At 39.6% G+C, this 72,089-nt stretch overlaps 3 protein-coding genes, 1 non-coding gene and 1 pseudogene across 4 annotated transcripts; 1 reads left to right on the forward strand and 4 right to left on the reverse strand.

Annotated features, from left to right (window-relative positions):
* Window positions 1-14,276: 14,276 nt before the first annotated feature.
* Window positions 14,277-17,359, reverse strand: LOC131317399 (uncharacterized). The gene is made up of 2 exons (XM_058346954.1): window positions 15,097-17,359; window positions 14,277-15,010 (listed from the first exon to the last, which is right to left on the reverse strand). The coding sequence occupies exons 1-2, from the start codon at window positions 17,357-17,359 to the stop codon at window positions 14,277-14,279; spliced, it is 2,997 nt and encodes a 998-aa protein (XP_058202937.1).
* Window positions 17,360-24,213: 6,854 nt separating this feature from the next.
* On the reverse strand, window positions 24,214-30,143 carry LOC131316559 (phytochrome E-like; annotated as a pseudogene).
* Window positions 30,144-33,741: 3,598 nt separating this feature from the next.
* On the reverse strand, window positions 33,742-34,893 carry LOC131317400 (uncharacterized). Its single transcript, XM_058346955.1, has one exon. The coding sequence runs from the start codon at window positions 34,891-34,893 to the stop codon at window positions 33,742-33,744; it is 1,152 nt and encodes a 383-aa protein (XP_058202938.1).
* Window positions 34,894-34,950: 57 nt separating this feature from the next.
* Window positions 34,951-36,267, reverse strand: LOC131317401 (uncharacterized). The gene is made up of 2 exons (XM_058346956.1): window positions 36,129-36,267; window positions 34,951-35,975 (listed from the first exon to the last, which is right to left on the reverse strand). Exons 1-2 carry the CDS (start codon window positions 36,265-36,267, stop codon window positions 34,951-34,953), a joined length of 1,164 nt encoding a protein of 387 aa, XP_058202939.1.
* On the forward strand, window positions 35,762-35,868 carry LOC131318315 (small nucleolar RNA R71). Its single transcript, XR_009197638.1, has one exon. It is a non-coding gene; the product is annotated as a small nucleolar RNA R71 (small nucleolar RNA).
* Window positions 36,268-72,089: the final 35,822 nt, after the last annotated feature.

The following is a 72,089-nucleotide window of genomic DNA, read 5'->3' on the forward strand; positions in this document are numbered from 1 at the left end:
GTTAATTATATTCAAGAGCGAAACGGGTGAAACCATAATAAGAACGCCAGACTGCATAAGACCAATGTGAACCCAAGCAAATATTCCCTTTTAGCAAAACATGCAAACATGCTTAGTGAAACGATAACCACATACAAGCAGAATTTTTACACAGCAAATACAAATAATGTGGCATATTTACATCATTAGCGAAAAGATAAAAATTCCGTCGACTTCGATTCCTAGCTACCAAAAATGTCATTGCCGCATCAGTACCTTTAAAGATTCTGTTGATTACCATTTTTCCTTGGTTTGAAAGCAACCGGATCCATAACAGATGTTAGGGTTTACCGGAAATTAACTTGAGGACAGTCAAGTGAAGACCAGCATTTTGGAGTATGAGGTCATTCTGGTTACATCAACGTGTGATCACTCCCTTTGTCTTGATGTCCGTGTTCTAAGTTTGAGTTCAATTAGGAAGTAAGTAACATTTATCCTCCTCTCTCATGTAATCGACTTGACCATTCATCAAATTAAGAATTTTTCGGGACAGGTTTAGACCAGATCCTTCCAGTGTAGTCCATTGATTTCCTCCTCCAAACATATCTTGAACAAGAGCAGAAGGAAGACCTTGACCAGGATGAGTCATTCTAGAGATCAAGAAAGGGAAAAAAGAGTGTTAATCAGGTGGAACTATTGGTCAAAGTGGTTACATGATCATACAAAAGGATGGGGAAATTTTTGAAAGAGAAACGCTCAAGGCTATAACAAAGGAAGATAATATCATGACGTAATAACACAAACACTTCGTAAGAGGAGCCACAATTTTAACATGTTTCAAATAGACGGACTGATCCCAATAGAATACAGGTTTAGCATTAGCAATAAAGTATACAAGTTAATGCAAAAATACATAACAAATATTGCTGAGTATTACTCCTATAAGGTAGAAACCGGGATTCTTTTAGGGTTTGGGCACCGGTGCCGGAAATGGGCATAGGCTTTAGTGTGGGCTAAGAAGCACCGATACAGACATGAGAGACAGATACGACAGGCATATGCTATTTCTCGTAAGAGTAGGGCACGGGCACACTCGGGTATGTTGTCTTATATATATATATATATATATATATATATATATATATATATATATATATATATATATATTCAAAACATAACTATGTATTTGTCCCCATATGTTTACATCCTGCATTAAATAATAGATAAGGTACAAAAAGTTATGAAAATCCCGATAGACACGGGCCTTTAAAGATGCTGAAAAGAAGAGCACAGACGTGGCTAGGAAAGGCTTTCCTAATATTTCTCTAGTGTAACTTATACGTTTCTTTACAAATGGTGAGTGAACTTTAAATATGTCCGACTTGTATTAGATGGTGATATCAAGTTTCAAAAGTTTGATAGTAACAAGTTAGCAAGTTTTTAAGAAGTATGAACTAAATGCCAATTTTTTAGTCATACAAAAAGTTATGCCAATTTTTAAGAAGTGTATGCACATTGCAAAAGAGTGTCGGACAGGTTGAGGGCCAATTCTAAAGATAGAATAGTGAGGGTCGGGGTTGGGTGTTGCAATTTGCTTTATTCAATCTCCTGCATTTCGAAGTATCAGAATAAAGACTTTTATTTCTTGTTTATGGTCACGGAAAATGAGTTCCGGACACGTGTCTGAGAGTGTCCCAGAAGTGTGACATGTGTCGACACAAACACGTTCAGTTCTTTGAAGCGTTCGTGCTTCTTAAAGTGTTGGATTCATTTAATTTCCATCTAAGGACAAGGGACATACCAAAATGCTCATATTAACCTAGTTTATTCTCTGCCTTTCATGTGCCTTGGGAGATTTCTGGCACAATATGAGAGCTCTATCCAGTAAATTCGAAATACAAAATGTGCTTGCTGGTTGAAAGTCAAACTAACTATCCCGGACATGACTCCCATTCCCTTATTGAGTGCCTAGTGTCTGACACAGATACTTTAGACATTTAGAAGAGTCCATGAAACATGGGTGAAACTTACAAAGATATGCACATGTTCATACATGATAGACGAACTGTTCAATTCCCTTCAATTCCCTAACTTTTTGTATGATGCTTGTAGACATAAATTTTGAACCGTAGAATTTATCCATACTTCGAAATCTATATCTCAAATATCCACTGTTCAAGCGAACAATGTTGATTGTTTATGTGAGGGCTCCTATTTCCGATTTGGACTTCAAATCGTTAATTACATACTACAAAAGTAAAACCTCCGATTAATGAAGAATAAAGAACAGAAAACAGACTAGAACAATTTAATTTTATTGATGATTGGATTTAAAACTCTTGTTTACATCAAAACAGAGAATATTTGATACATTTAGAGGGATTGGAACCCTTTACCTATCACTTGGTGTGCTTACTCTTACTGATCTTCGAAGTTTGCTGAAGATTGCAGGTGGTAGTGAGTGAGTAGGTTGTTTGGTGGTTGTAGATTGTAGTGGTTTTGCTTGAATGAAGTATATCTTCTCTCTCTCTCTTTCTGTATATTTTCTACGTTGAGAGAGAAGAGGTATGTATAGCTTTTATGTTTGGGTGGAGAGTGTGATGGTGAAGAGTTAAGAGATGAGGTATGAGATCTGACGTCTTGAGGTAGATGAGATAGATGAGAGAGATGTTAGGTCTAGATGAGAGATATAAATCAGGGATCCCTTCCTTTGATGATGGATCTCATATTTATAGGGGCTTCCTTCATCAGATGCTTGGCCGCCAAATAATTCCTTTGAATTTGAATAGTTGTTGCCAGAGGATAAGATGATATCATATCTTCTCAGTCTCTTTAAATTTTGAATGTTGGTTGCATCAGATGACATTCATCTTGTAATATTCTTTTGCTTCCACAAGAGCATTTCTTGGGTTCTACGTACCAATTTGAGACTACATGAACCCATATTTAGTTTGTAGGCCCTGCGAAATGCGGGCCTACATGGTTCAACCGAATATTTGATTTGTAGGCCTTGCGAGATATGGGTTTACATGGTTCAAGCTCATATATTCGTTAGGCTTGTCGGGCCAACACGTGTTTGTTGATTCGCAGGCTCGTTGGGTCAACATGCTTTTAGGCTCTTTATATGCCTTTTAGTCCGCAAGCCCAACATATGATATTCATCAATCTTTGGTTGAAATTTATGTGCCAACAAATGCCCCTCGTGGGTCGTGTAAGTATATTTTGACTTGCACGAGTCACGATCTCTTGGCACTTATTCTGGTTTCCATATCTTGAATGTGCTTCATTTTTTGCGAGTCTTTGTTCACTTGGAAGTATACCCTACTAGCAACAGAAGATCAGACAAGTTCCCACAGGTCCAGACGAAGACCTCCAATTTGCTTTTTGGACAACTCGCAACAACAGATGTCTTCCTAATCCTGATGGTTCTATCACTTGGAGAAAGGAGTATCACACTATATTCCTTTCAGCATATCAAGAGTCTCCAAGCATTGAGATCCACAGTGGAAATTATCTGGTCATGACTCAAACACTGTGTTCACTCAATGGATTGACACCTGCAGACGTTCCCTCATCTCTCCTCCATTATGAATCTGCAAACAGGAAATTCAATGATACTTATCCGGAAGAGTGGCGCCAAAATATTCACTACCTTTTGACCCAGTATCACTTGACGGACAGAACTGAAGAAAGTAGTTCAGATGATCCAGAATGACAACCATGTGATCGTGTCAGCTGTCTCTTTTGTAATGTAATATAAAATAAAGTAATTTTGTCCTCTTTTCCGGAGGGGGTGAAATTATTGGTAGTTGCTGTTGTTGTATCATATTATTAGTGTTTGCTGTTAAAGTAGTACGTGTAAGTCATCTGTGTATGACTAGTCCAAGCCAGAAGACTAACTGGTTTGTACTAAACTAGTCAAGACTCTGGGCATGAATAGTCTATGTAATAAATGTGTGCAGTAGGCTTTAGTAGTGTAACTAATATAATTGGTGCCTGACGACAGTGAACCAATTATATGTTTATACTGTTTGTATAGGTAATCAGTGATGTAAGCGTCCCCTCCTTACGCTTATAAAAGGAGGGCGTCTCCCCTTGTAAGAACCAAGTAATCAAGCCAGTGTTTCATAATAATATCCTGTGTCTTGTGTTCTCTCTTTGATCCTAACCTACTTTGTGTTTGTACTCACTTCGTATCTATAAACTTGGTATGAGAGCCATGTCTTTCATTCTAGCTTAAACCCTCTTCTGGGAACTTCTTTTCCAAAACTACTTCAAATCTTTTCTAAAAGAAAAACTTGAAGCGTATGCTCTGTGGTTGCCTTCACAGGATCCTCCACATCAGAAACTTCACCAACTATTTTGGTTAAAAGAATTTTGTATCAGTGGGTTAAAGTACCTTGAGACTTTTGGCTATTGAGCGGTGTGTCTCGGTTTATCTACCCTGGTATACAGAATTTTACTAATCAAAATTGGTTGAAGGTCTTACGTTGAAAAAAAAAAGAATTGTTGTACTAAGGGAAGGAGGAACCCAGAATTTTTCCTAAGAATGAATCATCTGTTTTCTACTTACTCCTCCGCTACCTCATCTCTTGTTCCTTCACATTCCTCCACTAGTAGAAATTCCTCATCTTCTTCTTTTAATCTTGAATATTTGTATGAGTTTGAATACCTTTCTGATGATAGTAAGGACCTTACCGATCTCCCGTTACTAGACCCCTATAATGCTTTTGTTCGACCTCAAACCTCTGGAAAAAAATCCGTCACCTAACTTTTTTCCACAAAACGACCAACCTCTGTAAAAGAGTATGTCCAGGCCTCTAAATTTGATCAGTGCTTTATCACCGCTACAGAAGCTGAACAACTCTTACCTTTGGAAATCCCAGTTGACTTACCTCGTCTTTGGCAACAACAAGGATTTACCCACCTTCATTTTGGAGCAATCCGCTTGGCTGTCACTTTCCATGGGCGAAAAGGTTTGCCTGTTACTTCCAGACTTGCTCTGGTCGATACCAGGTTTCTACAGTATCAACACGCATGTATCGCTACAGTCCAAACCACTTTAAATGCGTGAACTGTGATCTTTACCTTCTACCCCAATTTCAACATGCCATTAGCAAATCCTCATCTGCTATCCGCCTTGAAGGTCCAAGTTCAAATTAGTGGTGCCTCCCAAATTTCCACCACATATGCAGCAACCCTTCACTACCAAATGGCCTATCGTCTTTAAAACCATGCCTTTGACATGTCCTTACCGTCCTCCACAGATTTCCTAACTGTTAACGCACCTCACCAAGCCTCTTGTGTCCGTGTTCCACGACAAATTTCCCATCCTGAGCTTCTCCTAGAATCTTGGGTTACAGCTTATGAGAAAAATCAAAACAAGCCCATACCTGTTCAATCATCAAATCCAACTTTCATTTCAAAACCTGATGGTACAGTGGAGATTTCTTTCCCAAAAGAAACGTCTGCCTCAGCCTCCACCCATCTTGTCATTTTTCCCTCAAGAATTAACATATTTGTGGATGGTTCTAGGCCTGGCCTTCCAATTAAATATTTTGATTCCAGTGGCCTTCCGGTCTTCTATTTCAAAAATCCAGAAACAGGTAATTGTTATTTTGATGCCTGTGACTGTGATGAGTGTCTAGAAGACAGTCTCCTAGAAGATGATGATGACTTTGTTGAAGAACCATGTCCCATATGTCCTTTGTCACCTCTCACTCCTTGTAAATCTCCACCTCCTCCTCAACCTCCATCTAATGATGGTTCGTCGAATCAATCGAGTGGATGTTTTATGTTCACCTCATCTTCTTCCTGGATTGAAGCAGATTTTCCTCCTTTGAAATTTCATAATTCCCAAGAAAGGACGACCAATCGGCATAAAATTCCAGACTCTACTACCATTCTCCCTGATGGTAGTACCAAAGCCGTTTCAGCAGCAGAAGCAGCAATAAATTGGCAGTCAGCAAATTCTCTGGCTCAAAACAAAATTCTTTAGAGAATTGCTAACTCCCAACAAAATTTGGAGAATGCTGTTCATAAGAAGTTATCAACTCTGGAACTTCTTATCAGAGATTTGCAGCAGAAAATTCAGAATGTTCACCAAGAACTTCTCCAGATGGCATATGCCAACCAAGCATTTTCAGCAGCTTTCTCTCAAAAGGATGCTGAAATGAAGCACCTAAAAAATTAGCTTCACTCACTTCAAGCTCAGCAGTATTCTCAGCAAAAAAGCCCATTTGACATGTTCCCTTCTTCCTCTCAAGAATGTTTTTCTAGGTATCCTCAAATGTCTCAACCCTTACCTATAAATCCTACTTCAGGATTTGGTGAGTCAAATATCTTTGGGAGCTCATCAGCTTTTTTTTCTCCACCAAAAAGACCATCTCCACCAAAACTTCCTTTCCCAAAGCCCCAGATAAAACCTATCCAGCCTCCAACAATTCCTTCTCCACCATCTACATTTACATCTACTCCAACTACTTCCACTTCTCTTAAACCATCTGACCCAAATTCAAAGTCACCTCAGTTAATGGTTTAGCCAACTTCTAACCCTTCCAAAAATCCAATCTCCACTCTCCTACATACCTTAGCCAGTATACCAGAAGCCCCATCTCCTGAACCAACCATTAAGCCTGAATCGGATACTGAATCCATTGACTCGATGCCCATTCCTCATGTTTTCATGATGAATCCAGAAAATACTCCAGAGGAACATGTTGATGATCCTATTATTGAAGAAGGTCCTGAGTTTGATACACCTCCACCTCCAGAAATCCCAACCTTTGATTCTTCTCACATTCCAATATCCATACCCAAGGTTTTTCCTTTGATAACATTCCCCCATCAAAATAGTTGGATAAGCTTTATGAGATTCATGCTTGGTGCACTACTGCTATGCTCTCTCCCAACGCTACACTAAGTATCGTCATTACCAAGTGTACAGAGAAATTCCTTGGTCGTCTTCGTCAATGGTACTTGGCTCTTGGTGAATACCGACAGCTACAGCTCAAACAATTGCCAACCTTTGATCAATTTATCTCAGTCCTGCATACTGAGTTTCTTGGTGACCACAACAACACAAAAGAGTTTGTTCAAAAAGAATATCTCAGCATGAAGTGCTGTTCATTCAAAAGGAAAGATCTTGAGATTCATTATGACCGTATGTCTCTGAGATTTTATCTTCTCAATGGCATGGATGATGTCAATCTCAAGCAAGCCTTTCTCAATTCCCTTCCTGAACCATTGGGAAATGAGACAACAAGGTTACTTCAAACAAAAGGATTGACGCTGAATGCAACATCTCTTGGTGGTATTTACCAACACTCTTTGATTGCCTTGAAAAAATTGTGCAATCACCAGAAATTCCTCAGAACTCTTGAAGAACACGGAGCATGTGACCGACCAGACTTATCTATAAAGTGCAAAGACAAGAAGTGCACTTGCCGTCCTTCATACCGGAAGTCCAAGCACTTTCAGAAATGGAAGTTCCAATCTCCTGGCAAATTTTTAAAGTTTCCAAAATCTAGCAAGTTCCCACGCCGGAAAAAATGAAAATTTTTCAAAAAGAAGAAGTTCAGAGGGCAGCGAAAGTCTGATCACTGCTACATATGCGGAAAGAAAGGGCACTATGCAAAACAATGTCCAAATAAAGCAGCAAGGGACAAAATGATGAACTCTTTGGCTATCATTGATGATGATCTTGAAAATGCTGATGTCGAATCTCTTTTTTCTATCGACAATGAAGCAACAGATGTAGCGGTCCTAGCATTTACCTTTGATGATTCAGACGATTCATTAGAATCAAGTGACTCTTCTGATGATCCTGACTCATTCCCCTATGAAGTCCAAACAATTGGGTTCTCCAACATCATGCTGGCTCAACCTTTAGCCAAGGTCAAAATTTTACTTGGAAAATATGAGAAACCCATACTAGTCATCGCTTTCTTTGATACTGGTGCAGCAGCCTCCATTCTCAACCTAGCAATCCTTCCCAGGTCCTTTTGGCAATCATGTTTTAGACCCTTTACAGCAGTCAATGGAGAAACTTTTGTTATCACCCTGATCAGCAAGCCTATTACCATCCAACTTTTCCCAGGATACACCATAAAACACCAAGTCTATGGTTCTGATCTCCCAGGAAAAGATTTATTGTTAGGCTTTGATATTCTTCAAAATCTCAGCAAAGTCTCTTGGCTCAAAAAAGGTTTAAAATACAAAAACTACCTGTTACCCTAGACCACTCAGCCAAATCTCTTTTCCATAGAAACTTTCTCCACCATCAAAGAAGCCATAATCCAAACTTCTTGTGCTGAATCACATTCTCAGTTCCTCACCAAATGCTCCAATCCAGTTTGGAAAAATCCAGATTTCTTCATTTCTCTTCTTTTTAAGAAAAATGAAGACATCAACCTCCCCAAAGCTACCCATCATGGAATGAACCCAGAACACTATCAGCTTGCTCTTCAAGAGCTCCAACAACTTCAGTCAGAAGGATTAATTGAGCCCACAACCTCTCAGTGGGCATGTGAAGCATTTTATGTGAACAAAATGACAGAACAAATAAGAGGAAAGCTCCGCCTGGTTATCAACTACTAGCCTCCTAATCATTTTTTGCAGGATAACAAATTCCCTCTTCCTCGAAGAAGTGTTCTTTTTGCAAACTTGCCTAAAACTCAAATTTTCTCAAAGTTTGACTTGAAAGCAGGTTTCTGGCAGCTGGGCATCCGTCTAGATGATCGTCCCAAAACTGGTTTTTGCATTCCAGATCACCACTTCCAGTGGTCAGTCATGCCTTTTGGATTGAAAACAGCTCCATCCTTATTTCAAAAGGCCATGATTCGGGTATTTGCTCCAATTCTATTCTCAGCCCTTGTCTATATAGATGATATCCTACTTTTTTCTCCAGATATTGAGTCTCATGTTGTCCTACTACAAATTTTCCATTCCCTAGTCCAAACCCATGGTATCATGCTCTCAGAGAAAAAGATGCTTCTTGCCCAACCAGAAATTGATTTTTTAGGGATGCATATCTCTAAAGGTCAATATACCCTCCAGCCTCATATAGCCTCCCAACTTGACCATTTTTCAGATGAAAATCTCACAGTCAAACAAGTTCAACAGTTCCTTGGAATTGTTAACTATATGGCTGATTTTATTCCCAACCTGGCCCAATACCGAACTCCTGTCTCAGCTCTATTAAAGAAAATCCCTCCTCCTTGGACAACCCTTTGTACCAAAGCTGTAAAAGACCTCAAAGCCATAGCCAAAACTCTTCCTCCATTAACCATACCTTCAGATGGAAAAAGAGTCCTTCAGACAGATGCCTGTGATCTATATTGGGGAGCAGTTTTTTTGGAAGAAAACACAGATCAAAAGCGTAGAATTTGTGGATACAAGAGTGGTGCATTCTCTCCAGCAGAGCTTTATTATCACTCTACTTACAAAGAAATTCTGGCAATTAAAAGGAGCATTGAGAAGTTTGAATTTCATCTAATCGGTCATCATTTTCTAATTGAGACTGATATGATGAGTTTTTCCAGCATGCTCAAGTTCAAACAGAAGCACCTCCCAAAAGCATAGTTACTCAGATGGGCAAATTGATTTTCCAATTGGAGTTTTGATGGTGGCCCTTCTTCTTTTTTTGACTTTGCAAGGCTTGCACCTTTTTTTTTCTTCTTATTTTTCTTCTTTTCTTTTTCTGTTTTTTTCTTTCTTTTTTTTTTTTTGTAACAGCAATTTTTTTTGAACACTTTATTTTTATTTTATTTTATTTTATTTTTGCTGACCCCTTTTTTCATAGGCTTTTTATATGGTCTCTCCTTTTTGGGGTTTTGCACGGTACTCTTTTCCAGGTAGTATTTCCATATACCATGGATGGATACTTGTGTGCAGATTTTTTTTGTAAGCCTTTTCCGTAGGCCTTTTCTTTTTTAAGGGCTTTGTATCCACAGGCCACCCTTTTTTTTTGATATTTTGGTGTGAACCAAGCCCAATTTTCACTCCAGCTGACACCCTTTTTTTTTTTTGTGCGTGTATTTTTTTTTTTGGCTAAGAATCCAAGTCTAAGTAGGATTTCTTCTTGACTGATCATCCAGCAATTTCCTTCTTTCTACTGGTCCTTTTGGCTCATGTTTTATTTTTCGGTTACCAGAGGAAATCCTAATTGGAGCAGTTATGGAATTCTTCTAGAATCAAAGTGGAAAGCCATTTGACTTTGTCAAAATGGCTCTGTTATGCTTGGTTTACACGTGCAACAGAAAGAAAGCAAGTAATGGGGTCCCATTACCCCATGATTTACAAGAAAAAGAAAGTGGAGTGGCCCACGATGCAGTAGCAGTTGAGTTTTTACGTGGAAGTTACAAGTAATTGTGGACACTTGGCATTCAAAGAGCAAAGGATGGAAGTTATTTTACCAAAACATGGGACACATGTCAACATACAAGAAGCCCATTCCCCATGATCTCAATTTATTCGGCCACTCTTCCACAATACGGGCTGCTTCTTTACTTTTTTCTGCACAACCTTGGAGCCTATAAATAGCAGAATCGAAGACAGAAAATTGGTCCACACACCAATCAAGCTCAACGCTTAAATCAAAGTCTTCCCAGCGAAGCAATTATCTCATTTCTCTCCCATTTCTATCTCTCTTGTACTCCAACTTTATTATTACTACATAATAAAGTTATTCATATCTCTCTTGTATCCCCAACTTTATTATTACGATATAATAAAGTTATTCTACGATGTTCTCTACTTTTTCTCACACGGTTGGGAAATTATAAGTCCACTATCATTGTGGCAAAACCACGAACCTCATTGTGGCCTCACCCTTTGGGTCACACACAGTCGCACTACATACAAAGTCAGATCGAGGCGCACTCAAGCCTTTCATACGTTGGACGACGACAAGTCCTGGCACACCCGCGCTCACACCGCACACGCGCCGTTGTATTTTCCGCTCACGCCTACCTGGCGGAAAAGTGGGAAACATCTTTTGGCACGCCCGGTGGGACCCCAATCGTTTCAAAGGGTATCACGCCGATTCATTGACATGTCAATTCAATACGTTGAATTGGATGTTGCAATTCGGCGTCTTAATGAAGAAATTCGTTGGCGCGATGATAAAGTCGACGAGCTTGAAGACGAAATCTACCGCCTTGATTGTGAGAGGCGTCGACTCAAACCTACACAGGATTGGTTTCATGATGCACTAAACTCCTACAATGATGCAATTCGAAGGCTTGAAGACGAAGTTGACAAGCTTGAAAACGAAGATTGCCAATTACATCATGAGGTAAACCATCTCTTTAATGCCAAGTTACAAAGCTATTCACATATTATGTCTTCAGACCTGCCCGAACAACATAAATCCCAAAATGGTGGGCTTGATGATCCTTCTGCTCAGACCTTTGGGGGTCAAATTGAAGAAAATATAAGCACTCAGTCCTGTACCGTTGCATCTAGCGAAGAACTCTCACAGGAGTTCATAGATCCCTTGCATGCATCTTTGCGTGAGATTGAAGAATGGGTAATCAACTCCAAAAACACCATCGAATATATGAAGTCAACTCCTACGCCACCACCGTTATCACAATTTAGCACTTTAGGCCAAACTTCAGGCCTAAATGTGTCTAAACAAGTTTCTAGCAAGCACTTCAGGCCTTCAGGTTTCTTTCAGTCCTTAACTGCTGAAAGCCCTACACTTGGGGGGCAAGGAGGCCAAGGACTTGAACTCGGGGGGCAAGAGTCTCAACAAGCACATTAGACCTCCAGGTTTCTCTTGGCCCTTAGCTTCCAAAAATCCTACACTCGGGGGGCAATGTTCTCAGCTCAGTCCTTTGAGGATTCCCGAACAGCAGCAAGGTCTGGATGATAAACATCAAAATGATCAAGGCAACAGTCTCAGATCTGAGCGCAACAGACAACATTCAAGAGTTTTCCAAAAACTTTTGGATGGTAAGCTCTTTCCATGCCTATAGGAGCAAAGAGATAGGTCTGCTTCAACGCAAGGGGAACATGATCTCAGACCTGGGAGGAGCGAGCACATGCAAAGTCCTATTATGAGGCAAGATCAATCCATTCTCTTCTCTCAAGAACTTTCTCAAGTGTCTGAAGAGTTACCACGTCCAGATTCAGTCCTGAGCAGTGAGCAGATAACAGATACAAATCATGAACGATCCAGACCTGCCATCAGCCCTATGGGCAGGACTGAATTACAAGTTGCACCCATTCCAGAATAGCAGGAATTGAATGAAGAGGAGGAAAATGGCAACATTTCAGGGCTTGATCACAATTCATTTGTACTCGGAGATCCCCATCCTCCCCCGGTTCATGAAGGCCTTTTTGGCATTGCCCAAACTGCCAAAAGGTATTATAAGCATAGGCCAATTTTAGGCCTTAAATGTGCAGAATTGCGCCCACGTTGGATTTGTGGGGCACATCAAAAGCGAGTGTTGTTCACTTGGCTTACACAAAAACGTCAAAGTGGTGTCAAGAAAGGCTAAGAACAAAGAAAAGTCCTTCATGGGCCGAACAAGCACCTCTAAAATGTTCGGCCATGGCCTATCAGTCCTTGAGTAGGCCTTATCAGAGTTTTACTTGGCCTTTTCGGCAGAGGTGGAGGCCTTTTGTTTCATTAAGCACGCCTGAAAGTTCAAACCAGAGGTTCAGACCTTCAAATATATTTTCAATCCTTTCCAGGCCTTTCGAAGTTCTATGGTTTCTATACAGCCAGGCCTGGACGCAGGACTCTATTGGTGTAAACAGGCTTTTGCTACAGGTGCGAAGGCCCTTTAAGCTATTTGTCTAGGCGCGAGCCAATATTATAAGCAATTCAAACAGAAGTTCAGACCTTTCCCGTAGGACTGAATCATTATTATGAGCACTCAAAGTGGAGGTTCAGTCCTTCCAATATGAGGTTTAGTCCTTACCAGGCCTTTTTCATGGTTCAATCATTTTTTTTTACGATTAGACCTGAACATAGGCCTTTGTTGGTGGAAATAGACCTGATAAAAGGTGCGAGCATCATCATATCACTCTAAGAAGTCCTGAAGGATGCAGAATGAGGCATTTATCTCTAAGAGAGGCTTTTGAAAGGCCTGTCCAAAGACAACTGGTAGACTACTTCCAAGGTTTGAATTCAGAGAATTTGGTCAAAGGTCTGAAGGAATCATGGAAAATGCCTAATGCCTACTAAGTCCATAGGCAAGGCAAACAAAAGAAGGTATGCTACAATAAAGGGCTGATTGGATGCCAAAAACAGTTTTCTTTTTTATACATGCCTTGATCCTAAAAGTAAAGAATCAAGGCATGAGGGGGCATTGTTTACACCCGTTTTTGACACCAAATCTTGGACTAGCGCTGGAAGGCCATTTAATTGAAATTCGATTAAATTGGGCCGATATTTATGAGTTGCTCGGGCTAAAAAATTAATGGGTCACATTAATTTTGTGATTTGGAGCAAGACCCGATTAATTTTAGTCTTGAAACTTGGCTCATGTTTTATTTTTCGGTTACCAGAGGAAATCCTAATTGGAGCAGTTATGGAATTCTTCTAGAATCAAAGTGGAAAGCCATTTGACTTTGTCAAAATGGCTCTGTTATGCTTGGTTTACACATGCAACAGAATGAAAACAAGTAATGGGGTCCCATTACCCCGTGATTTACAAGAAAAAGAAAGTGGAGTGGCCCACGATGCAGTAGCAGTTGAGTTTTTACGTGGAAGTTACAAGTAATTGTGGACACTTGGCATCCAAAGAGCAAAGGATGGAAGTTATTTTGCCAAAACATGGGACACATGTCAACATACAAGAAGCCCATTCCCCATGATCTCAATTTATTCGGCCACTCTTCCACAATACGGGCTGCTTCTTTACTTTTTTCTGCACAACCTTGGAGCCTATAAATAGCAGAATCGAAGATGGAAAATTGGTCCACATACCAATCAAGCTCAACGCTTAAATCAAAGTCTTCCCAGCGAAGCAATTATCTCATTTCTCTCCCATTTCTATCTCTCTTGTACTCCAACTTTATTATTACTACATAATAAAGTTATTCATATCTCTCTTGTATCCCCAACTTTATTATTACGATATAATAAAGTTATTCTACGATGTTCTCTACTTTTTCTCACACGGTTGGGAAATTATAAGTCCACTATCGTTGTGGCAAAACCACGAACCTCATTGTGGCCTCACCCTTTGGGTCACACGCAGTCGCACTACATACAAAGTCAGATCGAGGCGCACTCACGCCTTTCATACGTTGGACGACGACAAGTCCTGGCACGCCAGCGCTCATGTCGCACACGCGCCATTGGATTTTCCGCTCACGCCTACCCGGCGGAAAAGTGGGAAACAGACCCCAAACCTATAGATGATATGGGTTCGGATGAAATCTGAGACATTCCCACTCTTCATTTCTTTCAAAGCAATTGCTTCTGCCCATTTTGAGAAATAATCAGTGGCAGCTATGATATATTTATCACCCGCAGAGGATGATGGCTTGATAGGCCCAATAACATCGATGCCCCATGCTGCAAATGGCCAAGAGCATGTTGTCACATGTAAAGGCTCTGGAGGCTGATGGATAAAATTTCCATGATATTGGCAAACTTGGCAACTTTTTGCATAATTAATGCAGTCAGAAATCATGGTTGGCCAATAGTATCCAAGGCGTTTCAATTGCATATGTAACTTTGGACCACTTTGGTGTGCTCCACATACACCACTATGAACTTCCGCCATAACTTCATGAGCTTGTTCGTTGGCTATGCAACGCATATACATTCCATCCAAGGATCTTTTGTATAATGCGTCCTTCCACATGATGAATTTTGTGGCTCGACGCCTTACCTCTGCCCTTTTTGTTTTATCCTCTGGAAGCCTACCATGTTGGAGGTAATTTATAAAGGGCTTGCGCCAATCTTCGTCACTTTCATTTGTTGTGGCTGCAAATACTAGCAGTACTTCTGAGATTTCAGTTAAGAGTTGTAGAACTCTTCTTTCTCCAACTGTAACAGTTATTCTCCCTATCAGGCAAAGAGAGTGAGGCAGCCAAACTTGCCAAGGAGTCTGCTTGAGCATTTATCCTTCTTTTAACATGGAAAATGTTCACTTTCTTGAATTGTGAAAGCAACTGGCTTAGCCCTTTCATGATGTGGGGCCAAGCTTGCTTTTTTAACAATATATTCTCCACGCAACTGCTTTATCACCAACTCAGAATCTCCATAGACTAAGAGCTCTTCAATCGGTACATGCAATGCCAATTCCAATCCAGCAATTACAGCTTCATATTCTGCCTCATTGTTTGAACATCCTTCTGTCAAGGCAAAGGAATGAGGAATTATGGCATTATTTGGTTTGACGAACACAACACCGATTCCAGATTTGTTATTTTTTAGATCGTCTTGCTTTTGGCCATTTGGACTCCTTGTTGCCCCATCGAAGTACATCTCCCATGCTTTTTGAGCTTCAACTTGCATGACCTCCTCATCTGGTAAATCAATGGCTAGAGGTGAATCATCAGGGATAGGGTGAGCTGCTAAAAAATCTGCTAAGGCTTGACCTTTTATTGCTTTTTGGAAAACATATTCAATTGCAAATTGTTGGAGGATTATAGCCCATTTATCAATTTTCCCAGAGAGTATTGGCCTTGACAGTATATACTTTAAAGGGTCAGCCTTTGATATCCATTTGACTTCATGCTCCAAGACGTAATGTCTTAACTTTTGCAAGGCGAACACCAAAGTGAGACATGTTTTCTCAATCGGAGAGTAGTTGAGTTCTGCACCAACCAAAGTACGACTTAGATAATACAAAGCCTGTTCTTTCCCTTGTTCGTTATGTTGGGCCAAAAGGGCTCCCAATGAGCAGTCAAGAGCAGCAATGTATAGCAACAATGGTTTTCCTTTGGTTGGGCTCGTAAGTACCGGGGGTTTCAAGAGATATGCCTTGATACTATCAAACGCGTTTTGGCATGATTGATCCCATTCGAAGGGTACACCCTTTTTCATTAGCCTTGAGAATGGCAAGCATCGCCCTGCCAAGTTAAAGATGAACCTTCTTATATAGGCTAATCTTCCTTGTAACCCTTTCAACTCCTTCAAATTTTTGGGAGGAGGCATTTCAAAGATAGCCTTGATTTTCGCAGGATCAATTTCGATTCCTTTGCTTTGAACTACAAAGCCAAGGAATTTACCTGAACAAACCCCAAAAGCGCACTTTAACGGGTTCATCTTGAGCTTGTACCGCCTTAAGCGTTCAAAAATTTGCTTCAAGTCATCCAAATGATCTTCCTTATTTCTGGTTTTGGCGACAAGATCATCAACATAGCACTCAACGATGTTATGCAACATATCACCAAATATCACTGTCATTGATCTTTGGTATGTTGCCCCTGCATTTTTTAGACCAAAAGGCATCACTATGTAGCAAAAGATCCCTTTCAGAGATCTAAAAGCTGCCAGTTCTTCATCTTCAGGAGCCATTCGGATTTGATTATAACCCGAATATCCGTCCATGAATGACAAGATTTCGTAACCTGTGGTTGCATCAACCAGAAGTTCAGTGATGGGTAAAGGAAAATCATCTTTAGGACAAGCTTCATTGAGATCGCAGAAGTCAATACAAATCCATATTTTCCCATTCTTTTTCGGAACTGGGACTATGTTTGCCAACCAAGTCGGGTATTTAACCTCTCTGATGAATCCAGCTGTAAGGAGTTTATCGACTTTAGCCTCGATTTGGGACATCAATTCTGGCCGTGCCCTTCTTGGCGCTTGTTTAACAGGCCATTTCTCAGGATGGATTGCGAATCTATGAATTGCAACTCCAGGATCAAGTCCAGGCATTTCGTTGTAGGTCCGTGCAAAAACATCGTGATGCTCTTTTAGAAAAGACATGTACCTTTGAGCCTTTTCCTCTGCCAAGTTTGCACTTATGAAAGTTGGCTTATTTTCTCCTTCATCACCAAGATTGACTTCGCGAAGCTCGTCAATTGTAGCCTGACCTCCTTCTTCAGATTGTGTTGGTATGGGATGTGTCTCATCTCCAATCCCATCATCCGAGGCCCCTTCAACTGTAATCATATTTACAGAGAGCTTTTCTTCCGCGGCTTGATAGCCCAATCCTTCCCTTGTGGCAATAATAGGAATTCCTTGCTGAAGGGATTTGGCTTGTGCGTGAGTTAGCACGGAGTCAAAAGGTGCTACTGTTTGTGTGGATACTTTTTCAGGATCAAGACCAGCTTTCACTAACATTTTTGTAATGTTTGCAGCATAACTTGGTCTTATTGGACTCGATAACCCCACAATTTTGAGATTATCATCCTGAACTTTCTTTTTCATGTCACCAAGTGCATGGAACACTATAGGCTTCATGCCTTTTGCTTTCGCAGGGACTACAAATTTACAATAGTTCTCCACTTATGTGCATTCTGCCTTCTGTAATGGCAAGACAAATGCATCTTTTAACTCCAAAGTTGGGTTTATCGGAGCTAAAGCACTTGCCCCCGGCTTCCTTTGAGACTTTGGAATGTAGCGAAATGCCCTCTTTGTCGGAGATTTCACGCTTTTAGTATCTATTTCTGTTGAGCCATTCACTCTATTTTGCAAAGCGTTTGTGTAAAAATGAGCATCCGCATAATAAGCTTCAACCCCATTAAAGGGATCATTATCCGCAACAATTATCCCTTCATTTATAGGTGGAGGCAATGGATATTTGATGCACTGATGGTAGGTAAAGGGCACCGCCATATGATTATGTGACCATGGTCTCCCAAGCAAGGCATTGTAGGAAGTGTCTACATCAATCACCAGAAACTCGGTATCTTCCTCAATGCCACCAAATTTAGTTCGCAATTTGATTTTCCCCATGGGGTGTTGTTCATTCTGATTGAACCCTTGGATCACCAGATGACATGGCCGTAATTGGGATAATCGAACCCCTATTATGCCCAAAGCCCTTTTCGGTAGTAAATTTACTGCGGACCCACCATCCACCAAAACCCGAGAGATTTTGGTGTTAAGAATAAGACTAGTGATGAACAAGGGTCGATTATGATCTGGTGTTTCTGCATACATATCCTCATCGCCAAATGCTACTGTGGACAGGCATGTAGTTGTGGTCTTTTGCCCCTTTTCTTGGACCTCCTTACGAAAATCATCCAGATTGGACAAGGCATAAACCAATGACTTTCGAAGTTCTGGAGACATCATCAAGGCGTCATATATGCTTACCAGAGTTGGGATCTTCTTTAGATGAGCAAGAACATCATATTTCACTTGCTCTTCTTTTTTTGGGACTTCTTCTTGTGTAACTGGTACTTGCAAATTTTGGCTTAGCTGATTGCGGGGCTGTCTTTTATAAGTCAGATATGTCTTGCACACATGGACAACCTCCTTCCCGTCCCCTTCTTTAGGCTCGTTGCTTATTTGCACCATGTTCACTGATCCAACAGATGAATTTTCGTCATCAATGATCATTTCTTCTCTTTGGGGATGTCTTTCCTTTGCATTTCTCAGATATCGTGAGTCCCATCTATAAAAGTATTGGGATTGTTTGAAGGCATTTTTCATGACCTCCCAACTAGGTATAATAAACCCAACAAGAAAACAATACCAATCAAATGCAATCCCATCTAGAGAAAGAGGAAATTGTCGTAAGCACAACGCTTGATTTTGAGCTGTTTCCCTGCATTGTCTCAAAAAGAGCTTTATATGCTTTTCAGGATCACCGTAACCTTTATAGATAGAGAAATTTGGGAGCTCGTATCCTATAGGGAACGGTGTTTGCTGAACCCATAGAGGGAGCAAATCTCTAGGTCTCATACTTCCCACGTCTCGTTGGTCCAACGCAGATTCGAGCTTCTGCTCTGCGGTTTCTTCTAGCAACTCATATGTTTGAAATGAAATATTTTCATCCTGTAATGGCTCCCACATTTCAAGTTCCATTGGCCATGGTGTGTATAACCTCCTATAAAACCGTTCTGCCATTGTGTCCCAATCAAGGATTGAATTGGGAGGAAGGCTAAAATACCAATCAGCTGCCCATCCTCCTAACGAGAGTACAAATTGCCGTAGAAGTAGTGCTTGACTTCGTACTGTGTTTCCACATAGTGCTAGGAAATGCATTAAATGGCGCCTTGGACATCCAACTCCATTATACAAGGGAAAATGTGGTCTGGAGTATCCTCTCGGGAATAAGACCATTTCAACCCATTCAGGATATGGGTGATTTAAAATGTGTTCTCCACCAATAGCATAGTTTTGGGGAATTCTGAACTTTTCCTCTTTCAAAGCTACATCTTGATTTGTTCCCTCCCTTCGAGCAAAAACTCTCGCTTTTTCATCATCCTCTGGACTACTTCTAATTTGTATATCCGCATCTTGAAAATTCACATCCACCGAAATTATGTTGCATGAAAAATCAAAATAGTCACTGGACACACTTTCTCCATCATATGTTCTTGCTGGTAAAGGGTACCTGGGAGAGAAACTTGAGTCTACGGATGACTCGAGGATATGTGGGGATTGAGTTGAATGTTTCCACATCTCGTCATCCGATAGGCTCAACTTCTTATTTTCAAAACGAAGCCTCTTTCGAGAAGTTCTCATAAGTTCCGTATCCGATACATATCCCATATTTCTTTGAGATGGACTTACTACATATTATGGAGTGTTTATGTAGAACATAAGAGGTACAGGGGAGTATTTTGGGGAAGCCATTGTCCTTTCAGGAGTCACAAGAGCCTTAGAGGTTACCATGAACTCTCCCATCGCGAGATTTAGTGAAGTAGGAAAATCAGCTATATGAATCGGACATGAAGCATTGCTTCCTTCTTCTTCATTGTCACTTATCACAATAGGGGAATCCGGTATGTGAATTGGACTAGAAGCACTGCTTTCTTCTTCTTCTTCATCGTCACTTATCATAATGATGTTAAGGCATGGGACCTGGGTTATTGTCTCGTCTCTTTTCTTTTGAAAATAAGTTTTTAGCTCTGGAGATTGAAGTTCTTCAGGCAAAAATTCTTCAAGAGTGATGGTAGATTGTTTCAAAGGCTCATCGGGGACAAGCTTCACTTTCTTTGCTTTCTTTTGGCTCTTCTTCTTATTCCTCGCGTTATTATTCACTTTGGTCATTTTTACCTTTTTGGACGTTTTTGGCTTTCGCGCTCTTTTCCGAACAAAGGGCGCCTTGGCTCTAGATGAGGAACTTCGTCTTTTCTTCATTCCTTTTGATTGATATACAACCCATTCACCCTTTTCATCGTCATTGGCTGTAATTGGGTTTGCTGTCACTTTCTCAGGAGGGGGAAGCTCAATAACCCTCGAGTCAAAGAGTTCTTGAATCTTGTCATTCAAGACAAAGCAATCCCTTAACGGATGACTGATAAGGCAATGGTATGGGCAATACTTTGGATCAATTTTCTTGCCTTCTTCATGCGGCCTTTTCACATTAGGGAGCGTAATGAACTTCTGCTCCAAGAGGTCTTCGAACATGTCCTCTACCAAGTCATCTGTAAAGGAATACTTCATTTCCAATCTTTCCTTTATGGTGACCCTTTTAGCTTCCTTCGGTCTTTGCGCCCCGATCACAACTGGAACTCTTTTCTTGGTTTCAACTATTGCAGCCATTGAGGTTTCAAGCCTATCTACAACCCTCGGCCTTCTTCGTTTGCCCAAGTGTAGTTCCATGTCATGTGTTTTGGTACATAAGTCATTGAACCCTTCAAAGGTCTGAGCCATGAGCGCTGTAGAAAGCTCATGTCGAAAATTATTGAAACACATGCGAATGAGTTCCAACTGCGTGAACTTTTGTGGGCATGCAAACGTTAAAGCTCGCCATCTTGCAATGAAGTCGGTGACTGGTTCGTTATCTCGTTGTTTGGTCTTAATGAGCTCTGGTACCCCAACACGACTTTGGGTATTGCAGAACTGTTTGAGGAATTCTTTAACCATGAAATCCCAACTTTGGATTGATCCTTCAGGGAGATTCGAATACCAGGAAAATGTAGAACCTTCAAGAGATTGCACAAAGAGTTGTAAACACAAGGCTTCATTCTGTGCTATTGGCCCGCATCGTGAGAGGAAATGGGCAATATGTTGTCTAGGATCTCCTGTTCCTCCAAACATTTTGAAATAAGGTTGGGAGAAGCCATGTGGGAATGGAACGGTATCCACCCATGCTGGATAGGGCTTTGTGATCATCCGAAAGCCCTCGTCATCCTTTTCCTTAGCCTTCTTTACTTGCTTCTTCACCATGTCATCGATCATGGCCATGAGCATCGGGTTTGCATTACTGCTCATTGGGTCAACGAAGAAATGTCCGTTGCCCCCAGTAAACTTTGTTTTCGGGACTTCGAATAATTCCTCCTCAAAGGCAGATTTTTTCTGTTTGTCCCTTGTTACTTGGGCTTGCAAACTTTTGATCTGTTCCATCAGGTGAGACATTTCTTGGTCCCTTCTCGCTAGCTGTTCTTGTAGCGAAGCTACCTTTTCTTCCAATAGCTGAGGGTTTGAACTTTCTTCATCACCCACTTTCGTAACCATCACGGAAACACTTTTGGGCTTCTTACTCCTGGAGGATGATGATTTACTACTCGCGGGGGATGACGAATACATTGAGACAGAGTCATCCCCTTCGCTTATAGTTAATCCCTTTGGTTGTTCTTACTTGGCCATAGACCTTGTTACTGTCCCTGGCATAGGCATTGAAGTAGCAGCTCTCTTTGCTTGTTCAACCAACTTGGCAAATTGTTCCTCCGTGGTGGTGGAAACAAAATCCCTCTCACCATCGGAAGAGTTCAGCTCTGACTCACTTGATTTTGTGGAATACTCAAGGTCATCATTATAACTACCAAGAGCCTTTTCAACTGCTCCCATAATGTTGGCTGCCACAGACTTTTGTTCTCCCTTTTTGAGGGTTTTGTTCCTCCTTTGCCTCTGTCTCTTTGGGTTTGAGGCTTTAGGGGGGGGGGGGGTTTTGGCCGAACCCCTACAGGCATGGAGGAGAAAACTTGTGTCTCCTGGATTTTTATGATTGATGCAGTGTTTCTCACAATTGGACTTATGAGTCGACGATTCAGGACGGATGAATTATGTAAAGCCATCGAATTATTGGTCTTTCGTTGAGCCAACAAATCCACCACTTTCGGTTGGGCTAACGAATTAGCATGATTTCGGGTTTGGCTGATCATCTCCTTGCCAATGTTCTGGATGATGGAACAGTTTTCCATAGATGCCCTCTTTTGAGCTTTTTCCGCAATCATAATTGAGTGCTCCGCCTGTGTAATCAAAAGACCCAGTGTACTTTGAGTTGCGCGGGCCTTGGCCAGGGTAACAGCGACTGCTATTGCTTCCTTAGCATCCTTCGCTTTTCCAAGGAAGTCCCACAAGCACCTTGTTGCTCTTACTACCATATATTGTTTGGCAGCCTTTAACAGATCTTCGGCTACTCTTTTGAGGCTTTCAGCCTTTTGGAGCAGCGAAGTGCTATTGTTTGTTTGAGCTCGCGGTAAGACAACCAAGAGCTTTCGCTCTGGAGCCTCCCAATGAGCAGGCACTTCTGGTAAGACAGCCAAGAGCTTGCGCTCTGGAGCCTTCCAGTAAGCAGGTGCCGGAGAGACTAACACATTCCTCCAGGATTTTTGAATCCCCGTCGTAGGATTCATCGGTGTCTTCACAGCGAGTCCGTTGTTGGTCTTCATGATTGCAACTTCCATATTCAAATCTGTTGAAGCAAGGGATACTGTTAGAATAATGAGTTTTATAATTTGTTTTATTCTTCATAAGATGGGAGGAGAAATAGGTCCCACTGGGCGTGCCAGAAATTTGTAGACATAAATTTTGAACCGTAGAATTTATCCATACTTCGAAATCTATATCTCAAATATCCACTGTTCAAGCGAACAGTGTTGATTGTTTATGTGTAGGCTCCTATTTTCGATTTGGATTTCAAATCGTTAATTACATACTACAAAAGTAAAACCTCCGATTAATGAAAAATAAAGAACAGAAAACAGACTAGAACAATTTAATTTTATTGCTGATTGGATTTAAAACCCTTGTTTACATCAAAACAGAGAATATTTGATACATTTAGAGGGATTGGAACCCTTTACCTATCACTTGGTGTGCTTACTCTTACTGATCTTCGAAGTTTGCTGAAGATTGCAGGTGGTAGTGAGTGAGTAGGTTGTTTGGTGGTTGTAGATTGTAGTGGTTTTGCTTGAATGGAGTCTATCTTCTCTCTCTCTGTATATTTTCTACGTTGAGAGAGAAGAGGTATGTATAGCTTTTATGTTTGGGCGGAGAGTGTGATGGTGAAGAGTTGAGAGATAAGGTATGAGATCTGACGTCTTGAGGTAGATGAGATAGATGAGAGAGATGTTATGTCTAGATGAGAGATATAGATCAGGGATCCCTTCCTTTGATGATGGATCTCATATTTATAGGGGCTTCCTTCATCAAATGCTTGGCCGCCAAATAATTCCTTTGAATTTGAATAGTTGTTGCCAGAGGATAAGATGATATCATATCTTCTCAGTCTCTTTAAATTTTGAATGTTGGTTGCATCAGATGGCATTCATCTTGTAATATTCTTCTGCTTCCACAAGAGCATTTCTTGGGCTCTACGTACCAATTTGAGACTACGTGAACCCATATTTGGTTTGTAGGCCCTGTGAAATGCAAGCCTACATGGTTCAACCAAATATTTGATTTGTAGGCCTTGCGAGATATGGGCTTACATGGTTCAAGCTCATATATTCGTTAGGCTTGTCGGGCCAACACGTGTTTGTTGATTCGCGGGCTCGCTGGGTCAACATGCTTTTAGGCTCTTTATATGCCTTTTAGTCTTTTTATATGCCTTTTAGTCTGCAAGCCCAACATATGATATTCATCAATCTTTGGTTGAAATTTATGTGCCAACAATGCTCCAGAAGAAAGAAGCTGACACTTGATAGAAAGGAAAAATTTATACTTAGGGAAGATAGAAATCCCTAAATCCATTTAAACTTCCAAGTACATCCGTAGATAACACTACTACCAACATCTAAGATTTTAGGGATATCAAACGCCTCGACACGCATCCCCACCCAAAATGGGAAAAAAAAAAAAAAAGGTGTCCCTCTCCAACTTTTGAGGACTTGGATAAACTGCTCCGTATTCTCTTCTTTCATAGAGCCTCTCTCCGTCAGAGTGTTTTTTGTTTCCATTAATTACTAGACAGCTGAGAAAGGAAAGAATGAAGAAATTTTTTAAAGTCAACGACCCATTACTCAAACTGAATCGTCCACCGGCTTCAGTAACAAAGCTTAAGAGGAAAGATATCACAGCTTTCAACTAAACTAACTGCACATAACAAAAAAATACAAAAAAAAAAAAACATAGAGCTCTACCGCTAATGGAAATTAAGTACCCATCCCGAACCTGAAAACATTAACGACAATGGTACCTGATCTGCAAATGGACCAATTCATTCCCATCTTGTCTCACCTCCAAACCAGGGGACACCTTGATTTCTACCCATCCATCAGGTGAGGGTGCATAACGGGCTATATTTAGCAAGAAATCTGACAAGACCAGCTGAAGTCTAACTTGATCGCCAAGAAAGTGTTTTGCTTTGATTCCGTCAGGAATTTCATGAACTAGTTGTAAATTCTTCTCCTTCGAAAGCATCATAACCAGGCTTACAATTGCATCTACAACACTTACTACGAGAAAATCTTCCACGTTTAACTCCATGCTGCTGCTAAAATAAATATAACAGATAAATAAGTTCAGTGGTGGAAATCTAATAAAATCTATCCCGCAACCTAGTAGGGTTTTTTTTTGGGTAAGGATAATATAAAAATTGAGGCCAGGAATGATAAAAGTTGGGACATTTTTGACAACTAATCGATAACACGATGAACAAAGGCAAAAATTAGGAATGTCCAAATGTATAGGAATATCGCCAATGGAAGGGTGCACCAATAGACCAATCATGTGTGGCAAACAAGAAATAAATAAACTGCCTTTGACTTAGTGGTGATATGAAATTGATCAGACTATACAAAGACATGATTCACCGCCCACCCACACCTTGCACCCCCGCAACCTTGAAAACATCATCATCAGAAGAAGAAATTTCGAGTATTAACAAACAAAGACATTATCTAGCCAATAGTAACTGTTTACGTAAGCCTACAAAACTCAAAGAAACGATTTGTGAATTTCCTGGAATATGATTAATCCCTTAAACGGAATTCAACACATTGACAGAGGGAATTAATCTCCCCATATGTACCCTCCAGGAACCAGGCATAAAAGAAAGCGGTGGGCCTGACATACAAAATTGATCACGAGATACAGCATAATACTTGAAAAAAGGAATTTATGCATAACTATACTACTAGAGTCTCACAAAAAAGAACTTACCCCTCCTCTATACTTCTTAAATCCGTGTCCTCTATTATTGATATTATCTGTCTTTCGCATGCATCACTTGTCTCCAGAAATTGCTTCTGGTCCTCTGAAACAGCACTATCTTCCAAAAGCTTATGGATAAACCGTATCCCATAAAGTGGATTTTTCAACTCTTGTCGAATGTAATCCAACTCAAGTTTTGAAAAGCGCTCTCCATCCTCTTGCTTGTTTCCAACGGCTTGCACGTCAGACACAACATTTTGCAAGAAACAAAAACACCAAATTATATTCCCATCCTCATCGGTTCTCTTATCCGCCATAAGGACCACCTCCACGTATTCCCCCTTCCTATCAAAAAAACCCAAATGGGAACTTCTCAGGATCTTGACCGCCAATCACTTGATACAGAAGGATAGTAAACTTAGTGAGTATTTCTTGACCTTTCAGCCGACAGAAACCCCAAATATTTCCCCCGGGAGCATTTTTCCAATAATCTCATCTCTCATCCACCCAGTTAGCTTTTCCATGGCTGCATTCCACTCAGAATAGGTGTTTCCATCTGAAGCAAATATTGGTGGAATCAAGGGGTTAAGACATTGTTTGATGGCCTTATAATCACCTTGTAAGTGGATGAATTTGTCCATGAGAACTTTCTCAGACGTGATGTCCTGACCACCAAAGCACACACCAACAACATTGTTTGTGTAATCCCTACTTGCACAAGCACTGGCCATGACGTATATATCTGACTTTTGCTAATTTTGCCCCAACTTTTGCAGCTTTAATTCAACATTTTTTTCCTCCTCACCTGAAATTAGTTAAAGTAAATTTAGAAGGCAATGACTTAAAAAACTGCAACACCCAAGCTATTAGGGTTATAAGGGATTGATGAAGTTGAGCTTTAATTTAGCTGCAACCTGAAAAGCTTATAAAAAAATACATTGAGTACAAAAAAATGGTTATTAGAGGCACCCGAAAGGGCACAACCTTTGTAACAAAAGGATTGTATCAAGCTTTCCAAAAATTCAAAATGCTCAACAGCGAAGTTGAAAGCTAAGAAGCATTGACATGGATACGGGATATAGACACGACACAGACACGCAGACATGTCATTTTTTCAATAATTAGGACGTGGACACGTCGAATGTACGATGTATTTGTATTATAGAGGTATGTTTTGAACTCATTACAAGTCGGAAACATTATTTCTTCCAAATTAAGAACAATACTATGAAGATACAAATCAACAGTACGGACCTAAGAAGCATGGATACGGGATATGGATATGATATGATGCGGATACATGATTTTTTTTTCAAAAAGAAGGATTTGATACGTTGGGGGATACATTGAATATAAAAGTAAATTAAAATTATATAATATATATATAATTTTTAATTCCTAAAATTCCAATAATGATTAAAGTTTTTAATTACACAAGTTCACCATTTCACATGCCGAGAGAGATGTATTTATATAGTTATATATACACACACACACACACACACACACACACACACACACACACAACGAGAGAGAGAGAGAGAGAGACGCGAGACGAGAGACTTACAAGGTTGTCGAGAGAGATGAGAGACGAGAGGGAGGATATCGTCAGTGTGTTTCTGGTGTGGATTGCTGGGGGAAAAAGAAAAATATAGTCCTTATTATAATTTTAACCCATATATTTTAACTAATAACATATTTACCCTTGCACGTATCCAAAATGTATCTGAGCGTATCCAACACGTATCCGCACGTATCCGAAATGTATCGAGATACCAAAAATAATTCTAAAAACAGGATACTTTGAAAAAAAAAATTGTATTGGATACGTATCCATAGCGTATCCGAGAGTATCAGTATCCAATACGGATACGATATGTGATATGGAGGCCAAAATAGAGTATCCGTGTTTCATAGGTACGGACCATAAGTATACATGAACTATATATCTGTGGAAATTTTCTTTTTGGGCCGAGTTTAAAAATTATAGTTTAACCTTTTAATGTGTGCTTAGCATGTTCCAAGAGTGTCGCCAATGTATTCTAGAGTATCCACAATGAGTCTGAGTAAAAGAAATATAGTAAAAATATTTGAGAATTATTTAGGCATGTCCAACACATGTCCGGAGAGTGTAGTGCCATGTCCGTGATTGACATGTGTCGGACACAGATACGTGAGGCTGGTAGACATGTCCATGCTTCTTATGTTGAAAGTCAACAAAGAGGGAAATTGAACCACAAAAAGGGAAAAAAAAAAAAAAACGCTTTACACGTAAAGTGAGGTCAGTGAAACAAAGCAGTATAACTTTAATCATTAAATTCAATATCTGGAATTGAAATTGGAGGTTCAATTCAATGGAGGCTGCTGATTAGCTTGCAGTTGATGTAAAAAGGAGGACTGGATCACAAACAATTGTTCATTGAAATCAAATTGAGAAATAAATTTTTGCATGGAACAAATATCAAAGATACGGTGTGTTCTTTGTCACTAACATAAGAAAACAATCACCTTGCAAAGCCCTGCAGATGAGATTTTCAGCGACTCCACCCGAGTCCTCATGAACAATTTCATCAAGCAGGAACTTCCCCATGGCTTCACTAGCTTGTAATCCTGTCAGTTCAGCAATTTTTGCATTCCATCCGTTGATAAAACCAGCTGAATCAACCCCAAAAATAGGAGCAGATGCTGTCTCAATCAATCTCACCATTTCACCAGCCACGGAACTTAGTTCATCCAACCTTTCCTCTGAATTATTGTTGTGGGCAGCTATGATTGCCTTCGTACCCCTATCTTCAATCTCTTGAAACGTATCTCTCATTATAAGCTGCATAGATTGTATAACATTAATCTCTGATATCTCCCAAGGCAAACTCCTATTTCTAACTTCTTCAAGAAAAGCACTAAATGAAGATCTTGGATTCATACTTCCATCGTCATCATCTTCATCCACAGGATTGTGCATAGCTCCTCCCCATTTGACTTCCTTCACAGAATGACCCCTAAACCAAAATAAGAAATCCTTTGAAGTAATTCTTGAAGTTGCATTCCACAAATCGCATCACCCAATATAGATGCACCAGTGTAACCAGCATCCGCAAGACTCTCCGTACTTAACCCTGTGGAGTCCCCATGATTATTTATCAACTACTCTGCAATTTCTTTTATCTGTGATTCAGTTGGAGGTACACCCACTAACCAACATTTCCCTCCATAGTACAATGCCGCCCCATCGCACTTCACAAGATCCAATATACTAGGGGATTGAGTCACAATGCCAAATGGGGCGTTACGCAGGACCGTGTCACATAGTAGAGTTTGCATCTTAAGAATCTTCTTCTCTGCTATTTGCGAAGCCAATTGAAGCTCCATGTAGAGCTGAAGCCCGAATGCTTGCATTAAGAATTCACAGCGTAGTGAAGTGGGGAAGGAATGAAGCGAGGCAACGTGTGGTGGCATGCCACTAGACCCCATAGCTTCATTGACTCATTTTCATCAATAAAGATAGCCAAAACCAATGAGGCAATGGAACCCATGTTTGCCATATACTGTGTATGGCAGTTATGCGGCGATCGAAGGGTAGAATTGACCAAAGAAAGAGGATGCTCTAATTGTTTGCTCTGAATCACTCTAACTTGATTTGCTTGGCAATCGCATATCATCCGCACCCGATTCTGCTTGTACAAAAAACGAGCGGCTTGAGGGATATCCATTGCAGGATAATGCAATCCCAGATAGGGTTCTAAATTGGACCTTGTAATTTCTGAGACAACCTCACCATGATTATCATTGTGGAATTTATAGACCATAACCCTATCGTATCCGGTCAGTTTTTGAACATCTTCCACTATGGTATCACATAAGGCACCAATATCTCCCCCAGGGAGAGATTGAAACCTAGAAATCGCTCTGACTGCTAGTTTCTGAGATTGGACTGCACCCACAAGGGATAATGAAAGATCGCCCCAACTGACTGGCTCCAGGTCAATTATAACCCCCACATCAATCCTATGAAGCATAGCATAAAATGGCTTCTGGGTACTCATAGAATGGACACAAATTGGGTTTAACATTGAAATATCCCAAGATTGAACAGCTTTCACCACAGAAGCTACTGAGTAGGGACTAAAAAGTGTTCTAGCATCAATCCCAATGAGACCCATTTCGTGTTTCGCCTCAAACAGACTGTCTAAACCCATAAAATCAAAGCAGTTCTCACTGTAACTTATGATTTAGAAAGTGGGTTCTTCAATTGCAAGCATGCAACCAAAGGACTGGATAAGTCCACCCCTCTGGATTTTAGAGAGGTAAGCTGTTATCTGTTCTTCAGGCACCTTTTATGGAGCATTTGTGACTGATCTTGAGCAGTTAAATGACTTACCAGAATCAGCAGATTGCTCAAACTCAGCCAATAACCCAGCATCAGCATTGTACTGAGCTATGGCTTTGCTATTTCTGCTACTGTTGTTCTGGTTCATGTTGCTTGCAGCAGATGAGGTCTTTCTCTCTCCTCTTTCTCTGCTCCCCAACTCCATTTTTAATTCTTGATTGATAATGGTTTCTTCTCAGACTTGCTTCAGGGTTCTTCTCTTTTATTTGCCGGTGGGTTGGGCTCACCTTCTCCGTAAAACAACGTCCTTTAGGTCAAGAGGACAAAATCCAATGAATCTTTGCACTTGGTTACGTCTCTCCTGGACTACAACAATGTTGTTTAGAAAAATTGGACAAGATTCAATGAATCCAAATTTCTTTCTCGGATAATTACTAGAAAGTGTGTACACTTCCGAACGGTTTGATTTGTTTTCCTCTCTATGAAGGCAAGAAAGGATGGAAAACCTAGAGAAGAGGACAAATTGGACAAATTACAAGTAGAAAACAAAACAAAGGATCGTGATTCAATTTCAAAGCACAAAGCATAGGTGTACAAAGCAAAGGAGACAGTATGGCTGAGTTACGACAAATTCAATTTATTTTTTAGATTAATTCGGGCAAAGGAAGTTTGATTGTTTGAATTTGGAGAATTTATTAAATCTAAGAGAATAATTAAATGGAAAGTTTGTAACGATTGGAGAGAAAATCTAGGGTTCGAATCCACTTCGACCGTGTAACTCCAACATGCATAGGCAAGATTAATTATTCGAATCAGAAGGGATTATTACTAGGGCTTGCAAACCCTAGCAATAATCATCTAGAAAATAATTGAGTTGTTAAAAGGTATAGATTATCCCATAGCACGGACCGTCTCAAAAGTACGGTCTGGCCGCCTAACGGCACGACCCGTCTTACGAGTATAATCTATCTCAGAACTCCAACTACAATCGATGAAAACCATTGCAAAACTAGGTATTTGAAATCCGGAATACAAATACTCAATAGATAAGAAAAAGTAAAATCATTCCATTCAATTGAAACGGAAAGGATTCTTAGTCTCACAATCGATCCGAATAATAAACCTAAAACCCATACATAAAATAGAGTTACTTGGTGTGAAGTTTCCATCTTCACCCTAGAAAAAGGGTTTAGCCGGCCATGGAAAAGAAAGATGTGATCGAGATTGAAGAAGACATGGAAAACATGGAGGAAATCCCCTTAGAACGCCTCTTTCCGTTCTCTCTGAAAAAGTAAATAAGTAATAATAACCTAACAAACTAAAGTCTTCTTTTATAGTCTAGGCCCGTAAAAATAAAACTTAAAAAACGCAAAGCAGATTTCCATCTGCTGCCCGCTGGTCCGGACCAGCAATTCCATTGGCCTGACCAGAAAAACAGATTGTTCAAATTGTTGCTCCAGCTTTGGTTGTCCGGACCAACATATCCTTGGTCCGGACCAGATTTCTCAGCTTTCATCTTTTCTCCGTGGATCCTTCCGTAACATCCTTAACTCATGATTATTACTCCAAATCCTTTCCGAATGCTCCGTAAGTCCTGAAACACCATAAACCAATTAAAGCTCGTTAAGTAACATTAGATAGGACCGACAAAACCTAAGTTAATGGGAATAAATGAGTGCTTTTCAGCACCTATCACGCCCCGCAACTTACACTTTGTTAGTCCCTAGCAAAGAAAAGAACTAAACAACTAATGAAAGCAATGAAAGATAGGACATTTGAACCCCCGGGTGCTTCGGTAGGACGAGTTTAGTCTCGTAAAAGTGTGAGGGTTATTAGCAGTGAACACCCACAAACATAAGGAACATTTCAACACAAAAATCGCAACCTGTCATGCAACTCATCGACATATCAAGCAGAGGACGCAAAGCTACCACAAAGATATAGCAAGGCAAACATAGTTCCGAGCGCTAATAATTCAAGAAATAAACTGTGGCACTTAAACTTAGCGTGTGTGAATACGGGCCTCAATTACATATGAACAATAACCAACCACTCTCTCTGGACCGAGTCTCGACTTCAATTCTCACCGTGTCATGCACTCACAAATAAAATCACTCGAAACAAGTTGCATTATGAACTCTCAAGTGTGCGGTTTGGAGGATACGTTAATGAAAAACAAAGAACTCCGCACACTATGACACGAAAAGAACGCTTTATATAGTGGACACACAATCTCATGAACAAAATGCCAAGCATTGGAACTCTCCACCAATTAATCAAACCTCAACCCAACACCCCTAAAGATCAAACAGGACTTTATTCAAGGTCAAAGCATGAGGGATGGGATAATGTATCTAGGCTACGGTAAAAATAGATTTAAGTGTGAAAGAATAGGCAAGTATTTCAATTAAACGGGGCAAATATGCAATGTGTACCCCGCTAACATTAATTCAACTCCACCTTATCTCTCCTTCTATCCCTTCAACATCTTTCAAATACAAAGCAACCATTCCTTTTTTTTAACTTATCGGTGCCCCTTTTTCTCTACTTTTTTTTTTTTTTTTTTTGTATTTTCTTGTGTTTCTCCTTTTTTTAAGGGACACCACCAATACTCCACAAAATTCAACAATCTACCCAAAAATTAACCTTTACATTCTCGCCGTTCTCCAAACATAATATGGAAGGTGGAGCTAACCAAGAAAAGGCTAAATCTGTAAGGCTCAATATAGCTCGCAAGGGATAAATATGAACACAAAGGAACGAACTAACCCAAATATCAAGAAAGTGCCTGTAATCCTCTCTCAGGGGTGTAACATCCATGTGACAAACCAAAGCCAAGAGATATTGTTATGCATTCAAGTTCCAACACTTGGCAACCAAAGATGATTGAGATTGACAACAAATGTGTTTCTTTCCATGACAAACAAAGAGTTTATTCGACACCACTCCAACGAAAGGCTAAGGCATGAAAGCTCACTCGGGCATAAGTCTCCACTAATCATAGCCTTTAAGACAGTCAAATCACAGCTCACAAGCAATCAAGCCCGACGTGCAATGTGCAAAAATGCTAAGACAAAAGTGCCAGCAGTCTAGCAAGTGAAACTACTCTGCCAAAGAGATATCGAAACGGTAGCAGCATGCTTATGCTCAAGTAATCAACAAGTGAGCACAACAAACAACAATCTCATGCAGAAAGGCTCCAATTTTTTAATTTTCAGTTTTCTCAATTTTTTTTTATTTTAAACAAACTACTAAAGAAAGCACCCGAAGTATGCCCCACCCCCCAACTTAAACTAGTCACTGCCCTCAGTGATTGCACAGGCACTAAAAGAAACAAGGCAATGGAAAGAAAGAGGGAGGAAGGATATCACCTCAAGTGGAGAACTAGGCAGAAAAGATATGGCGGCCGAGAGGCCCCCCAACTTGAACGAAACAACCTGCAATTTTAGTCCTCACAAGAAATAGGAAAAATAAAACAAAACAAAAAGAAAACAAACTAACAAAAATAATTATAGAAAAATGCGTGACAAAAATGAAAAACAAAAATGAAAATCCACCACTTTCTTCACGCGAAAGACACGGGTACTACTTTTCTCCCTTGCCAAAGACTGTGGTTCCCTACTTGTTGGAAGAGCAATATGCGTAGGATTCAACGATATCTTGAGAAGTGGTGCCATCATCTAATAGGCTGTCACTCCCTCTGGGATTGCCAGATTCCTTACCCACCACTCGGCTTATGAAGCAATCTCCGCCAAGCTGGACACTAAAGTCGGATGGTTCAGACAGATTTCTCGCTGCTAACTACGCGCCTGCCGCCAGACCTAACCTCCTAAGTACTACATACATAGCTTTGACAAGGTGGCTATACCAGACCGTTAGAAGCCGTTCGAGCACGGCAAACACTAGAGGTATCTCACCCTCCAAATTTTAAAGTTGCCTAAACCTCTATCGAAAATACGAGACCAAAAGAACCTTGGGTTGCCTCCCAAGAAGCGCTAAGTTTTATGTCTTCAGCCATACATCAATCACTCCAAAAACCATCATTCAACAGAGCATTACAATCCAACTTTGCATGTGAACACGCTGCCGAGACCAAAGGAGGTCTCCATGCTAATTCCGGTGAGTGCGCACTACACGGACCTAATGGTGTGATAGAAAGCAAATGAGATGGCAACTTTAAATCATTTTTTGAAGGAGGGCTAGTCATAAGTGGAACATCATCAAACAAAATTGGAACCTCGGAGTCAACCTCACTCACCTTAGACACATCATTAACAGTGAGAGGTGGATGTACCTCATCATTGGAGTGGTGTTTTGCAGTGTTGTACACATTCAACTTAAGGGTCATATTCCCAAAAGTCACCTCCATCTCCCCACTCCTCACGTGAATATTAGCATTGGCCGTCGCTAAGAAGGGGCGACCAAGAATGACGGGAGTTTGCTTTTTAAGGATTTGCACCGGTTCCGTGTCAAGTACTATAAAATCCGCTGGAAAATAAAAATCGTTAACCTTGACAAGAACGTCCTCAACTACCCCACGTGGCACCTTAATGGATCGGTCTGCTAACTGAAGGGTGACTGACGTGGGTTTCAACTCCCCAAGCCCTAATTGTTCGTACACCGAGTAAGGTATCAAATTAACACTAGCCCCTAAGTCTAGCAATGCTCGCTCAATGACATGGTTCCCTATTCCTATGGAAATAGTAGGGGTGCCTGGATCTTGTAACTTAGGAGGAGCAATTGATTGGAACACTGAGCTCACTTGCTCAGTGAGAAGGACCTTTTTCGATACATTGGTTTTACATTTCCTCTTTTGAGTACAGAGGTCCTTCAAAAACTTAGCATAAGTGGGGACTTGTTTGATTGCATCTAGGAGAGGAATGTTTACTTTGACTTGCTTAAAAACCTCAAGGATATCCTCCATAGCCGCACCCTTCTTGGGGAAAGGAGATGGGGCATTGAGACATTGTGGGAATGGGGCTTTAGGCACATAGGGTGGTACCTTAGAGCCCCTTGAAATGGAGGTGGATGGTGAGGGTGTGACTAGAAGGGTTCCCTTTTTACTCTGTGAACTCTCCTCCCCAAAGTTATCTGGGTCGGAGGGAGCCAAATGCTCCTTCGGTTTCGCTTTCTCTGGTCGGGTTTCGACCTCTCTCTTATTGCGCAAAGTCATGATTACCTTAGCATCAGCAGGAGGCGGGTCATGAATCACAAACTGTCCTCCAGGGGGTTAGACAGGCTGACTGGGCAACCTACCTTCTTCCCTACGATTGAGTGCATTGGCTATTTGACCCACTTGGGTCTCTAACCTTGCGATGGACTGTGTGTTGGTGCGCACTTGTTGTTGGGTGTCATTTAGTCTACCAAGCGCTTGTAGCACCTTTTCCTCAAAGGATGGATCCCGCGAGGATTGGGGATGTGCTTGCTGCTGATTCTGTGAGAGATAGGCCGTAGGGTTAAACTGCATGTTGAATGGCCTAGGCTGCTGGGCAAAACTATTACCCTGGTGTTCCGTCTTCCATGAGAAATTGGGATGTTTGCTCCATCCCTGGTTATAAGTAGTGGAAAAAGGATCATTACCCGGTTTGGAGAAACCCTGCGCATTGGCATACCCTTGTGCAGCATTAACCTGTTCTTGCACAAACAAAGGGAATTGTGGTGCTGCAGGACAGTCAACAATATAATGGGCCGGACTAGCACATAAAGAACATGCCTCCTGATAAGGTGGAGGCTGTGAGGTGGCCAATTCCTTGGTGAGAAGCTGTTCAACTTTCTCAGTCAGTGCATCCACTTTAGATTGGAGGTCATGAGATGGTTTAATCTCATACATGCCTCGTGGCTTATCAGAACCAGTAATGACTGACTTAGTTCTGCTCTCAAAAGAAACATTTTGCAGGGACCCTTCGCTCATAGTTTCAAATAACTGCCAGGCATCCTCTTCATTCTTAACCATCACAGAGCCTCCACATGAGGCATCAACCATCACACGATGCTGCGGATGCAGCCCAGAATAAAAACTCTGTACTAATTGCCACTTAGGTATGTCATGGTGCGGACACTTACGAATGAGATCCCCATATCTCTCCCAAGCCTCATAGAACTGTTCATTCTCAGCTTGTTGGAAAGTGGTAATCTCTTGCCGAAGTCTGAGTGTTTTTCCTATGGGGAAGAATTTCTTAAGGAATGCCGCACTCATTTGCGCCCACGATGTTATAGAATTAGTTGGCAAAGTACTAAGCCAATGTTTGGCGTTCCCTATTAAAGTGAATTGAAACAAAATCAATCTCAATGCATCCATCGGAAAATTATGAATTAAAAGCGTAGAACTGAGGGCTTCAAATTCAGTGATGTGTTGATATGGATCCTCTTGAGATTGCCCTTGAAACTTAGGGAGCATTTGGAGAGTACCAGGCTTAATCTCATAGTTGTTAGCCGTGATGGCAGGTAGTCGTACACATGACGGTGTAGTGTACGCTGTGGGGGCAAAGTGTGAGTTGAGAGGGAGGGGGTTAGGTACCACAAGTCCTCCATCAGCATCATCTGCCATTGTGACTAAGTTGGTCTGTTTGTTAACCCTACGTCTCCTATCTAAATCCAAATTAAGAGGTAAGAGTTCGGTTTCCAAAGACCGACGACCAAGCATGCAAGTTCAATACCCCAGAGGTGTTAAAACCGGGTACTCCAGACACAGACACTAATTTGCCAAAAAAAAGAACAAACTCACAGTGGGTCAACGAAATCGCTTTATATCACGGCACCGCTTCTCCACAGTGATCTTTGCTCGTTTTGTCGCCTCGTAACCTGTAGCTAAGAGTACCAAAACTAACAAACAAAATAAAAATAAAAAACAATGAACTAAACTAAAAAAAACTAATTAAATTATCACAACCGTGCAAATTGTCCCCGGCAACGGCGCCAAAATTTGACCGCGTCGTTCCGTGTCAAAAATATATTTATAAAACTGAGAATTAACTACTACTCCGTAGAATAGTGGTCAAGTCCGAGTATCGTTCCAACAGAGACAGTATGGCTGAGTTACGACAAATTCAATTTATTTTTTAGATTAATTCGGGCAAAGGAAGTTTGGTTGTTTGAATTTGGAGAATTTATTAAATCTAAGAGAATAATTAAATGGAAAGTTTGTAACGATTGGAGAGAAAATCTAGGGTTCGAATCCACCTCGACCGTGTAACTCCAACATGCATAGGCAAGATTAATTATTCGAATTAGAAGGGATTATTACTAGGGCTTGCAAACCCTAGCAATAATCATCTAGAAAATAATTGAGTTGTTAAAAGGTATAGATTATCCCATAGCACGGACCGTCTCAAAAGTACGGTCTGGCCGCCTAACGGCACGACCCGTCTTACGAGTATAATCTATCTCAGAACTCCAACTACAATCGATGAAAATCATTGCAAAACTAGGTATTTGAAATCCGGAATACAAATACTCAATAGATAAGAAAAAGTAAAATCATTCCATTCAATTGAAACGGAAAGGATTCTTAGTCTCACAATCGATCCGAATAATAAACCTAAAACCCATACATAAAATAGAGTTACTTGGTGTGAAGTTTCATCTTCACCCTAGAAAAAGGGTTTAGCCGGCCATAGAGAAGAAAGATGTGATCAAGATTGAAGAAGACATGGAAAACATGGAGGAAATCCCCTTAGAACGCCTCTTTCCGTTCTCTCTGGAAAAGTAAATAAGTAATAATAACCTAACAAACTAAAGTCTTCTTTTATAGTCTAGGCCCGTAAAAATAAAACTTAAAAAACGCAAAGCAGATTTCCATCTGCTGCCCGCTGGTCCGGACCAGCAATTCCATTGGCCTGACCAGAAAAACAGATTGTTCAAATTGTTGCTCCAGCTTTGGTTGTCCGGACCAACATATCCTTGGTCCGGACCAGATTTCTCAGCTTTCATCTTTTCTCCGTGGATCCTTCCGTAACATCCTTAACTCATGATTATTACTCCAAATCCTTTCCGAATGCTCCGTAAGTCCTGAAACACCATAAACCAATTAAAGCTCGTTAAATAACATTAGATAGGACCGACAAAACCTAAGTTAATGGGAATAAATGAGTGCTTTTCAGCACCTATCAGCACCCTTAGAGAGCCCTGAAACTAAATAAGAAATTTTAAGGTGCTCGTTGAAAGACCTTAGAGCAAAAAATTCATTACGACCATTTAGGATTAAATGATACAAAAAGTAAGATCTTCGCACCAGTTCAACTGAATTGAAAATTGGAGCAATATATAAACGATGTATTTATTCTGTTTGAACCGGAAATGTTCCAATTTTCATAGATAAACGGTGTATATTTTTTTATTTATTATTCATTGTTAAGACAAATTAAAATAATATAAAGTTCTTAGGCCCCATTCTCTTGAATTTAACTTAAATTTGAAAATTGTCCTTATTTGAATTTTTTTTGCATTTTTTAATTTTGTGCCAAACTTTTGTGGGTTATTGATTCGTCTCGACGAGAAGAATCGGAAAAGTAATTTTTTTTTTACTTTTACCCAAGTATTTTGCTAAAAAGTGATTATTTCCCAAAATATTTGGGTAAAAGTAAAAAAAATATATTTCTTCAATTCTTCTCGTCGAGATGAATTAATAATGCAAAACTAACAAATGCGAAAAAAAATTCAAATAAGGACAAAGTTTTCAAATTTAAGTTAAGTTCAAGAGAACAGAGCCTTAAATATAAAGTCAAATTTAAATGTAAAAAACATATTTTAGCTGATAATATTGTAAGGACCCGTATTTTTCGGATATTATTTAAAAGTTTTATAAATGTTAGAAATTAAGAAAAATGTAAAGTTTATTGAGTTTATTTGATTTGGGGTTAAAGTGTTAGGATTGTTAGTTGAGAGAGTGCAAGTGTGATGTGTTTTTGGGCTAGCATATATAGGAGGGTGAGGGAGTAGAGAATCATTTTTCTCCTCCACCTCCCTCACGTCTCTCTCTCTCTCTTGCTCTCTCTCCAAATTTCACTCAACCCACTCAAATCAACCTTCAATCTTTCATCCCTACGCATATTGTAGTTCGTATCTCACTGGTTTGAGCTCAAAGGAGTTGTATTCCGGTTGGACCAAGGTTTTCGGAAAGCTAGGGCTCGTAACTTCTTGGGTTTTGTGCTCCGACTTCGATGTATTTGAGTGTTTTCGTGTTTACTTTGAGTTAGTATTGGTTGTTGTTGAGTTTGAACGAAATTCTGCTGTTGTTGTAGGAATCGTCTGTTTTTCTCGGATTCCTACCAGTAGGCTCGTCCTTCCTGCCGGTTGATAAGCACCCAATAATGCATATTCTTGGTGCTTAAGTCCTCTAGTATGTTGTGTTTGTACATATATGTTGTCGTTTTTATGCGATATTGCACGTAAGGTGTGTTTTTGTGTATTTCAGGTAATTTGTATAAATAAGGTGCGTTTGATCGTCAAGGAATGCTCCAGGTGCACCCAAGTACTCAAGGCTATGTGCCACCCCATTGTGGTGCTCGAAAGATGGTTTGGAGGTTGCTCGGGTCGCCCAAGAGTCAAGGGAATTGAAGAAGAAGTGAGGATTTTACTAAAACTACTCATCTTCTGACGTGCTGAGGGTAGAATTGTCATAACTTTTGATGTACAAATTACTTTTGATCCAAACCACTTGGGTTAGAAAGTAGGCTCGACGAGCTTTCCAACGGTTCAAAGAACGCCTAAATCCGAGTTCGGGAGTGTCCGGAGCGAGCCTGCGAAGTTGCCCAAAAAAGCTGTCAAGCTTGTACCGGTACTGGGAAATTACATGAAGTCCAGAGATCAGTTTTTCCAGTATTTTTGAAGACCTTGTACCGGTACTAGGGGTTGCATCCTGGAGAAATATCTACGTTTTTACCTCCTTTTTCAACTTTCCTTTTATAGCATACTTGCCACTTTTGGCATGTTTTTGGATATTTTTGGAGAGAGAAAGGTGTATTAGTATAAATATCCCTCTCCTTCCTTTAAGTTGTAAGTAGTCTTTTATCATTTGAAGTCTTTTTCATTTCCTAGGAACTCCATTAAAGCTTCAAGCTTTCTTAGTTATTTCCTTCAAGAACACTAGTAAGTCTTTTTCGTTTATTAAAGTTGCTTGTACAGACTAGATCTTTACAAATATTAAGTTTATTTTCTTTTTTATCGGTTAATCATGTTTCCTTTCTTAAGCATGTTTTCTAGTCTTTTTATTATGTGTGAGTAGTTTTTCGGTTAAGTCTTGGGCTAATTTTTCCCAATGACTTAGGTTGTTATTTGGTTCTCAAACATTCGGGCTTAAAATTATGGTTTTCGGAATTAGGTTAATCTAGCCATTTTGGTCTAAGCGAGGGGTGTTAACTCCATGATATGAAGTTTAGTCAAGCGGTCTTAGCAAGCGACATTTTGAGGGCTCGTGGCCTCCTACGTGTTAGATACATTAGCAAAAATAGGTTTGTTTAGTTCTGTTTAATCACATCTTTTGATGACGTAGTCATTAAAGCTAAATCTTCCGGGCGTGAGCACGTGGTCGTGATTCTCGCTTGAGTTATAATCGAGAACCGGTAACCTCCTTTGTCAAGTGTTAGAAGATCCTTAGACTTGCCTCTTTTAAGTTAATTAAGCTTTTTCCTAGTCTTTTGCCTGAGCAATTTTCACCGTTTCTAAGCAAATCAAGTTGGCCGTCTTGAACGCCGCACTCTACCATATATACCTACAATCCAAACTAGCTATATTTTGATTCTCTGTGGGTACGATCCCGGACTTCCGGATATAATGCTATCGACGACCTAGCCCTACGCTTGGGGTGTTTCAACCTTATTGGAAGGCGAGGTTCGGAGGCTAAGCATTTTTGGCGCCGTTGCCGGGGAATTCTTATTATAGCTTATTTGGAGGTTCGACAAACAACTGTAAGTATTCCGTTTATTTTTTTTTTCTTTGTGTAATTTGAACTCGATTTAGCGGATACCTCTAACCGAGCCACCAATTCGACTTGAGGTGTAACGAAGCTAGATTGAGCATCAATTGCCTTTTCACTGCATTTTATCTATATAACCGTGGCGGTGGCATAACCCCACAGAACTGTTTTGAGAAAAGAGGTGGCGGCATAGCCCCTCTAGCCTGTTTACTTTTTGTCTTATTTATCTACTAGAATGGCAGCAACAAATTGGGAAACACCCCACAAGACTTTGCGGGCTTACCTTTGTCCTAATATAATCATCACACCGCACAAGACTTTGCGGGATTATCTTTGTCTCAATCAAACTTTCACGCCTTCTTGCATAGCCCCTCATGACGCCAATGTTTTTAAAAGTCATATGACCATTACCAATTGGTTTGATCTAAAGAACCAAATTCAAACTTTTGCCGAGAGAGTGCCTGAGTCCTTTTATGCATGTTGGGGAAGATACAAAGATTTGCTCATTGCAGTCCGGAATCATGGCTTTGAAAACTTCCAAATTGCTAACTATTTTTATGATGGACTTTCTCCAAAAAGTCAACGGTTCTTAGACATGATGTGCGATGAAAAACTTTTTGAAAAAGAACCCGCTCAAGCTTTAGATTTCTTTGATCGTTTGGCTACAATTTTGCAATCTAGGGTTTTTGTTAAACATTGTCAAGAGTCCAATTCAAATGCTATGGAAGAGGACATTGACCCGCTTATATCTGTTGAGGATGTTAGTTTAGATTGTGACAGCTCCTCAGAGTCTGAATGGATTGATGTTCCAAATGTTGAGCCTGATGTCCACTGTTCTCCCCCTATGGATCCCTCTCTGTGTGACGATCCAGGGGAGAAATTTCTCATTGTTGAGAAAACGAATGTGAAGGTAGACTTTTTGTATGCTCTACTGAATGAGCAGGATGGAAAGAATGTGTCCAGACCTGAGCGTTTGTCTCCTTCCTTTGAGGAGATACCTTCCATTGAAATTTTGAACCATCCAATACTCTCGGCTCTAGATGATGCCACCATTCGTACCAAGTCTCCACCAGTGCAAGAGCGTTTAAAAGTCGAATCGATTGATTTTGTTGGTGTTGATGAATTTGATTTAGTTTATCATCCTTGCATTGTGGATTTTGTCAACTCGTTGAAAATCAATCTAGTTTGGAATGCGCACTTGGTTGAACTTAAATGTCTTAAACAAATTTGGCAAATGTGTTACTCAAAGTATCTATTTTTGTGGCATGGTCAGATTCAATTTATGAAGCAGAGTGTGGAGTGGAGTACTATGTTCATTTTATTAGCTCTCGTTGGCATAATAAATGTTAGGAGCCCGCATTTGGCTACACATACATAAACTCTTTCTTTTTATTTTTCTTTTTCTTTTTCTCTTTTGACGGTCTAGTATAGCCACCCGTGTCTTACCTCTCCGGTGCGACATAGGAAGAAAAGTATGACTCGTAAGATTGCGTGAAGATCGGGTGGTGTTTTTAATGTTTCCTGCGTATATATGTTTGTTTGGCGCCCGAATAACACGAGTCAGGCGGTACTAATGTCATTTGCTTCTTAGTAGGTAGTTGGTTCTTAAGTCTTTTGCAGGGTAAGCATGCTACCACACCAGCCTTGGTGGTTTAGGTCTGAAAGCTAGGGTGAGTGAGGCATTCAAGAGCCCTAAGCATGGGTGCGATTACGTGTCGCGGTTGTAAGACCAAGAAAGCCCCGGCGATGACCTTGTGTGACTAGCTATGGTTCCGATGAAGGAGCCGAAAGAGTGAGCCTTGAAAGCGGTTCCAATGATGAAGGGAAGCAATGACAAGAAAGCCTCAAACTTGGTCGAGGTATAAGGGGGTTGACATTCCCCCCGGAGGTACAATTTTTGTTCTCCCCTCTCTAATACTTTTGTCTTCATGCTATGAGGACATAGCATTGTTTAAGTTGGGGGGAGGGTTATATATGTGTCATATATATGTTATGAGACTTGTCTTATTTTTCTGCTTTTGATAAATTTTCAAATTTTTTGTGCAATCTTCCCTTGTTGGAAGTGATTTCGTATGTTAGATACTTTAATTATGCTCAATTGTGTCAATATGGAAGAGTCATGTATCCCGTCGAATTTGTTTATGTGTTTGAATCCATGTCACATGCATATACATGAATATTGATGAACAAGTTGAGCCTAAAAGTAAAGTCAAGTTGTGTGCATTGTTAGAGTACAGATTCGTTTCTTAAGCATCCTGTAACGCCTCGAATTTTGGGTACGTTAAATAAAACATTTTATTGAAATAAAAACTGAGTCCGGCTCTTTTATTACAATAAAAACATAAAAGGAGTACTTTTATTACAAACGGAAGGAAACTAAGGCTCCTAACTACAGCTCCGCTTGTTCTTCCATCACAGCTAGCTCCTCGGCTCCGAAGGCTTCCAAGGTGTAAAGTTCACCCTGTTCGTCTATGAAGTCTGACATATTATACCGGTGTCGCCACCAATATAATAGGCCAGGGTCACCAAAAAGGCAACACTGTGAGCCATAAAGCTCAATAGAACTATCCAAACCCTCTAACCTTAACTTATGAACGTAAGAACATAATAACAACAATTCCACTTAGATCATGCATATAGTCCAAACAAGTATTCAAATCCACAATCCTTACTTGACTAACGTTGTGTTCATTACTTAGACTCATCGTAGACCATGTTTTTACTTCACTTTCCTTTTTACCCAAAAACTCCTTTTTAACTCACCCAACCTCGGTTCCGCCGCGCCGGTTTCCCGAGTATCCTCACAATGGTTCCGCCACGCCGGGTTCCCATTGGCACACAACCGCATTGGCTCCGTACCGCGGATAACCAAGCACACACCCAACCTCGGTTCCGCCGCGCCGGTTTCCCGAGTATCCTCACAATGGTTCCGCCGCGCCGGGTTCCCATTGGCATACACACACACAACTCACATAATGCACCCAAAACCGGTCATTATGTAGTTTCAAAATATTTCCTCCCTCGGATACACATTTTTTTATCTTCGTTAACACACCCTAGGTGCCATGTCTCTATTCTCTTGGTTTTCGTGTCACGTTACATGCATAGACTCCGTGGTGTAGGACTTTCCACATAAACGAGCATTTATAAATTTCCAAAATGAATACAACAATATTATCCAACTCTTGACCGTATAACATGCTTGAATCATAATAACAACATCATGCATCTCATACATTCTTAAACAAAGATAACCTTATCTACTTTAAACTTGATGATCAAAGTTACTTTCAAATGAACTTATTTTAGAGTTATGATACAAAACTACTCTATACTTAGGAATAGGGATAAGGAATTCCTACTTTATACTTGGGGTGGACGATAAGAATATTCTACCTTGCTTCTTGGCGGTAGTAGTCGGCTAAGAAGATTTGGTCGTCGGTTTTGGATTTCGGCGGCGTAACGGCGTCGGTTTGCTTCGAAAGGAAAAGAGTTGTACTTTCTTTTCCTAGAAACAACTTTCTAACTTAACTAAGCTACTTTAAAAGATCTAACGGTGGTTTTGGAAGGTGGTTTGGTGGTTTCTCTCAAGAACACTCAAGAACATAAGAAAACTAGAACTTTGAAAGCAAGAACTTTTGGAATTTCTAGAGAGAAGTTGGAGCAATGTTTGAAGGTGTGAGTTCAAAGCATGGAATGGCTTCTATTTATAGGCCAAGCTCTCCCTCTCTCCCTCTCTTGGCCGCCCCCCCCCCCTCTCTCTCTCTAAGTCTCACTTTCTTTCATATGTCAAGGTTGATTGAAAGGTTGGAAGCTAACTTTGGTAGGCTTGCATGGCTACTTTGGTCCTTGGATTTGATCTTTAGAAGATATGTTGGAAAGGAGGAGACATGGGTACAAGATTCTTGGTTAAACAAATTGAAAGTTGTACAATGGAGGACAATGGAGTTAAGATTTGGCTAGGAAAAGAAATCACCAAAGATTTGAAGTACTTTGGAAGACTAATGTCAAGGTACACATCAAATCTTTCTTCTTCTTCCCTCCTCTTTCCTTCTCTCTCTCTCCCTCTCCCTCTTTCTCTCTCTCGGCCTCTCTCCTCTCTCTCCCTCACGGCTCTCTTCTCTCTCTCTCTCATGTACTAGCTATATATATATATATATATATGTACTACTAATGCAAGACAAAAATAAAATATTGGGTACTTTTGTACAAAAAGATCAAACTAGCCTTTAAAGGTCAAGATTCTACTTAATAAACTAACAATTGGGTACAAGTGTACAAAGGCAATTTACATCATCCAAGTACCTATATACATATATACATATGTACTAATATACACTAGGGCTAAAAGGGTCAAGATTCTCCCAATAAACAATTAAAAGGTACAAGTACTTTAATTAATATAAAAGTGTACTTTTGTACTCCCAGGAATCTTAACAAAATATTATTTTAATGAGATAAGTACTTAGTTGGAAGATGAACCCATTACCCAATGGATAATAAAACCCCTAACGGTTATTAACCAAAGGATAATAAGGTACGAGTACTTTAATTACTAAACTAAGTTTTTGAAAAAGACTACATGTCCTTTTTTTGAAAATACACATGTGTTTATATATATGTACTTACCAAATAAAATAAAGAAAAGGCTTTTGTCCAATGGGTAAAGATTACCCTAACGGTTATTGTCCAATGGTCCATAGCTACTAGGGTACTTTTATTAGAAAAAAATAATCAAAAGTACTTTTCAATTAATTATAAATGTCATTTCTTTAAAAGATCAAAGTACTTGTTCAAATCTTTCAAAATCCTTTTAATATAAAGAATTGGGTTTCTATTATCCAATGGATAATAGTTCCCCTAACATTTATCGTCCAAAGGATAAAGAATAAAACAAAAATAATAAAAGAAAATAATTAAACCATTTCTAGTCTAGGGTTCAAAAGGTTCAAAAGGTTCAAGATGGGCAAAATGGTCCATCTACGGTTAGGGAAACGTAATTGGGTGACTTCCTAGTTTGGTTACTCCATCAAGCCGGTTAGAAGCTAACTAGGCTTGCTAAGTAGGGTTTAAAAGTCAAGAAACGATCCTTGAGGGTCCAAAGTGCGATTAGGGTTTCTAGTCGAGAAATACGATGATAAGGCGATCGATTGCTTAAATACAAACCACAAGGAATCAAATAGAAAATCAACGAGCAATTAAGAGAAATTAAGAAATTTCAAATAACAACGAGATTTTTATTGAACGAAAAATCGGAGTTGTTACACATCTCATGCTTTTTGTTCTCATTTCTGCACTTGCGTAAATAATATCTTTTGTTCATACTTGAGTAATGTATATATCTTTTATGCATCTTATTGGAGTTGTTAGCGTACTTAGGAAATGATTCAAGGCATTTTTGTTTGATTAAACCACATAAGAGTAACATTGTCCTTGTTTTGAACCGTAGTCCGAGTCTCTTCCGTTGTTTAAACCTAGGTAACCGGAAGTTTGGAGGGTTGTGTGTCAATAGTTTTCAAAGATTCAAGGAGGTTTGGGGGTGGTGCATGTGAATGTGATAGAAGTGGTTGGAATGTAAACAAGCGAAGAATTGGTACATGATTTCCTATCTCTCCTTTCCCACTACAAAAGCTAAGGCCCTAAATTTTCATCTCCCTTTCCAAAGTCCTCAAAATTGGCCCCTCAATCTCTCTTACTTCAAATTTCATTTCGAATGACCCTATTCCTCAAAGAAAAATCAAAGAAATGCTATGAAAGAGCAAATCATATTCAAAAGAGGGTTGAATACTTTGATGAGAGGATTGGTGTGACTACCGGGCTAGCTTACATTCCGGATGAGAAAGAGTCCGAAGAAAGGGGGAGCTCAATGCTCAATACCGTGAGGAGCCGGATGAGGATGAAGATTATGTGTGGTGGAGTCGGTGGTAGTAGTTTTTCTTTATTTCTTTTTTTGTAACTTTGTTTGGTGTTTGGCTGATATGAGGCCATGCCTTGGCAGTTTAGGTTCAGTAGTGGCCAAGGGTAGATGAACCATGCAAGTATATGGCCACTACATTTTTGTAGTACCTTTCTCTTTGTATCCAAGGTCGTTATAAGCTAATAAAGTCCTCCGTTGATCTTTTGTACGCTAATTAACTCCAATTGATGCATGGTCGATATCTATTATTACTTAAGTTGTGATTGTCCTAGTCGTTCCACACTTGTCAATAATTAGCTTTCCTTTTGTTCTAAGTGCCCTTTTGATAGCATGCGTAGCTTTTTGTCTCTGGCTATCGCATTTACTCGCTAGCGCTTGTCATGGGATGTATCTTGTATCTCACTGTGTGAAAAGTCGAATAAGAGCGTATCCTTGTGAGTTTTCGAGTCGAAACTCGTTGTGGTACACACATGCTTGATGACTCTAATATGGCATAATTTGTTCATCCTAGTTCATGGCATGTTTGTGCGTGGATTGCACGTGATCGGATTTGAAGGAATGTTTTTGGACCCTTGCCTAATTGAAATAGTTGAGCATAGTTTTTGTGTCTTGAATTTCAGGGAGATTGCTTAGCTTAGTTTAATACATTTTGATTTAGTTTGCTAGGGACTAGCAAAGTTCAAGTTGGGGGGGTGTGATAAGCACCCAATAATGCATATTCTTGGTGCTTAAGTCCTCTAGTATGTTATGTTTGTACATATATGTTGTCATTTTTATGCGATATTGCACGTAAGGTGTGTTTTTGAGTATTTCAGGCAATTTGTATAAATAAGGTGCGTTTGATCGTCAAGGAATGCTCCAGGTGCACCCAAGTACACAAGGCTATGTGCCACCCCATTGTGGTGCTCAAAAGATGGTTTGGAGGTTGCTCGGGTCGCCCAAGAGTCAAGGGAATTGAAGAAGAAGTGAGGATTTTACTAAAGCTACTCATCTTCTGACGTGCTGAGGGTAGAATTGTCATAACTTTTGATGTACAAATTACTTTTGATCCAAACCACTTGGGTTAGAAAGTAGGCTCGACAAGCATTCCAACGGTTCAAAGAACGCCTAAATCCGAGTTCGGAAGTGTCCGGAGCGAGCCTACAAAGTTACCCAAAAAAGCTGTCAAGCTTGTACCGGTACTGGAAAATTCCCAGTACCGGTACATGAAGTCCAGAGATCAGTTTTTCCATTATTTTTGAAGACCTTGTACCGGTACTGGGGGTTGCAACCCCCAGTACCGGTTCATCCTGGAGAAATATCTACGTTTTTACCTCCTTTTTCAACTTTCCTTTTATAGCATACTTGCCACTTTTGGCATGTTTATGGATATTTTTGGAGAGAGAAAGGTGTATTAGTACAAATATCCCTCTCCTTCCTTTAAGTTGTAAGTAGTCTTTTATCATTTGAAGTCTTTTTCATTTCCTAGGAACTCCATTAAAGCTTCAAGCTTTCTTAGTTATTTCCTTCAAGAACACTAGTAAGTCTTTCTCGTTTGTTAATTTCTCGTTTATTAAAGTTGCTTGTACGGACTAGATCTTTACTAATATCAAGTTTATTTTCGTTTTTATCGGTTAATCATGTTTCCTTTCTTAAGCATGTTTTCTAGTCTTTTTATTATGTGTGAGTAGTTTTTCGGTTAAGTCTTGGGCTAATTTTTCCCAATGACTTAGGTTGTTATTTGGTTCTCAAACATTCGGGCTTAAAATTATGGTTTTCGGAATTAGGTTAATCTAGCCATTTTGGTCTAAGCAAGGGGTCTTAACTCCTTGATATGAAGTTTAGTCAAGCGGTCTTGGCAAGCGACATTTTGAGGGCTCGTGGCCTCCTACGTGTTAGATACATTAGCAAAAATAGGTTTGTTTAGTTCTGTTTAATCACATCTTTTGATAACGTAGTCATTAAAGCTAAATCTTCCGGGCGTGAGCACGCGGTCGTGATTCTCGCTTGAGTTATAATCGAGAACCGGTAACCTCCTTTGTCAAGGGTTAGAAGATCCTTAGACTTGCCTCTTTTAAGTTAATTAAGCTTTTTCCTAGTCTTTTGCCTGAGCAATTTTCACCGTTTCTAAGCAAATCAAGTTGGCCGTTTTGAACGCCGCACTCTACCATATAAACCTACAATCCAAACTAGCTATATTTTGATTCTCTGTGGGTACGATCCCGAACTTCCGGATATTATGCTATCGACGACCTAGCCCTACGCTTGGGGTGTTTCAACCTTATTGGAAGGCGAGGTTCGGAGGCTAAGCACCGGTAGAATGTTGTTACTTTGCCCGAAAATCAGTTCCCTACCGGTAGGAACTTTTCACCTACCGGTAAGACAAGTGAGAAATTCTTCTACAACCAACTCAAACGCACTGTAGCAGCTCAAAAGCTGCTCAAACGTATTCCATCTACTGGTAGGACTTGTTTACCTAGTTGTTTCGTTCAAAATGTTGGCTCTTCTGTTTGCAGTTTCTATCGGTAGGACTTGTTGACCTACCAGAAACTGCAGGACTTGTTGACCTACTGGTAGGTCAAGTGCCGAATTCTTCTCCTCTAGCAGTAGGATTCATCTACCTACCAGAAACTGCGGGACTTGTTGACCTACTGGTAGGTCAAGTGCCAAATTCTTCTCCTCTAACAGTAGGATTCATTCACCTACCGGTAGGTGGTTGAGCTGTTATAGTGTCTTTAAGCTGCTTTACCTACATCTTCCAAATCACATTCTGAAGCTTCTCATCGACTTTAATGGGTTTGTATACACATTCTTTCTAGTGTTTTGGAGAGTATTACTTATTTCTCACTTAGAGTGGTATCCAACGGACTAGAGTGAACTCGTTGTGTTAAGAAATGAGAAATGGACGTTATTACACATTGAAATATGAATGATACACCTGAATATGTCTAGGGATCCAATGAGTAGTATTGCAATTCGTGTCCTCTCGACTCGTTGAATCTTTTAGACTCTTTTAGCGTACGATTTACGGACTCCAAGGATAGAAACTAGAAGACCGGGCATCGCAGAGTCTAGTCGTGGGTTGATATGCGGTATGTGAAGACACGGGGGTGTGCTTAGAGGTACGGTGATGACGTGTGTATTTGATTATACGTGATATGGTAAATTGATGGTTTTGTAATACCATGTGATCAATTAGATGGCTTTTGGATTCGATTGAATGACTTGATGTTTTGTGAGTGAGAAGTGGAATGATAATGGATAACAAATGGATACAAAGAGAACTTTCAGTAAATGCCTGGCGGGAGCTAAATGCTCATATCATTTGTCTTCAGGGCTCGTTATCGAGTAAGTGCCTAGCAGGAGCATCGGCTCAGACTCTTATAGATACATAATTGGCTTATGAATTTAATTAAAGGAAAGTTTTATGAAATTAGGCTCTATGGTTGAATAGTTGTTGTAGTTCATTGGATTAATATAAGTTTAAATGATGCTCTTAGTTGTCGTGTGAAACTTAGGGTTATCTCTAAGACGTCCGAAACCTCGAAACCTAAATTAGTCAGTTCATTTTGGTAACCCCTCTTGTATTTCATGTTCGCTTGTTGAGTATCATAGCGTTTGGTGTATACTTCATCGCATGATAAAGGGTTCGACGACGAACGAAGGGGAAATGAGAAAGAATGTGGTACCGCTCGAGAAGTTGGATTGGCGATTGTCGGATACTTGATCATGATAGTTATGTTCATCTCTGTTGTCATTGGGTTTCTATTGTTTGTTCTTCTGTGTTGCTCATTTGCATATAGAGTTTGCGTAGACTTTTCTACTAGGCTAGTGTAGCTCAAGCCTTATATTATTTTCACGTACTAATCCGGAATGGTAGCTTGCATGATTGGAATGCTTGAAATGTGGACATATCTTTTCGAAAGCTAACCAAAGAAGTTACTCATTCATCATTGTAAATTTCTTTTGAAAGATGTAATTGTCATTTAAGGTATAATCCTTTTGACTACAGAATATTTGTAATTCTAAACTCTCGTGACACTTGATACTTATGTTAATCTGGGTCGTTGAGCCGGTAATGTAATATTTGGAAATCTCATGGACTTGGAAGTATTATTATGGGAATGGAATTATTGTAATCTTTTGGGTATCGTATGCTATATTGTGAGGATTTATTTGTGGAAATCCTTTATATTTATGTTAAAAATCGAGGGCGTGACAAATATTTTTTGAGTTAACAAAATTAAAATTAAATAAGTAATTAAATAAATTAATAAATTAATTAAATAAATAAGATAATAGAATTAAGGAATTAAAAAACAAATTTAGTAAAAAAGGGTGGGAGTTGGGGGCATTTTGGTCTTCTTGGCGAGAGAGAGAGAGAGAGAGAGAGAGAGAGAGAGAGGGGAGGGGGGGGGGGGGGGGGGCGCAGTGTCGGGGGTGGGAAAAGCAGCTCTCCTCTAAGGTTAGAAGAAAGAATGAAAAACTCTGGGAGAGATGAAAAGAAAGATCATTGTATTGTACACTACACATATTTGACAAAGGGAAAAATCACGGGCAGGTGGAGGATGCCTGCTTCTTCATTTTTTGAGACTTTTTTTTTTTTGGGTAAATCAGTTTGAAATTGAAAAAAAAAGCTAACTGAATATACAGCCTACAATCTGCATACCCCAGGAAGAAAAGAAAAAAAAACGAAAGAAAATAACAAAATATTGCCTACGCCAAATGGTTACATAAAGCTAGATGAAGCACGATGTTTGTGTTACCAATTTTTTTGATTTCTATCCAATCGACAGAAAATACCAATCGACGGGAAACTGTTTCGTGATTTTGCTGGAATGTGGGGTGTAAAAGTGGAGTTTGGTTACTTGCCGTTTTCAGGACTTCTTTGGAAACAAACAATGAAGTGGATGAAATATGGAAGAAGAATAATAAATGGACTTTATTAATCTCCAAAATAAAAGTACAACCGACCAGTGTTCTAAATGCGGCCGCTTAGGTGCTTGGAGGTACCCTGCCGCCATGCCAATAGCCTTTGGCGTTTGATTTGGCGCCCAAGGAGGTTTGGCGGTGTTTGGCGGGCTTGGTGGCCGCCTAGGTGGCCTTGGCAGTCTTGGCGGCCTTGACGTCTTGGTGGCCTTGGCGGCGGCGTCTTTGGAGGCCTTTGGCGGCCTAAAATATATATATAAAATAATACGAGGGAGGTGAGCGAAGCTCTGCTACTTATTTTCTTATTCAACTTATTTGCTAGTTGCTACTACTTAATTTCATTTGGGTTTTTACTTTGAAGTTTGAACTTGCATTATGGATACATGGAATATAGTTTGATTGGATAATGGTTTGTTAAAAAAAATAAAAAATAAAAAAATCTGCTGAATTGCTTGGCGCCGCCTAGGCGGCCTGGCGCTTGGAGGTGGGTCTCCGCCCTACTACCGCCAAGCGCCATTTAGAACATTGCAACCGACTAAGATAGTCGAGTGAACAATTACAAGTTAAAACTACTCCTAGAAAAGAAAAGATAAAGGCCTATTGGTGTTGTTTGTCGTTTGTCTCAAACTGCCATGATCTCGAGCATAAATAGGCCCTTCTAAGTTTGAATTTGAATTTTCCCTCCAATCCAAAGTAGCCGTTAATTCTATTTTTTGGTCCCCTTTGTAAATAACTTCCATGAACGGTGAACATAATTGCTCCTTTAATCATGGGAGAACTGCTTCTTTGATCATGGGAGAACTAAACATACTCCCCTTTTGACATTTGTAACTTGATTGATAGAGAAAAACTTAATCAACAGAGGAGACAAGCCACATATTGGCCAATCGACAAATGAGTAATGCCTAAAACTTTACTGTAGTTTTATTATAGTTAACCAAGTTATTTAACTTAGATTCATGTTATTAAGGCAAACCAATTTACCTCTCATTTACAATAATACCTTTTCATTTATGCCACGTGTCACTCAATCGACGGAGAATATTTTGCTCAATTGACGGGGAATATGAAAATCTCAAATATGGTGCAAACAATGCCCCCTTATTTAGTTGAGTTAAAACAATTAACTCAAGTAAATAATTTCCCCAAAAATGTGATTGGCACATGGTACTTAAACGTATAAATTCCCTTACTGTAAAAGTTAGGGTTCACAGTTCTTTTATTTTACTCCACTCTGAAAGTTAGCAAAACAATGGCGCCCAAACAAAAAGCTTCTTCTGGATCATCAGCTTCACGAAGCAAAGCTAAGAAACAGAGGTCACCAAAACCAAAAGCTTCTACAGAGAACTATCCACCACAGGATCCCCAATGCCTAAGAGAGGCAGACCAGGTAATCAATACCTTATCTCAATAATTGATAATCCAACAAATTTTGTACTTGGTCCCATCTATTACCCTATTGCACTGTCACGCCCTCGATTTTTAACATAAATAACAATATCATTTTAAATTCAAATCCTCGCAATAGTACATACGATACCCCAAATTACAAATACAATTCCTGAATCTCACAAATCTGTCGAATTGATACAGTATTCTAAACTAGAGAAAATAGTACAATGCAGTTCGATTTACGAAGAAAGACGAGTACTTTAGAAAATAACTTTAGCCTGCGATGTCTACATGCACTCCATACTCTCCATGACTGTGCTCCTGTGGTGTATCTGAAAATGATAGGTTGAGCTACACTAGCCCAGTAGAGAAATCTATACTTAAGCTATGCGAAAATGCGAGAGAACATGCACCAAGAGTGAGTGAAGTTCAATAAGCGAACACAAGAAAACAAGGTTTACCACAACAAACAAGCGGGCTACAACCATAGGGTTTTAGACGTCTTATGAATATTCCGAACTCTTCACACATCAAACTAGCAACATTAATAAACTCGCATCTGTATACCTCAATCAATAATCAATCCTCAATCGTTTCATCGTCTCTCGTATGATACCATAATCTTTCTCACTTCCACCTCATTCATCATCAAACCCCTTCACCATGAAACTTTCCCTTCTGATTTCAAAAAAAAAAAGGTAAAGTATTACAAAACCAGATCAAGCTCCATTGATTCGAGCTTGAATACCGGAGTCCGTTGATTTGTGCCCCAATACCGGAAACCGTTGATTCGCTCAAGAATATCGGAGGATTTTTTTTATCAAAATCCTTTTCCTTTCAAAAAAAAATTGATTAAAAGCCAATCTTTCATCATTTTTCCAATAATCACACATTATTCCACATTTCATCATTTACGGTCTTCGCATGTATCGCTCGTAGTCCGGTCATATCACCAAGTAGGGATATCCGTTCATTTGGATGGTCCGGTCATGTCACCGATTGGTCATGGTGATACCCGTTCATTTGCATTATCCACAATATCAAACAATCATTCATTGTCCCATTTTCATTACAAACAAAGTACCATATCGTACATCGACAAATACACAAGTCCACGCCATACCTCTGGATATGTTCCCGCATCCCACACAACGTATTAACCACAAATAGTCTCTACTAAACCCAGTCTGCTAGTTCCTACGCTTAAATCCCATAGAACGAATACTCAAGAAATTTAGAGAAACCAATGAGACGAATCGCGAGGATACAAAACAACAAGCCGAAAATGAAACAATCATCTAGTTCACCATCACATTCAAAGTGTCCTGTGTTTCATAGTTAATAAGTCTTTTGTTCCAAGTGCACATTCCGGGTAATTGGGACCCCGTTCATCCCCTGCCGGTCATCACACCAATAGGCGGACCCGTTCATTCACTACCGATCATCGCACCAATAGGTGGACCCGTTCATTCACTACCGGTCATCGCACCAATAGGTGGACCCGTTCATTTCGGGTATTTAGGACCCCGTTCATCCCCTGCCGGTCACCACGCTAATTGACGGGTCCGTTCAAGTTTCCTTCAGCCATTTCATTACTCATGTCATCGATTCTTATTACATCACCAAGTCACAAAGTTCACAACTTGCATTCGGTGTTCGTGTGCTCCATTTCGATCATATTCCTCACATAGTGTCTTAAGTTCTCGGTTCGGCATTTGGCAATCGTATACATCAAAGTATCGTTATACTTCCCGTTAAATGTAAATTAACTTCCTTGAACTCATAAAGATACATATCATCACTTATGGAAACGAACCACGACATTAGAATGTGAGAACAAGAGTTTTTACAAAAATCTGCAGTGGCTACTGGTAGAACCAAAAACGGACTACGGGTAGCGGAACAAATGTTCAGTTTTTGATCAGTGGTTACAGGTAGGACCAAAAATGGACTACGGGTAGCACCTAAAAATTTCAACGCGATACACAGATTTCAAGGGCCAACAATACACTTCAAAACAACAATCAGACACGAGATTTAGGTACAAATTCAACTCATCAACGCATAGAACAAGTAAGAAATCCCTACCTCAAGGGTTTTGAGCAAAACCTGTAACAGCCCTGATTTTTGGAAGGTAAAAATTTCGTTAAATATTTGAATTTTATTTGAATTACTTATTTTTTTTACTTTCAGTAATCCGTCGTAATTAGATTCTAGTCCTTCGGGGTCAATCGAATTAGATTCCAACCGACTACTTGGAGGAACCGAGCAACCAAACTCACCTAGTTACTAGATGAACCTTTTGAACCTTTTGCCTTTACCTTTTGGTCAATAGATGTTAGGGTAATCTTTGTCCATTGGACAATAGGTCTCTCATTAAAACATTTTGATAAGTACAAAGATATAGTATTATATATGTTTTAAACACATGTGCAAAGGACATATATTCTTTGTTTATTGGGGATTCTCCCTCCCCTCCTTTGTCCATTGGTTATTAACCATAAGGGAAATTATTATTCATTGGGTAATAGCCCTAATCTTCCAACAAGGTACAAGGTTTTATTTAAATAATTAAGATTTGGATTCCCATGTACTTTTATGCATTAAAATATTGAGGTATATCTAAACCCTAGATTTCCTAGTACTTTGTTGATTAATTTAATACTAGTACTTTATTATTAATTTATTGGGGAGAATCCTAGCCTTTTATTTAATTGGGGTACTTGGTACCACACCTATATTTAAATATAAGGCATTTGTTCACATGCTTTAAAGGACTTTGGTTATTTTAATATAAAAGTTCTCTAGTTACTATTGTCCATTGGACAATAAAAGTTAAGGGATTTATTATCCATTGGGTAATAGAGTTATTCTTTCAACTAGTACTAGGGTTTATTAAACTAGTCTTTTTCCTAATTGCCCATGTGATGCTGTACCTTTATTTTATTAAATATGTACTTTTGACTTAAGACCTAAGTTTTCCTAAGTACTCTTATATTATTTTATATTGGGTTTGTACTCAATTAGATTAATTTAATGGGGAGATGATCTCCCAAGATTGCTTAGTACCTAAGTATACATAGATGTAGGTACTTGGTTGAATATTTAATTGTCTTAAGTACACATGTGCCCATTTATTAGTTTAATGGGAAAATCTTGATCTTTAAGAGTACTTTTGATCTTTAGTACTAAAAGTACCTATATTTTATTTGTATTCTTGCACATTGTTGTACATATATATGTGTATAGCTAGTACAAGGGGGAGAGAGAGAGGAGAGAGAGGCCGTGAGAGAGAGAGAGGGGAGAGAGAAGCCGAGAGGGAGAGAGAGAGGAGGAGAAAGAAGAGGGATTTGATGTGTACCTTGGTATTGATCTTCTTTGTACTTCAAATCCTTGGTTGTTACTCTTCCTAGCCAAAGTATAACCACCATTGTCCTCTTTTGTACAAGTATCAAATTGTTTAACACAAGAATCTTGTACAAACCTCCTTTCTACCACAAAATCTTCCAAAGATCAAATCCAAGGACTAACCTAGCCATGCAAGCCTACCATTTAGCCCTTGATCTTCCAAGCAACCTTGATTTGTTGGAATAAAAAAATGAGACATAGAGAGAGAGAGAGAGGGCCGGTCATTGAGAGGGGAGGGAGAGCCTTGCCTATAAATAGAAGCCCACTCCAAGCATTGAACTCTCACCTTCTCATTGCTCCAACTTCTCTCTAATAATTCCTTTGGTCTTTCTTTGTTCTTCTTGTTCTTGAGTTTTTCTTGTGTTCTTCAAGAAACTCAACCTAAGCCGCCACTAAACCGCCACTCGACCACCCTTCGATCCAAAAAGCTTAAGTAGTTTAGTCAAGATTAGGTTTCGAGAGAGACCCTTCTCTTTCGAAGCTACCGGGAGCATTCCGTAGGAGGTTACTCTGTCCGATAGCCGACTTGCCTTTCGTAGTCTTCACTACCGCCAAGAAGAACGGTAGATTCTCCCTATCTACTACTCCTAATTATATGTAGTGCATCCTTACTTACTTATCTCAAAGTACATGTATTTTTGATATTTAAGATGGTTATGAGTATGCATATATGAGTTGCTTGTATTACTTGTGGTGTGTGATAAAGCATAAGTGATTTCACTCCAAGGGCGTCCGTACATGTGGCGTTGTGCTTTGAGTAAGCATAAGTGATTTCATTCCAAAGGCGTCTGTACATGTGGCGTTATGCTTTAAGTGGTGATTGAGCATGATAAGTAGTATTGAGTTGGATGATCTTGTTAGAATGTTTCATGCTTACTTTTGTTCTACCACGGAGTCTTTGCATGTAAACGAGACACGAGAACCGAGAAAGTAGAACCATGACACCTAAGGTGTGATCAATGAAAGAAAATGTTTTCCGAGGAAGGAAATATTTTGAAACTACATTATGACCGGTTTTGGTTGCATAATGTGAGTTGTGTGTGTGCGTGTGTAAAAGAAAGATTTGTGAAAAACCCAATGAGAACCCGGAGCGGCGGAATCATTGTGGAGATACTCGGGAACCCAGAGCGGCGGAACCGAGGGTTTTGAATTGTGGCTTGGTTATCCGCCGTACGGAGCCAACGCAATTGTGTGTCAATGGGAACCCGGCGCGGCGGAACCATTGTGAGGATACTCAGGAGACCGGCGCGGCGGAACCGAGGTTGGGTGTGTGGCTTGGTTATCCGCGGTACGGAGCCAATGCAATTGTGTGCCAATGGGAACCCGGAACGGCGGAACCATTGTGAGGATACTCGGGAACCCGGCGCGGCGAAACCGAGGTTGGATGTGTTAAACAAATGATTTTGGAAATGTTGATTTGTATATGAAAATGGAGACACAGTCTACGATGAGTTGCGTAGGAGAAACTCAAAAAATCTTGGACACCAACGATAGTTGATTAACGAATATGGATGTGTCATTGTTAGCTGTATATACGTGTATCATGTGGAAATCGATGATTGTATAACCTGTTGTTTGTAAGTTATGGGTTAGCGGGTATGAGATTGTTTTGCTGAGCTTTTGTAGCTCATGGTGTTACCTTTCGTGACCCTGACATATTATATCGGTGGTGACGCTGGTATAATGTGTCAGACCTTGTAGATGTTCAAGACGAACAGTTCACCATGGAAGCTTTTGGAGCAGAGGAGCTTGCCAGAATGGAGGAGCAAGCGGAGCAGTAGTTAGGAACCCTAGCTATCTCCCTTGTTGAGTAAATGTACCCTTTACTTATGATGTATTTATGATGTAATAATGAGCTAGACTCTCTTTATTATGTAATAAATGCCTCTTTAACGTACCCAAAATTCGGGGCATTACAAAACCCGACCTTTTGACCAAGTCAACCGAGCTCCCACGAGGTCCGATCATGAATTTTCTTGGATATTCGGAAAGCCCGTGCTTCGTATAAAAGCCCGTGCTTCGTATAGCAACTTTAATTCTTGGACCTTGTCCGGAATCACACCTTAGGTAGATAAAATCGAAGAGAGAAGAGAGGGGAGGGAGTTTTTCGGAGGAGAGGAGGAGAGAGAGAGAGAGAGAGAGAGAGAGAGAGAGAGAGAGACGAGAGTGAGAAAGAGAGACAATGGGAATATTTCTCCTCCTGGAGAAATAATAAAGGTGGGGGAGTAATCCCCTACTTCTCACACCACACACTCACACGTGCACCTTTCGCACAATCACCCTTATACCCTTCCATGAATACGCCACACCAAATATCCGTACCGTCTATCTCGACGTGCCGTACGATTACAAAAGAAAAATACAACCCCAAAAATACGGGTCTCTACATTCTATCCTCCTTAAAGAAATTTCGTCCTCGAAATTTGATCACCCAAGTCCAACCGAGTCAATAACCACAATACCAAACCTCATACTGCCATCTCATAATCATCACATCATCCCCTCCTTTCTACGTAGACTTTTCTTATCCTGATTACTCCACAAAACCCTCACCATCGATATGGTTCGACCACTCAACACTTAATCACAAGCCACTATCATCTTCACCAAATCCTCAAGTCCTCACATCTGTACGAAAGTTCTAGATTCCACATACCAACATGACAATTATACCAAAATCCAACAAACAACCTCCTTACGTTCTCCAAGTACTTCTCAAACTTTCTAGGACAAATTAAACTACTCATGAAAACTCGAATTCTAAACTCCAAGTTCTATCTTTCCCAATCAATATCAATCAATGAATCAAGCATTTACTCACCAATCCAAATAACCTCAAACACCTCCACTGGAACAAAACTAATAAGCCTTAAACCCTTAAACCACATAACAACTCATCACCTTTTACTCAGCTATAAACATTCACTCACCACAGTCAAACTCCTCACGCTTCCAGCTATTAATATTTCTCTGGACTTCAAGTATAAACACATCTCAGATCTCACAATTGAATCATTCTATTGGTACTACTATTAATAGGCATCGTTATCACTCCCTTAACAATTATCAAATGGCCCCGTGCCTCATGGCACTCACTTCCCTCTCATAAGGACACAATTAACCTCCATCGATACATCAATACATTTATAACACAAAACTGCTAGCCATTTCCTCCATTTCATATCTTTGTTACCCACATGACTCTCATATCAATTCCACATAAATCTCAAATGTCTCTACCTTTTTTTTTTTTTACCCATCTAACATTTGAATACAATCAAAAGTCTAACACTACTCCATTTTCCTTAGCTTACTCAGTAACACCACCGACTCCCATTCTAGAAACCCAAATTCACTTCTATGGAATGCGTCCCCTCTACATAACTCTTCACAACACAATATTAAAACCGTTATGGTAAACTATCAATCCACTATTTTCCTTAAACCCAGTCCTTCATATATCACTGCTGCTACTCAAAGAAAGGCATATACTACTCGTAGTAAATACTCACATACGCACCACTGTTTATTCTACATCGTATACTAAAAGCAAATTTCACGCATTGAGATTACATAACAAATCAAACATGTAGGTTAAAGCTAAACAACAGCACATTTCATACACGAAATATTTCAACAAACCCACGGTACAATTTAATAGCTTACACAACACCGGACACATCCATGGATTGATAGACTCACTAAGTATCCAGCAGATTCACAGAGTATCCAATAAACTCACAGAGTATCCAACAGACTCACTCAGTATTCACGGACTCATAAAGTATCCAACACTCCACATTTTATGGCTTTAGGAAGTCCAACAGTAATCTCGTTCTTTTCAATCTCGTAATACCTCACACGATGTCTATTCACTTTACCAATCTCGGGCATTCTCATTCATTTAGTCAAATCAAATCACGTATTTCTCATGTTCACAATCTTAAACATCACATCACAAATACACGTATCATCAATACTAATCATTCCTCTATTTCAAAAGCATCACAACCTAACAACATCTCATCATCCTGACACCTACACAATGTGTGCAATAGCTGCACCAACTAACATACAATACTATTGATTGTTTCTATACTGAAATCTAGTCACCGATACAATCCAATTGACAGACTTCCCCCTAGATACCCTCAAGACTCCAGGGTTTCAAACAACATATCTATACTTTTCATTATACTCTAAGACTTCTACTACCTCATCACTTAGGAACCAATTCTCTCGCACCAATAACTTCTAATAGTTCCGCTCACCACAAGTTCCACAGCTCACAAATTTCTTCTCTTAACTAAGTAGTCATAACAACATCAATTTTCCTCAAAGATATTTACCACAATTGCACTCAACCTCAATAATATTAACCATATCATTCCCATCACCATCATTGCTACCACTACCACTATTTAAACCTTAGTCCCTCTCAAATCTATCACCTCAATGGCAAACCTTAGTGCATCGTATAATGTCATTAGTCTAGTCTACGTCTCCAATTGCATCACACACAATCTCTACACTCCAATCTTTCAACTCACAACATATTATTTCTCCACAAGCCTATCGCTTCAAAATTTCAACTATTTCCACCCAGGACATTAACTACACTCCACTGCATAATCAACCACAACAGTCTTCATTCATATTGCTCTCACTTCAAACAAGTTTCTCACCACATACTGACATTAATCACTCACCTCAGGTCACATAAATGTAGTACACCTCAAGCCTTATCTCTTTCTTTTTTTTTCCCAAACAATGCTATCACTATTTTCTACCATCCTATCTTAATGACACCACCACGATATTCACCTCGACAATGGAGACTACAACACCATAACACTTCCCTTTTTCTACGAACTTTCTACGTACAGCCATCTATCTCAAGCTTAGAGATCTAATCCTTATACACAATCCTAGTGTCCAATTGACTTTTCGAGACTTCCATCTAGAAGGAGCGGTGATCAGGTGCCTTTTCCAACTGGATCCCATCGGTAGTCGCCTGGGTGTCCAAAAGACACATACCGTATCCTGACACCCTACTTATAACCCTCTTTTCCTAAGTCAACTTTAGCTACGTATAAATCACTATGTAGGTTTAGCTTGCCCTACCTATGCTCACAATCACAATCACAACCTCATCAACAGTCACAATAACGACTACCCACAAGATAACCAACCACAAATGTTACCTCAACCGCTAACACCTCAAGACACTTTCTAGTTCATCTCCTAACATATACGTTACTCTCCTCGTACTTACACTTAACACAACTCAAATCTCATATGATTTACTCCATGCATATAATACTTAGTACATAATCCACACAATTCAAATAGATACACATCAAACATTCATCTCATGAGTCATATCAATAGTCTATCTCTTTCATCGCATGCCAACGTATATTTTGTTTCACATGTCGTCATTACCACGATCACAACCACAACAATGAGGTCAAAGCCTCCAACTTCCCAACACAGGTCAACAATTCTATGTCACTCTGCCATAATGCAAAATACAATACCTCAATGATGTACAAATTCGTTCATGCAAGCACACATGTGTTGAAACAAAACATGCAGCGAATTTTGAACCCATGAGACTAAAAAGTCTCCCCACGGTCTCTAGGTATTCTAGACCTATGCTCTGATACCAAGTTGTCACGCCCTCAATTTTTAACATAAATAACAATACCATTTTAAATACAAATCCTCACAATAGTACATACGATACCCCAAATTACAATACAATTTCCGAATCTCACAAATCTGTCAAACTGATACAGTATTCTAAACTAGAGAAAATAGTACAATGCAGTTCGATTTACGAAGAAAGATGAGTACTTTAGAAAATAACTTTAGCCTGTGATGTCTGCATGCACTCCATACACTCCATGACTGTGCTCCTGTGGTGTACCTAAAAATTGTAGGTTGAACTACACTAGCCCAATAGAGAAATCTATACTTAAGCTATGCAAAAATGCGAGAGAACATGCACCAAGAGTGAGTGAAGTTCAATAAGTGAACACAAGAAAACAAGGTTTACCACAACAAACAAGTGGGCTACAACCATAGGGTTCTAGACGTCTTATGAATATTCCTAACTGTTCACACATCAAACTAGCAACATTAATAAACTCGCATCTGTATACCTCAATCAATAATCAATCCTCAATCGTTTCATCGTCTCTCGTATGATACCATAATCTTTCTCACTTCCACCTCATTCATCATCAAACCCCTTCGCCATGAAACTTTCCCTTCTAATTTCAAAAAAAAAGAAGGTAAAGTATTACAAAACCACATCAAGCTCCGTTGATTCGAGCTTGAATACCAGAGTCCGTTGATTTGTGCCCAAATATCGGAAACCGTTGATTCGCTCAAGAATATCGGAGGATTTTTTTTATCAAAATCCTTTTCCTTTCAAAAAAAAAATGATTAAAAGCCAATCTTTCATCATTTTTCCAATAATCACACATTATTCCACATTTCATCATTTACGGTCTTCGCATGTATCGCTCGTAGTCCGGTCATATCACCAAGTAGGGATATCCATTCATTTGGATGGTCCGGTCATATCACCGATTGGTCATGGTGATACCCGCTCATTTGCATTATCCACAATATCAAACAATCATTCATTGTCCCATTTTCATTACAAACAAAGTACCATATCGTACATCGACAAATACACAAGTCCACGCCATACCTCGGATATGTTCCCGCATCCCACAAAACGTATTAACCACAAATAGTCTCTACTAAACCCAGTCTGCTAGTTCCTATGCTTAAATCCCATAGAACGAATACTCAAGAAATTTAGAGAAACCAATGAGACGAATCGCGAGGATACAAAACGACAAGCCGAAAATGAAACAATCATCTAGTTCACCATCACATTCAAAGTGTCTTGTGTTTCATAGTTAATAAGTCTTTTGTTCCAAGTGCACATTCCGGGTATTTGGGACCCCATTCATCCCCTGCCGGTCATCACACCAATAGGCGGACCTGTTCATTCACTACTGGTCATCGCACCAATAGGTGGACCCGTTCATTCACTATCGGTCATCGCACCAATAGGTGGACCCGTTCATTCCGGGTATTTAGGACCCCGTTCATCCCCTGCCGGTCACCACGCCAATTGACGGGCCCATTCAAGTTTCCTTCAGCCATTTCATTACTCATGTCATCGATTCTTATTACATCACCAAGTCACAAAGTTCACAACTTGCATTCGGTGTTCGTGTGCTCCATTTCGATCATATTCCTCACATAGTGTCTTAAGTTCTCGGTTCGGCATTTGGCAATCGTATACATCAAGCTATCGTCATACTTCCTGTTAAATGTAAATTAACGTCCTTGAACTCATAAAGATACATATCATCACTTATGGAAACGAACCACGACATTAGAATGTGAGAACAAGAGTTTTTACAAAAATCTGCAGTGGCTACGGGTAGAACCAAAAATGGACTACGGGTAGCGGAACAAATGTTCAATTTCTGATCAGTGGCTACAGGTAGGACCAAAAACGGACTACGGGTAGCGCCTGGAAATTTCAGCGCTATACATAGATTTCAAGGGCCAACAATACACTTCAAAACAACAATCAGACACGAGATTTAGGTACAAATTCAACTCATCAACGCATAGAACAAGTAAGAAATCCCTACCTCAAGGGTTTTGAGCAAAACCCGACTTTTTGACCAAGTCAACCAAGCTCCCACGAGGTCCAATCATGAATTTTCTTGGATATTCGGAAAGCCCGTGCTTCGTATAGCAACTTTAATTCTCGGACCTTGTCCGGAATCACACCCTAGGTAGATAAAATCGAAGAGAGAAGATAAGGGAGGGAGTTTTTTGGAGGAGAGGAGGAGAGAGAGAGAGCCGAGAGTGAGAAAGAGAGAATGGGAATATTTCTCCTCCTGGAGAAATAATAGAGGTGGGGGAATAATCCCCTACTTCTCACACCACACACTCATACGTGCACCTTTCGCACAATCACCCTTATATCCTTCCACGAATACGCCACACCAAATATCCGTACCATCTATCTCGACGTGCCGTACGATTACAAAAGAAAAATATAACCTCAAAAATACGGGTCTCTACATGCACCAGCGGAATTACCCACTTATTACCCAGTAAACTATGAGCCTTTACTTCTTTCACTCCCAGGCCTTCATAGAATTGGTTGGAATACTAAAGGTACAATTCGATCATGGCCAACTGTTTTTCCTTCTTGGGAAAAATGGGTTAATCGAATGAAGGGACACCTGTATTCTTCATGGCGAGAAATGAACCTCTATGAGGCTCTTGATCTTTCTACACAATCATTGGAATTAAACCCTAATTTGATTGTTGCCGCTGCATGTTTTTGGTCTGTATCATTAAATATCTTCATATTTCCAAATGGGCCAATGACCCCCACCGTGCTGGACATTATCCATCTTACTGGTCTATCAAGTGTGGGCACAGAGGTCAATGCTTCCCTTGACCATCAACCTTGTGATCCACCATTTGAAAATTCTGAAGGCCCATGGAGTTATGAGAATTTCGTAGCCACATACAGTACATCTGATGATCAAGAGCCTTCATTTAATGAGAAAGTTGCCTTTTATCTGTACTAGCTTAGTAAATATCTGTTATGTGTGTCTGGCATAAAGATCACCAAGGAGTATGTTCATTTGGCCATCTGTTTGGCCCAGGGTGCTAAACTTGCCTTAGCCCCTTTTGTTTTGGGAACTTTGTACAAAGGACTTTGGACATTTGTTCAGAACAAAATAACCAGCAACTGTGGTGGTCCCTTTTGGATCCTTCAAGCATGGTTGTATGTTTACTTTCCATCCATCAAACCTCTTAGCTACTATCCCAAAAGAAAGGATGGTGGTAACTGTCTAAGTTATGCTGAGTCTCATGAACCAAGGCAAGAAAATACTTCATTCAAGATGTACTTCAGAATTTTCTATAAGCCTACAATTGGAGAATTACCTAATTGGCTTCCTTTTAAGGAATACCGATATTCAGCTTCCGAGAAGATAAAAGCCAATCCTTCAATTATTACTCCCAGTACAAACAGTGAATGACTTTTGGGCAAGCACAAGATTTATTCCTATTGGAGTCTCACCATTGACTACACACTTTTCAAATTGTAGCTTTGAGGTGTATTCTTCTAACCAGTGTGCTAGGCAATTTGGATTAGTCCAAGGAATCCCTGTTCCTCACTCTCATCCCCGGATTAGAGACTTGGTCAACACTAGGCCAAATGTGACTGAAATTTCTCTTATCAAGGAGCTGGTTCGGTATTTTCAAGGCACCAAAACAAGCTTTCAGTTAAAAGCTTTGTAGCTGAACCTTCCTCTACGCCAGAATGCAAATTCTTTTGGGAATGTGTTCAAGCAACAACTCTTACCAAAGATTTGGATAATTACCTTTTAAGGCTTGATCCAGAGAACAATAAGTCAGGTATAACTTTATTCAGTTGTTTAATTCAATACTTCTGTTTCAACAGTTGTTAATTTTATCTTGTTATTCCTATAGTTTCAATTCTCAAGAAAATGCTTGTTCCTCAACCCTAAGGTCAAGGAAAGGGGAAAAAGTTTGCTGAGGATCTATCCATTCTGAAGAAAAGAACCAGGGGTTCTCAAGCTTTGGACACCATTCAGAATCCTCCACTTATGGCAGATGCTTTAAAAAGCTATAATCCACCTAATCGACAAACGAAAATAGCCGAAGACTCATAAATCATAGGATTGTACAAAAGGGTATGAATCTTGCCTCAACTATCTATTTTAACTTGACCAATTGAATATATTATTTGGTCATTTGCTAACTTATTTAATTATATTGACCTCTTTTAAAATTAGAGAACAAGGAGAAAGCTTCAACTGCAGGCCAATTCAGACGATGATGATGGCCAAGATAAAGGTTAAACTACTGACCTTTCAAGTGCTGAAAAGCCTCAATCTCCAAAGGATAAGCCCAATTTTCCTGTAATCTCACTTCTCAAACCTCAAGTCCAGGACCAAAAGGATACAAAACCTGAGAAAGTTGAGAATCCAACAGTGTCAAAACCCACAGAAATAACTGTTGCTTCAGAAGTTATGGTGATTGAATCTGCAGTAGAAATTATGAAATCAAATACTGATGTTCAAACATTAGATCCAGTTGATGATTCCATACTTGAAACCCCTATGCAAGAAACACTTCAAGAAGGTGATGGAACACCTTTTAATCTTAATTTTGACCTTGACCTTCACGATCAAGATGTGTCAATGTCTCAAATGGATAAAGAGAATGTTGAACCGGTGTCCTCTAAGGAAAGAGAAACCATTGATTTGGGTAGCACAGAGCTTAATCCCCTTACCTTTCAAATACCAGAAATTGCAAAAGAGGTGAATGTACAGTTACTTATTGTACCTAATCCTAACATGGAATATGAAACTGCTCTATCGATGGAGGTTACTGAAATTCACAAGCAACCACAAACAATAGAGATTCTCCCAATGGCTAACCAAGAGGTGACAAATGAAATGACTCCCATGACTTCACTTTCTTCTGTTAATAAGGTGAATCCTGATTTGGTCAACCCCGGATTGGTCAACACTCTTACTTCTAACTTAGACCTCATGTTCAACAAAGCCAAGACATATTCTGAGTCCTATTCTAGGTTTGTAACTGAGTTTTCTGAATCTTTAACTCCACCTGCCTTCTATGAGCTCAGTGAAGAAACTAAAGATGAAGTGAAATCCTTCTTTAGAATGCTGGAACTCCCTTTGGCAGAGATTGCTACTGATTATACCTCAGCTTTCACTAGCTGTGTGAGCCATTTGATATCAAAGAAAGTTCTTCCACGATCAGAGCACATTAGACTTGAAGAATTTTGGTCAAGCCTAAGTGAAAACCTAACTGTGGCAGCATATTGTCAAAAGGAAATGAAGGAAAAACTTGAAACCATAAACCAGTTTGCTGATGTCTCTAGCAAACTAGATGTAATGGGAAATACTATCCATCAACTGAAAGATAGGCTGCACCAGATGGATGTGGAAGAGGTCAAACTAATTGCTCGTTTGGGCAAACTCAGAGAAGAAAGAACATCATTGCTAGCACAGAAAGAGCTGATCAACCATGAATTGGTTAACATCAACTATGACGAGCAAGGAATCAAAACAATGGTGTCTATGGCCAGAGATGACATCTTGAAGAATCAGGAGAGATACAATGTCATAGATAATAGATGGAGCTATTTCACCAAACTTTTCATGGAGTATAAGTCCAAAATTCAGTAGTTATTTGTAAACAACACTAATTTTGGCCCTTGTGTTTGGCCTTGCAAGTTGTTAATCTTTGTTAATTTTGAAATGTATGTTTAGCCTGTTCTTTTGAGGCTAATTAACTTACTTTTGTTCAAGTTGATTCGTGTCCAACCTGTCATATGAGGTTTAATCTCAGCTTGTATTTAATGATCTTTTCGTCAGTATGTTGATATTAATCTCTGTTAACACAGTTAATACTTCAAAATTTGAATAAGCTGCCGAATGACTCTTCCACTTCTTAATAATAGTGGAGATCATGGGTAATAACTACCTAGAAAACTGAATCGCCACCTTCTCTCCTTGATTATAAATTGAACCCCACATAAATTCATTTTCATCAATCAATCTAAACTCCGAATCAAAACCCTACCATATTATTCTCTTTGATCATGGTAGCCAATAATCATAACCTTGAAATCATGGAAATTGACGTGAAAGCACCCACACCTACCTTTGAAGAAGGTAACTCCTCTATCAATTGTCCACTCTCTTCCATCACAACCATTTATGGCTGGGATGATCCTTTAGCTTCCAATCCTCCTGCACTATGGGGCATCAAACCACCCATTGAAAGGGTTATTGTAAGAATGGAGATGCCTCCTACATATCCAAACTCAAGCATCTGACGTTCATACGTCAAAGTCAGTTACCAATTTCCTTGGGTTAGGGAAGAACCAAGGGCTATGCTACTAGACTCCTTGCTCTTAATGACTTACAGACCAATGCCATTTCAACTGGCAGAGGCAGGTGGAAAACTGAATTTGGAGAGCCATGAATCCCTTTTTGAAAAGGCTAAAAATCAGCAAAACTATTGGAAAGAGGTAGTTCAAAAGCCTTGCTGCCCTGTTGATTTTTCAGATGATCAACCAGACATAACCCCTCTTCTTGAAAACCCTGATTGGTTTCAGGAATTAAGTAAATTGAGGTATGATCCTCCACTTTCTCAGGCCCATATGGGCTATTCAATTTATGCTAATTCTGAAGAAACTATAGACAAGGAAGTAATGGCTACTTTTGCCTTTTTGGATGTTCATATCCTGGAAGAACACGTCCCATATCTTAATTTTCTGTGGGCATGTGAAACTCTCCAATTTTATGAGAGTAATCTCATAACCACCCATCTTCATGGGTTTAAATCTACTTTGCCTCTTATAAGGCTTTGGATGAAAACAAGTACTGCTGCTCATTACGACCCATTTTGGGTCGATTATGAAGTGAACCACAACAAAGTAGTCAAGCTTCATAACAAAGTAATGGAACTTGAGAATTCTACTTGGGTTCTTCCACCGAATCCTTCAAAAAGCCTTCTCAAGAAACACCAAAGTTGGCTAAAGACCAAGACCTACAACAGGGCTGAACTCCTAGCCAAAGCTGAGAAGAGGGTTATGGCCATGAGGCCATTGGTGAACAAGAAGATAAAGATGGATGCAGAAGAAATTGCGAGGGGCAAGGAGCATGATTTCCTGACTTATGCTTGGGACAAATTCCATGTTGTTGTGACTTGGAGTTTCCCACATTACATTGAAATCATCAAGATCGATGCTGAGGGCAATCCCATCGCACCTACTGAATCATAGATTTGTAGGCTCAATCTATGTTCTACTTGTGCTTTTAGTTTTTATTTCCTTATGAGTAGGCAATGTAATATGTTCTTATTATGAATGAAAAGTAGGCCTCAATCTACAAGCTATTATGTTAACTATAACCTTACTTGACAGAGTTTCATCTAACCTTACTTGAAATGATTTATTCTCTAATCAATTAAAAATCACCAATTGCCGTCATAGCCTTTCAACTTCTTTTCTTAAGTTAAATGTACACAACTTTTATGGCTTATAATTAACTATCTTAGTTAATTGGAAACCCCATACATCTCCCAACTTACTTCATTTATTGCCATACATATTGCATTAACAAGAAGACTTTATTTGAAGTCTTTTAAATGCTCTATTATCTTCATGAATCGATTGACTCCCAAGGAGATGGAAATATGCCTTTAAATATTTTCCATTGATTATTCTTTCATGGGCGATCCCGAGAATCGATTCCAACTGGTATGCTCCACCCCTAAGAACTTTCAACACACGAAATGGTCCCTCCTAATTTGGAGACCATTTGCCAAATCTTCCTTTCTTTTTCTTGTCTAAAGGCAAAATTGCCTTCCAAACTAAATCACTTTCCGCGAATGACTTTTCATGGACTCTTTTATTATACACCCTTTCTAACTTTTTTCTTTTGGGCTTGTATATTATTTAAGGCATCTATTCTAGACTCTTCTAATCCATCTAGTTCTTGATACATTGCTTCTTCAAACTCAAAATTACATGGATCATAATGTCTAGCAACTCTATGAGAAGTGACATTGATTTCGATAGGTAAAACTGCAGCTTGACAATATACCAACTCGTATGGTGTAGCCTGTGTACTATCCCTTTTTGATGTTCTATAAGCCCACAAAACTCTTGGCAATAAATCACACCATTCTCTGGGATTATCAGTAATCATTTTGGACAAAGTATTTTTAATAATTTTATTGGTAGATTCCACTTGTCCATTCGCTTGAGCATAATAGGGAGAAGAGTTTAAAACTTTGAATCCATATGAACTAGCATAAGCCATTACCTCCTGACCATTAAACACAGATGCTTGGTCAACCGTAATTGTTTTAGGAATATCAAATCGACAGAAAATATATTCCTCCAAGAAATCAATCACTTGTTTTTGAGCCACACTTCTTAACGGAATGGCTTATGTCCATTTTGTGAAATAATTCGTAGCCACCATTACAAATTCATGTTGTAAAGAAGAATGAGGCTTGATTTCACCAATCACGTCAATTGCCCAACCTCTAAAAGGCCATGGTTTAACAATTGACTATAAAGGAAAAGCTGGGACCCTTTGAATTGGCCCATACTGTTGACATTTTTGACAACCCTTTGCATATGCAATGCAATCTTTTCTTATAGTTGACCAAAAATAGCTATATCTCTTAATTAACCATTTCATTTTTTCCCCAGATTGATGTGATCCACAAGTTCCTTCATGAACTTCACCCATCACTGTCATTGTTTCAGGCTTTGTAATACAAATTAATAAAACATCATCTGATGACTTTATAAATAAATCATCACCTAAAATGATATAATTGACAGCCCTTTGCTTTATATTCCTATCTGTCTTTTCATTTGGGCTTTCCAAAAACTTCTTTATTGGAATTCTCCAATCATCAAATAAGTTTATTTCCATCACAACCAAGTCATTTCTATCTCGTTCGACAGAGAAAGGCAAGAATCTCTTTTGCACTCTTATTAATTTTTCATTTTGTCCTTCTGGGATTCTAACCCTAGAAGCAATTTGTGCCATTTGATTGGCCTCACCAATTTCTAATCTATAAATATGTTGTAATTGCAAATCATCACAGTATGATATAAGAATTTTAACTTTTCGCAGTTGTAATTCTAATAATGGATTATTGCACTTATATTCACCTGTTACCTATCGAATCACCAACCATGAGTCTCCTGTAACACTTAAATGTCTTATATTCAATTCTTTTGCAATTTCTAAGCCAATAATTAAAGCTTCGTATTCAGCTTGATTATTGGACAAAATTTTGTTCTCATCTAGTTGAAAAGAAAACTGTAATAGTTCTCCCTTGGGAGATGTAAAAACTACACCTGCTACAACTCCTCTATCAGTTTTAGAACCATCAAATGAAAGTTTCCAAGGTTTTATTTCAACCATATGAATCTCAAATTCATCATTTTCCATTACCATACTAGGATGATCTGCGAGAAAATCGGCTAATGCTTGACCTTTTACTGCTCTTCACATATTGTAAGAAATATTCTATTAATGCTAAAAGCCATTTGCCTTGTTTACCTCTTAAGATAGGCCTTGTCAAAATATATTTAATAATATCAGTTTGTGCAATCACATGCACTGTTGATGGCAACATATAATACCTTAATTTAATTCTAGAAAAATACAATGTAAGGCATAACTTCTCAATTAGTTTATATTTTACTTCACACTCATTTAATCTTATACTAAGATAATATATGGCTTGTTCATGACCATTTTCATTGTCTTGAGCCAAAAGACTACCAATCGACTGATGACTTGTAGAGCCCCGTATTTTCGGAAAATCTTATAAATTTTTTTTTTATAAATACTAGAATAAGAAATTTGTGGAGTTTAATTGATTTGGGATCAATGTGATAGAGTTATAAGTGGAAGGGGTGATAGTGTAAGGTGTATATGTATGGATACAAACATATATATGTAGGAGTGTGTGGTGTAGAGAAACAAATTTTCCCAAACACACATACCCCACGCCTCTATCTCCATCGGCTCTCTCCTCTCTCTCTCACCCTCTCACTCAAAAATTCCACTCCAAGTTCAAAACCCACCAAGATCCTTCACCAAATCATCATCCTCACGGGCTCTAGACCTTGGGTTTCGTTAGAACAAGCTTGGAGAGGAGTTTTCTTGCTCGATTT

This window comes from Rhododendron vialii, chromosome 2a (genome assembly GCF_030253575.1).
Source record: "Rhododendron vialii isolate Sample 1 chromosome 2a, ASM3025357v1".
In the NCBI taxonomy this organism is placed as follows: domain Eukaryota; kingdom Viridiplantae; phylum Streptophyta; class Magnoliopsida; order Ericales; family Ericaceae; genus Rhododendron; species Rhododendron vialii.

Bases quoted from the DNA above. Each gene is read 5' to 3' on its own strand.
- LOC131317399 (XM_058346954.1), bottom strand. From the start codon at position 17,359: ATGAAGCCTATAGTGTTCCATGCACTTGGTGACATGAAAAAGAAAGTT. The intron at 15,011-15,096 runs GTGAACATTTTC...TTTGCCTGATAG, and splicing joins TGCTTTCACAATTCAAGAAA to GGAGAATAACTGTTACAGTT.
- LOC131317400 (XM_058346955.1), bottom strand. From the start codon at position 34,893: ATGACTTTGCGCAATAAGAGAGAGGTCGAAACCCGACCAGAGAAAGCG.
- LOC131317401 (XM_058346956.1), bottom strand. From the start codon at position 36,267: ATGGCAGATGATGCTGATGGAGGACTTGTGGTACCTAACCCCCTCCCT. The intron at 35,976-36,128 runs GTACTCTCCAAA...TCACTTTAATAG, and splicing joins CAACTATGAGATTAAGCCTG to GGAACGCCAAACATTGGCTT.